Source organism: Coniophora puteana (genome assembly GCF_000271625.1).
Source record: "Coniophora puteana RWD-64-598 SS2 unplaced genomic scaffold CONPUscaffold_13, whole genome shotgun sequence".
In the NCBI taxonomy this organism is placed as follows: domain Eukaryota; kingdom Fungi; phylum Basidiomycota; class Agaricomycetes; order Boletales; family Coniophoraceae; genus Coniophora; species Coniophora puteana.
Window position 1 is genome coordinate 1,116,734 of NW_006913065.1, and position 63,240 is coordinate 1,179,973.

Here is a 63,240-nt window from a genome sequence, read left to right on the forward strand (position 1 = left end):
TACTGCAAAGTGCCGTTTTACGGTCCGGGAGGCTTCCCCCTCCCGGAAATACCGCCCCAGATCCTCTGACGTACATCCCAGCTGCTGCGACAATGAGAGAATACATTTCTGCCCTGAGCCGCACGCGGTTCGCGCTCACACGACCTGCAAAGTCTCATACATAACGGCGCTCGTAGGGACGTGTGTAAGCTCAGTAGGATCTGTGCGCCCAACGGCGATTAGAGTCCCGTGAACGATTTTGAAGTCATGAGTGGCTGCCGATCCGGAAAATCCTATCATCGAACAAGGTCTGAGCAAGGCGATGGTCGGGTTGCATGTGCAGTCAGTGGGAGACAGCAGGTAATCTGTGGTACAAAGCGCTGGCACGCACAAGAAACTGAACGATGTGTTGGTAGGCCCCCGCCTTTATTACCTCTTCCAGACAGGTGCCTTGAGTATAATGACGACAGCCATCATCAGGTGAGTGCCAGTCGATCGCATCGAAATCCTCTATCATATAGTGTGCTTGCACTCTGATTAGCAGTTCAAGGACAGGTAATCTCACAGTGAGAGTAGTTCAATGGCAGTGGAGTTCAGTCCCTATTGAAAGGGCGCCGATCGAGAGACTGGAGGCAGTGAAGATACACAGGAAGAGAAAGCAATGTGCTGCGGGTCCGACGACAGTGCGGACAAGAGAAACCCAAGAAAAGACTTCAGGATCAGCTTAACTCGAGCGGACCGCAGGGGCATCAATGAGCGCATCAGATCTGAACAAATTGGGAGTCAGCTCTTACGGTCAGTCTGAGTCTATGTGTGGTGAGTTAGTTAGTAACTCTGAGGCGATAAAGTCACTTCCGTCTAGCGGTAAATCTTGGTGCACATCTGTATTACAAAAGAGGTAGGTTCAATGTCTAGCCTCCCTTCTTTTTGCAGGTTTGCTGCGTCGTGCGCCTCTTGTGATCCGAGTTTCGCATTCAAATTTTCCAAACTGACAACAACGTAGAGCACGCCCGGGTCTTTGAGTTCCTGAAAGCCAGTGATCCAAGAGACACTGAATGGATGTAAAAAAAGCTGACCGTTCTCTCGGAGGTCGAGGTTGGGAAACGGACCCGGGCCGCCATGAAGACATCGGTACCATCACATCTTCAAGTTGCTAGGTGAAGGTCAGCATGCCCTTTACTTCATGCGAGCCTCTGACTTTAAAAGTGGGCAATAGGAAGAAATTCTGCCGACAGCATCGCCCTGGGTGAAGATGAGTGCGAACATTGATATTATATCATTAAGATGCACCTGGTCTATGCTGGTTGAGGTAAGGGGGTCTCGGAACTGCGAAGAGAAACCGCGGGTCCCTTTTTCCTCTAGCAGAGGATGCAAGCGCCTCGTTGGTGGACAACGCATGCTACATGGTGTGGGAGGGCCCCATGCGCGAGCGTGCATTTCACCAGAGCCGGCCTTGTGCATGCGGTGCAGATGCTGGCGCGAAAGAGGGGCCTCGGCTTGCGCCTGGCGGGATACTGGGATATGGCAAAGAACTGGCGTCCGGAGGATGAGGAGATGTACTAGGTTGACGTACCTAGTATGGACAATGGCTGCCGGCGCATAATGTTCACGAGGATGACTCTAGTTTGCTCAGTGCTATAGTTGACCTTAGTGAAGATGGACATGCAATAGTCATAATGTCATCCATTGCGTCCATAAATGATATGGTACTCTAGTGTAAACGGTCGAGTATAGTGCTATCAGGGAAAATCGTAAGGGGAGCCATTAGAAGAAATCATTAGGACCGACAGGTCAGTGAGCGCAGCTCCGTCCCCACCATGCTCATGCCCATGCCCCATGCCATCCAAAATATACAAACCCGGCCCGTTCTTGCCAAATCTTCTGGAGATGCACGCTGAGCATCAAGCAGGGCGAAAGAGGATCGCATGCCATACTTCCGGATACCTGCAATCTACACGCGGGTAGGTGACTTCAAGTTTAGCTGCGCGCATACGATGTATCGATGGCGATGACCGGCGGATTGATGTTCCGGTGCTTCACGCTGGTTTCCGTTTGCGACCGAGGGTGTCACGTCCGAGTTCCATAAGGCTATGGCGCTCATGCATAATGCATAATGCGTAATGGCTGGCACCGCACGGCCTTCTCCGAGTCCGGCTGTCTCCGACTTTTACCATGGCACTGGCAGAGGCCAGTCTTCCCCATGATGGTCATCATCCATACTCGGTTCCTCTCTCGTGATATCATATTATTCAAGGTGCCTGGAAGCCTAGAAAGCCGGAGTTGCGATGAACCCGTTGCAAAGAATGTATGGCCTCGGAGCCGACTTCTCGTACCACTAGCACATGGACCACTGCAGGACGACGCAGCTACCGGTGAAAATCGCCGATATAGTACTTCGGACAAGAAGTTCTTGCTCGGGTTGCCCTCTTGATCGTACTAAAATCCTCGGATCTTGTGCTGTGTACTACCTATCTAGGCGCCACAATCTCTTTGGACCTTTAGGCTGTATGATTCAGGCCCACGATCGTGTTGCAAGCCGAAGTCCTCTTGCCATCGGTCCAAGTTGGTGAAGTCTCGCGGTGGTACCTTCCGATACATGCGCACCTCAGATATGGAGAATACACCGGACCGACGTCGACGACTCATCCACATGCATATGCCTGCTTCCAGGTGCATCGTAGCCAGCTCTTGGGCTCAGGGAGCGTTTGTCTCGAAGTCTTTGAAATTTACTTGCGTCCGGACCGTCAAAATCGAGGGTGCTTCCGGCTGCGTATTTTATTTTCCTGGAGTATCTGTTATACCAATTGCCGGTAGGTAACCATCCTATAGTTGGATACTCTGGAGGCTCGAGTGCTTGAAGAAACGGAGATTTATCGATGACTAGATGTGTATCACGGCGATCAGTTCTCTCTGCAACTGTGGGGATGATCCTTCCTCTTCAGGCTATTATTTTAGCTCATTACTGCCCTGCCGCAAAATTCGGCCCCGATTCGTATCCATGGCAAACCACATTTTCTTGAGGACCACTCTGCCGATAAAAAATTACTTGTGAGTTTTTTTAAGATGAAAATCAACAGCGAAAACAACGTCGCGGAAGAACATAATCGCGATGACCACGTCACAGACGATATTTCGAGCTTTCTGGAGGACGACGGCGATGTCAGACCTTAATGTGGGGAAGTCCACATGAGACGGCGTTAGATCAACTGATGCCCATGTCTACTGCCTTAGGCACATGAGAGACGGCTCTAATGGTGAAGAATCCACTCCAAAGCCTAGTGCTGTCATATCTACCGCCTCCTTTTTCTTGGGACGACTTATCCAGGACTTGTTACAGACTCTCTCACATACGTCAAGGACATTCATTTCTATATGTATTAACTGCGGTGAGTATCGACCAACCCAAGTTTGGTACTGTGCACGTGTAGTCTCGAATTTCAGCTAACCTGTAAAAAGCTTTGGCTGGTGCGCAACTGCCTTTTTCATCTTATCCGCGCGCCATTTGTTTAGAGATCGCACCATGACACGCGTAGACGCTTATAGGTGCAAGTGTATTCGGGTACGCGCTGATATCCTGAGCGGCGTCCTTGGAGGACGAGTGGCGCGTTGAACATGTCTGATGACGTTTTGGGGGCTTACACGAGGCATAACTCAGGAATCAATCAACCGCGACAGACTGTGTGCAAGAACCTAAGTTTGTCTGGACGTCTTGTGGATCCTTAGGAGAGCTTTTGAATGTTTCATCTAACGGTGCGTTTCACTTTTATATCCTTAGACATTGATCAATTACGTACAGTCCATTTGAAGAGTATTAATCTGATTTCGAGTCTGATGACTTTCTGTAACCACCTCATTCCGTCAGTTGGCCATCGCTTCAGCTGCCAAGACGCTGCCATGCCAAACAGCGTATACCACCTGACACGGGCAACTTCGCTTCCGGTCCTTCACTGGTTCCTAGATCGTATCATCTTGTACCACGCGTTGTGCATGGAAGGGCGCCGGCTCCTCACCTTGCATCGAATCGCACTCGCTCTCAGGCTTCTTGTGTCAAACCAAAGTGTAAACCACGCGGCTCGGGACTCGGAGATTGCCGCCTCTTACAGGCTGTCAAAAACGCGCTCATTTCCGCCAAATAGAATTACCCGGATTATGTCGTAGTCTCAAGAGTCGTTCGACTGTGATGCAACGTGAGCTCGCGAATCGTGGAGTGACCGGTTAGCCCCTGAATATCTAAATGACAAGAGGTACGCGGGGGGAAAGCTTCCAACATCTCCATAAGTACTAATATATGCCGTACATGATAGCCCTGGAAGAAACTGAATTGGTGCTGCGCGATCGAGGAGGACACGATACCGTGGCTGGAGAAAGTTATTCTCGAGGGTCGGACAGCCAACCCTGAGCCGATCACTATCTCTGCTAAGAAATAGGCGTACGGACAGTCACGGTGCTAGCAGCACTAGTTTGAAGTTTGGCGCATGATGCGGAGGCACAGGCGCCGGCAGGTATCGTCGGCGACAACATCCTTCCGTGCTGAACTGACTGAATCAGTCGAAACTGAAGCCGATCTCACCGTGCAGCGCCTGCGCCACCGACAGCATTGGACGCGGGGCGGATGCGCGCCCGTACAGCCTCTGGGACGAATGTCACGGACAGTCACCTGCGATAGCTTGCCCTACCATAAGTTGCATTTTCCATGTCAAACGTGCGCGCCCAGTGTGACGCATGGACATGGTGTATGACTGCACAAGGAAAGCAAACGCTGACATGCACCGCTAAAAATGCGAAAACAGCGGATTTGCAGCAGAAGCTTAGAGAGTGCCGCAAGGAGTGCCGATCGAGGACATACCGAGTGCGATTGAACACTACTTACATAACTCCATTGCGAATCCCTGTGCAATAGTTTACGGGCATGAGCTTATCTCTTTCTTTGCCAGACGAGCGCGGCTCTTTTCGTCGCAGAGATCGACGCACTGGCATGTTTCCACCTCCGGAGCAACTTTATGCCGCCTCGATCATGTCTGATTCAAAAGAATTTTTGTGCGTTTACGCAGGTAATCATGGCTACTTTCATGCAAATATTCAACTTCTGCACCTTATCTATGCGTCTCATCGGAGAATTCATCGGTCCAGCGAAGCAATCTTTCGAGAAACCCGTTCATTACAAGGGTGAGCCGGCTGAAACAGAACGAACTTCCCGTGTTTCCCGAATGACGTCGGTGTTGATTACGAAGTAACAACTGTAATCAGGATTAGACATGCAAATAAGCATTACACAACGACTGAAGATTCACAGCTTGAACTCGACCTTCCGGTTCCACCGTTCTGATTCTGTGGAAGTGATCCTACACCAATCGGCGTCCGTACAAGTTGCCGCAACGTTCTCAAGGCGGAGAGTCCGTCTGCATCAAGGAGAAACCGGGCTTTACATATTTTTGGACCAGGTGACAGAGAAGCGCGAGTGCCTGAGAAGATCGTCCAAAGGATTCGATGATCAGAGCTTCTCCCGGTATATGCGGCTCTTGCTAGCGCAGAAGACGAACACTAATTTCCCCGCACTTGCAAGGAGATGTGGTAAGGCGATTACCTGTGCAGGATGCTTTACGAAGGAGAAGGTCCAATGAACCGCGGAAGCTGATTTCTGACAGCAAGACGACACAGCACCGATCGCACAGCTTGCGTACTGTAACAGCTAAGACCGAAGTGCTAAAAACCATATGACCAGCAGCATCAGATGTGGGTCTTCGGGGTCCTTAGATCAGGATCTGTCGCCAGGAAAACGGCGCTCTGGGGATAATACCAACCCCGACGTCTCGACGACAAGGTTGGCAGATTTCCCCAGCTAGGAAAACAAGGCAACGCGACTTCGTCCCGACTTCACCGACGCTCTCAGGCACTTGCACATCGGTGCTCTTCTTTTGGTCAAGGCTGATATGTGTGAGCGCCCAGCATTGCAATCGCCCGACGTTCTGTCTGTTCATTATGCTCCCGTGACCCTTGCCCCTGAACTTAATGGCGACCGATAGGTAGTGTTCAGGGCCGAACACCGGCGAGTACGGGGCCATATGACATGACGTCGCAGCTAGCAACTCTTAAAGTAAGGTACGTTCTGACAAAAAAGCCGGTGCGCAGGATAGACGAGGATAGACGCTGCCAATCCACCAGTCAGGATACCCGCGGCACCGGGGACATGGTCGGGCACTATCATATTAGGCAGGTGGACTTGGAGTGGCCGGGCGCTTGAACCAGGTCCATTCACTGAAGGATCTGCCCGCGCTGCAAACGGGCCACGGCGATCGGGCTCACGACGCCCACAGCGGCGATGGGGCCAGATAAGACCGTGCTACCGTCCTCGGACAAGAGGGCGGTGTTGAAACAATCGCCCAAGCGTGATTGACATGATAAGCGCACTTTGGGAGAGGCTGATGAATGCAAGCTGCGCCACAAATTAGTGCTAGCCTTGTTAAGTTTTCAGTGAGAGAGTGGACATACTTTCCATGAGTATCGCAAGTCATGTGTGCTGAAAGACGCGTAAAGAAGAAGGCATGTCAATTGTCTCGGAACATGAAGCAGACTAAAATTCCTTACCATTGTGAGATATTTATTCCAAGCGTAATCTGCCACCGCGAGAGATGAATTAAAGGCCAATTTGATAAGATTGCTGAGAACCTGATTTCATTGCAATGTCAGAATGCTCTTTTCTCCAAACCACGATTTTACGGGGGCCCTCAGCCTCCCTCAACCACCCGGGTGAACGAACGAATGAGCAACACCCCAGAGTACGTTGGATCCCCAACTCGTGAGGGCCGCGTGGGGCGTCTGTCTGACAGTCAAAATGAAATCAGTGGAGCAGACACTTTGCCTCGAGGGCTTTACTTACGTGAAAGGCACCGCGGCGGCGTGGAAGCATGTTCCAAGTTGGTGAAGAAGGAGCCTAGTGTATGGGTCTTGTTTCTTCAATGGACGGACAGAAACTCTCTGTTCCGTTTGAGACCATGAGGTTCCCATCAGACAAGTACGGCGCTCAAAAGAACCCGAAGCACATTCTGAAGACGGCCTAATATCGTCACCAAGATTCCGAATGTGCGAAAATAACCCACAGGAATGAAAGCCTCAGAGCTTTGAGAGAATGGTGTCAAAGCGCCGTCAAGGGTACTATGCGAAAAAGAACCAGGATCAGCGTGTTCTACTCGTTCTTCGTGATGAAACATGACGTGTGCTAACGTTATCTCATCTTGGCCAGGGAAGGTGGGTAGTAAACGGTTCATCCCGCGGCATGGTCAACACACTCACCAGGCGCGTGTGCCTTCCGTCAACGCGTAACAGCACTCAGCTTCGCCGAGGTGCCGCCCACATCTGCCCACTGCAGCTGCCAGGTGCGTAAGGTGGTGAAAAGCCTTCTTGCTGCCACGAAGGCTTTGCCGTAGATTGATGAACTGATGTGTGGAGGACAACATTACCGTGCGGCAGCTCGGAAATCGGAGACGCGTTCGTGGGAATATTGTTCCTAGTTGCGGCACAACCGCAGTGCCGCATCGCAAGTCCGGCAAGCGAGCGCGACTTATCCCACATCGTTCAGCTCGTCCTCCAACACCAACATACGATCTTAGAAGCTTGTCACGCTCACTGAGAGATTTGCCAGAACCAACATAGGATAAAAGAATCTTTTTCCTGCGACAAAGAACACGGGACTACTTGTCCGCAGAGCTTGATCCCATGTATCCTATAGCGGATTAGACCAGGCCATCCTGTGCTTACAGCTAGGTTGACATGACCAACAGATGACACAAGTGACCTCTCATGTAGATGATCTATTACTCAGATCTGGCCAAGGTGACGCGCGAGGACGATCAACCTGATGGCAAGAACCAAACAAGCGGTACCAGGGGTGCCGGGAGTCCCTTCGCTTATGCTGCACGTGTAATACTTTTTACTGATCCCTGGTAGCCAGCGGTCGCCACCATGTCGTTGGGCATCCTCGACTCGATATGTTTTTATTTGGACGTGCCCAATACAGTCCTGTCCGGGCACATTTTCCCTGCGCCCACAAAGGTCCTCAAAAGAGAAAGTCCGCCTTGAACAACATAAAACCCCTCCCCTCCTCGACTATTTCCGACATCATCACAACCCACTCCCAACTCTTCTACCTCCCCTCCCAGCCTCACATCCTTTGCCATTACAATGCTCCAGCTGCCTTCACATTTCGTGCTACAAGATCTCTGCGCCATCTCTGGTCGAGCCTGCGAGCTCAAGGTCAGCCCTCTGCAGAGGGAGGCCGGCGCCCTCGCGACCAAATGGTTTGACAGGTCCGTCAAATTTCCTCGTCGTCGGGTCCGCTTCTTGCTCATCCTCCTCCCCAGCATCGGCGTTTACGATGAGATCAAGTTCACCAAGTTCACCAAGTTCGGCAAATTCGACCTCTTCGCTGCGCTCAGCTTCCCCGAAGCCGACCTCAGACATCTCGAGACTTGCCTCATGTTCTTCTTCTGGGCGTTCTCGGTCAGTCACCGCTGCTGTCATTCATCGCGGATAGAGCGCCTCATCTGACAGACAATGTAGACCGACGATCTCTCCGATGAGGGCGCCCTTCAGAACAGACCCGACGAAGTCCAAGCCGGCCACGATGTCTCCAACGCTGTGATTGACCACCCCGAAGCTCCTCGGCCGGCGTACCCTTACGCTGCGATGCTCTATGAGTAAGTCGGCCCGCCAAATCATCAATAAGCGAGATCTAAATCTCTTTTTCTCTGTCAGTCTCCTTGAACGGTTCCGTGAGACAGGAACAGAAGGGGCTTACGCTCGGTACGTTTTCAACGGCACTTTGTACCCGAAATCGCGATCACTAACGGACCACCCCCTTTTGGTTAGCTTTATTCGGGCCTTTGAGGATTGGAGCGAGTCGCAAGTACAGCAGTCTCAGAACCGGTCCGAAGACAGGATGCCATCGATACACGAATTCATCCTTATGCGTCGTGCTACCATTGGTGGTGCCATGGTGGAAGGTGAGCAGTTCCGCTGGCTATGCGCAAGGCACAACGCTAATAACTGCTTCGCTGTCGCGTACCAGCTATGATCGAGTACTCGCTTGACATCGACCTGCCCGACTTCATCTTTGAGCACCCGACAATCATTGCCATGTCAGAAGCTACTAATGATATCATGACCTGGCCTAACGTGCGTTCTAACCTTTCTCGATCAAACCATATCAGTTGTCTAATATCTTATCTCATCTCCAGGATCTCTGCTCCTTTAACGTGAGCCCTTTGCCCAGCTCCACGTTTTGATAGCTTAACTGACACTTCCGCTTCCTTCTTACAGAAAGAGCAAGCCGATGGTGATTACCAGAATCTCGTGTTCATCATTATGGAAGAGCGCGGAGTCGGCCTCCAAGAGGGGATCGACATCCTCACGGACATGCTCTCGCAACGCGTGGATGATTACCTTGCCCTGAAAGCTTCGTTGCCCTCGTTCGGCCCGAAGGTCGACTACGAGCTCGCACGCTACCTCAAGGCGCTTGAGCACTTCACGCAGGGCACCGTCCTCTGGTACTACTTGAGCCCACGTACGTCCGCTCTTCATCACCACTCCTAAGTCGCCGTTGGCAACGTTGCTCACTCCGTTTGCTTCGCAGGCTACTTCCGCACTGTCGACGTCTCGAACCGGCACAATCTGGTGGTCCCTCTTTTTCCGCAGTCCTTTCATTGAGAAAGAGCATGAAGAAGCAAAGGAATCGCCGTCATCTCCATCTGCCGCTACCTCGCCCTCGCCGTCACCACCACGATCACGATCACGCTCTCCATCTCCATCGATACCACTGCGCTCCCCGCTACCTCTGCATCGATCGTCACTCCCCGGAAACATACACGTCCTCCTCAACACGAAGTCCGTCACGCCTCACGACTATCACCGTTCTGAAATCGCTTTCGCACCTGTAGTACCTTTGCTTTCGTCAATGGGTATATTTATCGGAGCTAGTACTGTAACCCTAATCTGTATTCTGTGTATAGTGTCAAGGATGTAATTCTCATTACGCGACGAGCGTTTTCCGGAATGAAGTGGTTCTTAGTTGCATCGTTAGCCGTTGCTTATCTGAGTCGTCCGACGTGAGGTTCGTTGCTTCTCTTCGCATCTCCGAGTCCGGCTTCATCTCGAAGCAACCTCGGAACGAAAGTCCTCGGGATCGTTCATAACGCTGGGCATCGTTATACGTAACTTACATCGTGTCACCGTTGCAAGGTCCGTAGACCGATCTAGCCATAGTCAAGCAAAGCGGTACTAACCTCGATACGGTGGTGTGTTGCAGCGGTGGGGTATCTGTACAGTCTAGTGCCTCATGGCTTCAGCCTTGCGGTGATCTTGTTCTGGTAAAACATCATTCCAGCACCACATGAGTAGTAGTACAACAGTCATGCATTTGGATGTCGCTTTGTATTTCACGACGGATAGAATTCTCGCGGGAGAAGAAAGGTTCGCTCTAAACCAGCTCTTATTCAGTTTTTGGACTCATCACCTGCTGCATTATGTCTTCCGACTGTATGCCCAGCGTCTAGGCCCATGCTAGTCCATACGCACCCACTGATGCTGATGCTAACGACATGTCCATTCGACAGCCCGTTCTCGAGTCCATTCAGCAGTCCATTCAGCCGTTGAATGGACCGGCAATTTGGAGGCAAGGCAACAGCGTCTGTCACATCTCGGCTTATCTCGATCCATGAGATTTATGGCAAGGTTCTGATGCTCTGATGGGGTTAGAAGGCAAAAAGGGCCGTACTGATCCGCTACTCCGAGCCGGTCGGTGGTGTCCAGGGTCCCTCCTTCACTTCACCCCCGACTATCACAGTACTTGTCACTGCGCGCCATCGGCGGCGGGTGTCCCACGGCATCTCCCGAGACTTCCGTCATCTGATGCAACATGCAGGTGTTCGTACATATCCCTGGGCAAACGCTTGCCTTGACGCTGGCAGCACGTTTGGGCTTGGGCAGTCTCGAGATCACTCTCGGGCCGCATTGCGCCTTGTGGTGATCCTTTGTGGATATAGATTCAACATGCTCAAGTGTGGTAGCCTTGCTTCACCCTTCGTTGACGTCTTCTTGGGTCCAGCTTGTATGCACCTTCAACAACGTCGACAAAAGCCCTTTTGAACACTCGAACGAACGTCAGAAGAAAAGAAATCTTTTGCTTCAGGCATGTGCTCTGCGAAGGACCTTCTCAATACTAAAAGATCACGCATACATAGATCACTAGTCCTCGGGCCTTGTACTCTGCAACCACGCTCGCGCCGTGACGTGGGACACAGATATCCGACACGACAATTGCAGCGGCGACTCACCGTCGGTGCGCGACGCGACGGCGAACTCTGAACTACTGCTGCTCCGACTCGACCTCGGGTTGTCGACTCGACATCATCGCAACCATATATCCTATAATATCCGTAAGTGAGCAGTCGCTAGGCGCCTCGACAACGAGCTGATGAACAGATTGATGCCGTGGCCGTACTGTATGTATGTGTCGGCGAGGCGGAGAAGGGCGGAACGATGTCGGGATTTATGTTGCGCGCGGCCCTTGTCAACGGCCCTCGAAACCCCGCCGGCAAGGCGTCGGCTAATATCAGCTAATATCCTACGATTGTCGGGCCTCGCCCACAGTGGCTCGGGGCGGCATTACTGGACTCCGTCGGCGGAGCAGCTCTCTTCTCATCTTCCCATCTGTGCATGATGTGCGCTGATACCATCCCCACGAGAAACCGCCGGCAATTACGAAGCCTCGAGGTCTCGCGATCGTCGGTACCCCCGTGTTCAACTCCCGACCATCGCACATACACAATTCCTTTGCTGGGCATAGTGCAGCATACAATACTGGATCATGGCGCTGGGCAACGCATGTTCTCCGTATTCTCTGTCTTTGTTCGTGTGGAACCCAGTAGGTCGTCTCAATACCACGCTCGAACAGGGTCGTTTCTTAGGCGAAAGCTAACCTTGGTGGGAGTGTATCGAACATCTACAGTGATTCCCACGCGTACCCAACGTCGTGCGGAGCCCTGTCGATGGTGATCTCTGCGGGCGACCTGCGTTCCGGCCGATCAGCATTTATCCCTTACTTTGGCTCGATGCTCGGCCGACTTTATGATATGGCATCTTTGCGACTTGGACATCCCACTAGAGCGATTCCTAGCTCGGGCCTGCGTCTAACTCGGGGAGGCGTGTCATGCCATTGCCATACATTCCTTCGATCAGACCGCGTCTTGCGCTTTGGGTTAGACCAATATCTGGTCTTGTCTTCTTCTAAAGGCACTCTCTATGGTGCAGTTCACCTATGCACCGCTTGTTTTGTACAATGTATAGGGAAGCGTGAGAATTGACTTCTGGGGCATTCTGTCTTGACAAAAGCATCGTTTTTACACGTAGATCAAAACCTCTAGAGGGATTTCCGCCAAAGTCAATTTTGAAGAAAAATTATACTCGTGAATTGCTACTTATGTAATTTGATTATGTAATATGTCACAAATATGGATACTCAAGCCCCTGTCTCATCAAGCGCACTTGCAAGGGTGTCCGGAATACGTCGATGGGAAGTGTAACGCTTTGAACTAAATTCTTTTACCTTTGATTGTGCCGCTTTGACACTTAATCCATCACTGTATGCTTCTATCCACCTCCACATCCGGTGCTCCCAACGCCGGATTGTCTCAATTTTGACCGATGCCAAGGCCTTTGGCATGTTCTTTTTGAGTGAGTTGAAGGTATAGTCCGTGTGATCTCGAAGATATTTCTTCACTGCAGCCCAGAAATATTCAATGAAGTTCAGTTCGCAATGATATTTCGGGAGGAATATCACATTGTGACCTGCATCTTCAAGAACTTCCTGAAGCAGGCACCGCTGCTCAACAAAGTCTGGCTGGACCTCGAGAATTCGACGTGCACAGCAGTTAGGGTTTTCGAGGTCACATTTGCCCGATTTGCACCTGGCAAGAAGGCCATGTCTCCACAGACCACGCTCTTCAAGCACCGCTTGCATTCCTTTTGGCTGGGTGGGAAATTGGGAATGGTCGGGTGGGAAGTTCATGCATTGTGGGATTTTCTCGCCATCTTTGAGGAACCAACCCGGTCGCATGACTGCTTGTTTTCCTCCGGGCCTGAGGTTCATGCGGTTGGCCACTAATGCGTCAATGGCATATGAAAGGTGCCCTTGAGAGTGGTCGAACATAACAAGGGCTTTGTAACCTGGGCCATGGAGTTTCTCAAAAGCAGGGATAAACTTTTCCTTGACCTTCTCGAGCTCATTGAGTTGTTGAAGCTGATTTATTGGGAAATATACGCACTTGCTTCACCAACAACTCTGCATTCCAATAACCCTCGTAGTTTTTGCCATATTCAAGGGACTGGCTTGCTTCAGCCATCCACCCCACAGTTGAACAGATAAAATCGGACTGGTGGGTTCCTCGACCGGGCCCCTTTTTCTTCAGTGGCTGCTCTCCCTCTAAACCCCAATTTTTGGTGTGACTATCATTCGTCTGGGCGGTCATTTCATCATGAGAGACCAAAATAAGCCGGTTCTCATCGGGTGGAAGATCTTTGATAACCTCCTTCTCGACATTGCCAACTTCATACTGAACCAGATGTTGCCGAAATGATAATAACGATGGAATGAATACCTGTTGTCGATAGTGGACAACATCTGGTCGTTCATGGCCATCATAATACACTGCTTTCTTATACTCCACATATTGGAAGCCAAATTTGTGGAGAAAGCGTCGGGCAGTGCTTATGGATAAACCATCTTGGCGGGCTTTGCGATGGAGCCGAGGGAGTACTCTTTCTTCAAGATAATTCTTCACAGCCAACGGAATCTCGTTTGTGACAAGCTTGGAGGCGTATGCATGTGCCTCATTTGGTGGTAATTCCTGGTTCAATAGTTTCTGCAGCTTTCCGGGATTCATGGACCATTTGTTGGTTCTGACATATGCCGATAACTCTGCACAGATGGACGGATCCTCGAGAAGGGAGGCAGATTTCGTGTGCTGGCCCCATGCTGATTTGGGCAGTTCCCGCGACTTAACCCAGGCTGCCACCCATCCACGCACCATCCTCCCTCCCCATTTTGCTGAAAAGTGCTGACTCTCGGCAGCTCGTTCCGATGCGTCTGTGAGTGTACGCCCATTTTTGACAATCATGAAGAGGCAACTCTCAATTGCACCAGCTCGTCTGGCCTGGAGCCCGGTAGAACCGCCCTCAAAGTGGATTTTTCGAGACTTTATTGAAGCTGTTATCAAATCAAGGGCTTCTTGACGCTCTTGAAAGCGTTTTTCCTGTGCTTTAATACGAGCTTCACGCACTGGAACAGCAAGACGGCTCCGCTTTCGAGGTGGCGATTGGGCATCAGGTTCAATGGCAGGGGCTGTTGGTAGGGGAGGAGGGCATGCGGATGGGCCGGGATATCCTGAAGATGGTACACTCTCCAAAGCGATTCCATCCTCATCTTCATCGTCTAAACTGTCCTCAAAGGTATCTGAGTCCATATCAGAATAATATCCATCGAATATCTCGTCTGAGAAATCGATTATTTGCTCCCAATCAGGGGGAGAAGGACTGTTAGCAGGAGTGAGTGCATCCTGCTTGTCCACGCTTGTGTTCTCGGCATCATGAGACGCTTGTTTCGGTGTGTTGAGACTGAAATAGTCCCGCATCAATGCTGCACCAAGGCTTTGACGGATAAGCACAAATATGATTGAGTGTGAGGTTATACTCACATCAGCAAATTGACACGCCGCTTTTTTTCGGGCTGTTTACTTATCGCCCCCTTTTCAATACTTAGTAGATGCTTTTAGGGTGACGCCGAAGGGCTAATAAGTACAATGAGAATTCATGTATTGTCAAATCTCATAAAGCGGATTACGAGGCCAAAAAGTGCACAAAAAGTAAGTCTGATAGCAAATCGAGCAAATCGCATAGAGTAACTAGCAATCGACAAGATTGGACTGAGATACAAGGACCCTGATAACTGCCCGGGATTCACCAAACTGCCCTAAGGCGTTGTAGAGCCCTAAGATTCCACAGAGGCCTGCGTAAACAAGTGAGTGGCCAGGAAAGGGGAAGGCAGGGCTATGGCAGACATACTGTATGAAGCGCATCAGCCGCACCAATTGGGCCGCCGGCGTGTGCCAGCAGGCAGCGCAGGCTTTACAAAACAGAGCACGAGACGCTCGGTCCAGCTGCAACCGACAGGCCCTTTAGTTGGGCCCATGCGACGCGCGTGGCTTGACCGGCAGTGACCTCATGTCCGCGGGCACTGCTGCTGGCTGGGCTTCCTGCGAGGTAGTGTTCGGTGGCCGGTGCAGGATGATGGTGGGCCAGCGAGGGGGTGTGCATTGTGCCAAGGGCGCAACAGGCTTGTCATTGTCGGAGGCGGTGGGCTGTCGACAGCCAAGGATGGCGTTGGCCAGCGAGGAGCGTGCTGGGCCAAGGGAGTTGCAGCAACAACTGGGTGGGATGGTCGACACGTTCATGTTGTCGCTGGACGAGGGATGAGTGCGTTGGTATGGACGACGACGGGTGGTGGTGGTGGTAGGCAGGAAAGAGGATGCCGCGTGAGCGAACGGTGAGAAAATGAAATTCTATAAACAGCATCGGAGAAAATCGGAATGTTTGGCGCAATCACATATATAATAACGCAAATGTACAAAACTAGGCTATCTCAAACGAGTGATGGTCAGCATACCGGTTTACGTAGAATACATGGAAATCATTGTACGAATCGTAGTGCTTCAAGGTCTCAGGGACAGGGTCAGAACCGTAGTATGGGATGAGGTGAGCAGCGCGGACCAGCGAACCGACGGGTATGACTGCAAGTGCGGGGGATCCATCGCCATGCCAGTCTTTGCCTACCACGTACATACCGGTGTCGGGATCTCGCACATCGCTTGCACGAGAAAACCAATGAACGAGCGCACATGAGTACCCGAGTAATCAAAAGAGAAGAATGCCATTACACGGGCAACCTCCATGCCCAGCATTCCTGGAACATCCTCGTCGGTTGAGACAAAGGCACAGTCGTGGCGAGGGGCCTCATTTCTCCAGTTGAGTGTGGACCGGATCCGCTCGCGACGCATTCCATGGATGCCAGATATGTCGCTAGGGGCTCGAAATGTTGCAGCAGCCGAATTGTAGACGTATATGCGGGCCTTGGGATCGAATGGAGGGAGCTGGGCAACAGGGACAGCTGATACATCAACTGAGCCGCGCTGAGAGGTGGGGAGATCCGAATTATAGAGGAAACAGCGGACTTGATAAAGGAGATCGAATTCCTCGAGCGTGAGCTCCTCAGCAAGCGCGGGGATGGATCGAGCACGTTTACGTGCTGAAAAGCCAATGAGAGACGCTCTCGTACATATGAAGATATAGAGGGCTGCGGCGTACCTTTTGTCTTTGCGAGCTTGACCTTGGCCTCTACCTGCTTGTTGATGACGCAGTCCCGCTCGTCCTCTGCCACATCCACACTACCTCCAGTCATGCCTCGAATGCGGATGAGAGTGGTGGGGTCGGGGTCAGCTGCTGCAAAGTAGAATATGCTATCGTCTGTATGAAGAGAAAGGTGTGAGATGATGCGGTAGGAAGAAGCAATGAGCCTTACATCGTTGGATCACATTAAGCACATCTGATTCCGAGGAGGCCTTTCCTTGGAGCATCCCCCTTGCTGTTAGCTCAACACGATAAGCCGCAAGCTTCGCGAGGCGTTGATTTGTCAGTAACATTTGCTTGAGGGCCTCGAACCGACTAGATCGCCGCCAAGGTTCTTTCACCGCCTTGATATGCATTGACTCAGTGATCGACGAACAAAGTCCGTTAGGTGCTCCAAATTGGCGGATCATGAAGGCGTAGTGGATAAGTGAATGTTGGCGAGGGAGTGAAATGGACGTCGTGACCTTGAGCTTTGTGAATACCTTGCGATACTTGTGGAAGCGTTCGAGTGCATCATCGATCTCCCGCAGTGTCTCTTCTGTCTGCACGTCACGCCTCACAAGGTAGCAGAATTCGAGAAATGCTCGAAATGCTCGAACCACCCTCCGTGGAACGTAGCCTTCGATTGCGGCAAGATAGACCTAGATAAATTAGATTGACAAAATAATAAAACCAGAAAGGGAAATACGTACCTTCATTAGTGCCTTGCTATCGTCACCGGTCCATTGCTTGAAGCCTCGGCCGTTCGGAAATCGGCGGAGTCCAGCGAATGGAGCAACTGCAGCAATTCTTTCGAAAAAAATTACTATGAATGAAGCAAATGCGAAAAGGAAACAGGCTGACCTCCTGTCGATATCGTCAAGAATGGAGAGGGCTTTTGCCTTGTTGTACTTCTTGTGGAAGTAGCTGACAACCCACTCGACGAGGTGGTCCTTGAAGCTCCCTTTGATTAGTTGGTGTAGTATATCGGGGGTGATGAGTTCGTGAATGTCCGCTCGCGGAAAGTCATTGGTGAATGGCTAGACATGCGGTTATTAGCTAGTAGTCAAGAAACGGATGAGAGAGCACTCACGACAACATTCCCTATTACCCCATAATAGTCCCATAGTGTGCCAAGGTCCAGCTCCTCTATAACAATGTCGTCATGCTCTCGAGTCCGGGGCAGTGCTGGCTCCCCATCAAGGTCGTCTCGGAAAGCTAAACACCTTTGAAACAGGTTATTTACCGAAAAGCAATAGAAAAGTAGCCGACTCACTTCGGGCACCAGCCCTGGACGATACAGCCCAAGAGCGCCTGTTCTGGGTAGTCCGCAATATATGGCCCCAGCCCATACATCACCCGTCGAAAGTAGCCATCCCCAAAGCGGACCACCTCGTATGTGGTCATCCCCGGCCTGAGCGACTGAAGGATCCTCGACAGTGATGAATGGTATAGTTGCCGGCAAAAATGTCGGAATACTGGGTCGCCTGTAAAGCTTTGATTGGCTAAAGACTGCATTAAGGTTTTGCTGCACGCTAGTGTACGAAGAGACTTACTCTTCGGAATGGAGAGGAACCCGATGAGGTCAACAGCATTGCTGTGCGCTCGACGGATGTTGTTGTGCACGTTGCCGATAGATAGGTATAGGGGGTAATACTCGGTTTGGCCAGTTGCCACCGAGACTGTCGTTTTGTCGCTGCCTAAGATGATGGGGACGAAGGTGCAGCCATCCGTGCCAGGATTTGCAGCTATCTCGTCCTATTGATAACAATCAGCTGGCAGATATGACAGAAAGATGAGAGCGACTTACTGCCTGTTGCCAGGCCCAATCACCTGAGAACATATGTTCAAATTGGCGGTGACCGCTGTCATCAAACTCGCGATAGGGGCTATAGTCGATGCCGTCACGAAAGTCGGCATTGCCAAGAATATTCCGAACGACCTTTTGGGGGTCACGAAACCAGACGTCGTAAGATTGCGTCATCCATGGAGGGACAGCGCCTGCCGGCTTTGCACCCTTGTAGGACATGCTGAACGACTCCCAAGGGACGTCGCCAGCCTTGATGGCGTCGATGGTCTTATAGAGATCTTTGTGGTCGGCGAACGGCGGCGTGTCACCGTGCTTTCGAAGTGTTGCCCCCCAGAGGTCCATGAGAATGTCAATATGACCGGCGGGCGCTTGAGAGCGTCGGTAGAGGAAGTCTGCTGTCTCGAATTCGACCCGACTGCGGAATGGGTGCCAATCGTCAGGGGCACGGGCGGGGAGAGGAAATGGACCGTTGTCCTCAGATATGAAGCTGCCATCTGGGTTACACCTATCGCCTGCAAGGCAGATGTTAGAGCAGGGCATCAAAGGAGACATGGATACATACCAGTCAGGACAGGATGGTACTCGCGAATCCTTTTCCCCCCATCTAACTCTTCCACCCTTCCACGCGGATGTTCAGACTGCGGCTCCAGATGTTCAGGCAGCTCATGGTCTTCAGGCTGAAAAGAGTCCATGGGAGGCTCGTCCTGAAGGTCGTGATCAACAGGCGGAGGGCTGGATGGGGCAGGCGAGCTGTCGACAAGGCCATCGTGATAGCTGCTAATGTGCTTGGTGAGACCGCCTTTGGACTTGAACAGCCGACTGCAGCCTTCGGCTCGGCATGGATAGCGTAAGAGAGAGTGGAGTGGGCGTTGGCTGAGGAGGTCTTCTTCTGGGGTGGATGAGGACTGAGAGCATGAGGGGCATTGGGTGTGGGACATGGTAATGGTTCTTTGGTGAACAGCGGTGTTGCAGGCAGGATAAAGGGGGCTGGGCAGATGCGAAAAGCCTTGAAAATGACGGAGGAAAGGGTGAGCCGGTGAATGTATGGGCGTCAATGAGTGTACGTACATGTTTCCAGTGTAAACTGGCGATGGGGTCCACCCGGGTTTGTCCGCACTTGCTTTAGCGACGCTAATACTTGAAGAGTGCTTTGTTACTCACCGAAAAACTTTTGACCCGCGGTTCCTCTCTCTCCTCCCTCCTCCGTCCTCCTTCCCATCTACGCAATGGCTTCCCGCATGACAACTCGCACCGCAAATGCCAACAAGCACCCTGGAGACCTCCTTAAGGCCCTTGACCGGCGCACCGCTGAAGAAATCAAGCTAGAGAAGGAACGTAAGCAAGCTGAGAAGGACAAGAAGCAAGCCGACAGAAACCGTACCATCAGCCGTCTTGCAGAGCTCGAGAACAAGGTTGCAGCCGAGCACGCGAAGAAGGCCACCAGCGCTCCGAAGGCACCAACAAAGGCAAAGACCACTGTCAAGGCTGCGAAGCAGGTTTCCCTACCTGCAGGAGACAGCTGTGCAGGGAGCACTGCGAAGGCTGAGAAGAAGGCCAAGGGAAAAGGTAAGTAAAGCTACGTACTATTGGTGCCATTAGTATGTTGCTCACTGCAACATCCCAGCCAAATCTGAGACAACGACCAAGAAAGGGCGGCGTGGAAAGACATCCAAGGCAGCACCTATCGGTAAAGTCTAGTCAGTTGTTAATGTTTGACATAGCCGCTTACTTTATTTGCCCTGCGGGTGTTTTAGAGGAAGACGTTGAGGATGATGACTCTGACAAGAGTCTGACTGACGCAGAGGTGATGACGGTTGTGACGAAGAGCGTTGCGGACAGAGCAGTCATCCGTAAATGCGTGGATGACAAGAGGTTCCAGAAACCTGTACCAACTTTGGCAGGTGTATCCGCAAACGGCGGTACCGACGCTGATGAGCCCATGTGAGTTTCCGTTTGATCTTCCCATGACCGTTCCCCTTTCTGTCCATTGCCACCACAACCATGCTCCTTTCACTTACTAAGTCCACACTTTTCTATCGTGACCTTACCTTCGCCCACTTCAGCGAGCCCGTCTCCTTCAAGATCAGCATCAACAAATGGTCAAAGGGAGTACGAGCTCAAGGACCCCCAGACTCCACTTCTGTTACCTCATCTCGCCATCGCTCTCACAAGAGCAGCGCCCTCAACAGCACCAAGTCCTCCACCCTTGTTGGCTCTACACGCGCGAAGGCGAAACCTCAAGCCAGTCCTGTCGACGAACTAGGTGATGCTGGGCTCTCAGACGACGACCAGGTGAACCTGCGACGGGAGCGTGAGAGTTTTGGTGATGTGACTGCTGCTGCTGTTCGCAAGGCGAAGGTACGTTCATGGTCCCTTTCCGATAATCCCACTGAAGCATCCCTCATTCAGAACGTTCATGTCTTTGAAACACCCCCGAGCCCCCCTCCTTTGGTACACGCCCCCCCTGCGAAGAAGGTATCCAAGAAGCGTCTTCGTGTCGAGAGTGACGATGACAGCTCCGACTCCGATTCGGATGCCATGGATGTTGACACCAGCGAGGATGACAACGACCAGGACGCCATTATCGAGGACACCACCATTGAGGACGCCGCCATCGAGGACGCCGCCATCGAGGATGCTGCCATCGAGGACGCTGCCATCGAGGACGACGCCATTGAAGACGATGCCGTTGAAGATGCCACTGACAAGGATGCTGCTGCCCCAAACACCGCCGACGAGGACGCTGCCACCGAGGACAACACTGACAAGGACGCCGCCGCCGAAGGTACCGCTGACAGTGCTCAGGCTGCTGATGAGGGTGGTGTTGGTGAGGGCGCTGGCGACGAGTTCCCCATATGTAAGGATGGGAATGCTAGTCTTCTGCCGCTGACAATCATATTTCACCCTTAGCCGACATCTGGGACAGCCGGTACTTTCCCTCTGACGACAATACCATGCCCCAGGGGCAGCATCTCAGGGTTATCGAAGATTACTCCGTAAATCCTTCGTTTTTCCCAAGGTATAAGTAACTGACTCATCATGCGAACAGGATGACGAGCCTGACGTTGTGATCGTCAGCAGCCGAACAACTGACAAGGGACGTCATTTATCATTCCATCCTCAGGTCATTACTTACGGTCCCCACAGACAGATGTTGAGGTGCGGCCCTCCAAGCCCGTGAAGAGTGAGCCAAAGTCAGAGTCACGACCCCTCAAGCGCGTCAAAACGGAGCAGACTGAGCCGCAACTCACTTCGGCTAAGGAAGACGGTTCCGAGACGAAGGAAAAGGCATCAAAGAAGCGCAAGAACAAGGCCCCGCGCAAGAACGAGCTCCTACCAGCATACTGTCTTGAACGCAATCGGTGGGCGAGGGCTTTCATCCCCACATTCCTCCGCTGGCTCGCCTGCCAGAAGAAGCTGTGGGGCCCAAGCAACTCAAAGATCCTTGACGCCCTTCGTCTTATATGGCAGGCTGTCTACAATGTGGATATGCCGCCCGAGCAGGACGCCATCAATGGGCCCGCATTTACCATTGTAAGTTTGTGTTATTTATTCGGACATGCTTACTAAATTACGACGGCCCGACAGTGCAAGCAAAGGGCAAACGAGTGGCATAGCAACTTCGGATCGACAGCCATTGCCGCCCTCAACAAGTCATTCGTCGAGCTGGGGATGTATGGCTCCGATGACTCAGCGAAGGCTCGCATCCGCTATGCCAAGGGCTTGCTCGCTGGCAACGCCTTCCTGTATGAGGATATTGTTGATGGCAAGCCGCGTCATACCTTCCGAGGTCAGCTGTATCTTATCACCCTCGCCACGCATTATGGCGCTATTCGTGGTGCCATCGAAGTCCCGAAGTTGAAGCTCCCCACTCCCTACACGCCGTGGGGTGCAATGACTTTGTGTTGTACTGCGGTATGTATCAATTTGACAATCTAATCGTATGTCTAATCCTAACGCACACCAGGCTGAACGGGCATGCACTCTCGCTGCCACAGGCAAGCTTGGAGACATGAAGAAGGTCTTTGATGGCCTTATCAAGCACGAGAAAAGCGGTGCTCAAGGCAGCGCCATCAAGAAGGCCAAGGCACTGTTTGCGGCTCACGGAGGCCTCAAGCAGATGAACGAGAGGACGGGCCGGATGTCGACGACTCTGTCAAACTTCTCAGAGGCCAACTGCAAGAACTCGACCGACATGTTCTGGAAGTCCGTTAAAGGCAGCAACGCGCTTCTCCTCTCAGAGGCTTTCATTGCGTCGGCCCCTTACGCCCCGTCTCCAGATGCAGAGGAGTCTGACGATGACTCCGAGGACGAGGACGAGGAGGACGAGGACGAGCGCGAGGAGGTAGACGATCCTCGGGCTAACCTCGACATTACGAAAAAAGTTGCTGCTGCAAAAAAGGCTGCTGCCCAGCGAGCCCGGAATGGCCGCACCAGGAAGCGAGGTTAACAGATATCCTATCCATAGGATACAGATGAGCTTACCAGATTGTTTGAGCAGCCGGAAACTCAAATTCGCAAGATGCAGGCGCAAGCTTGGAGATGACACAAACATTGTCGAGCCCAGATCTTGATGATGCTGTGTCTGCCACAGAAACAGCATCACCTCAGCAGCCCGATGACCTTGACAGAGAGACTGACCTGTGCAATTGGAGTGGAGCTGTTGATGACGGCTTACCTAGTGGTGAAGCAGAGAATAGTGAGAGAGAAGATGACTGGTCTGAAGAGGAAGATTGCTGTGAGCTCGACGGGGAAGAGCTTACCATTAGTTTGGAGCAACAAGCTGCTCATGTGGCAGACATATCTCGTCGCCTGCATGAGCCATTTCGGAGAATTATGGAGAATATGTCAATAAAGGACTGGAAACGTGCAGAGAGCAGTATCAGAGGTGCACACACTGGGAATGCACCCCGTACACTTCGCTTGCAAAAACAGAAGGCTGCCGAGAAGGCAGATGCAGATGCAGAAACACGGAAGAGGTGCATCAGGAAAACAGCACGCTACTTTTGCTGTACTTATACGTACTTATCCACGGACAAGCAATGAGTAAGGTTCGACAAAGTAAGGATCAAAAAGTCCTCAAATAAGCAGATCGCGCTTCTTTTTAGTGCACTTAAACGCACTTTTACGGAACTTTCGAGGATCAGGCTTTCGGGGAAACGGGCTACGCGTGTCTATTCAGTGTCCATAAGCACTAGTAAAGGAGGAAAAAGTGTAAAAAAAGTCCATCTAGACCAGCGACAAAATCGTCGTCAATTATGGTAAAAAGAGATGAAAAGGAAACAGAAAAGGGGGCGATTGTTCACATAGAGCGGGGAGCGAGAAAACTGAGTGGGGAGGATATAATTAGCAGATGGTAATAGAGAACGAGATACGAGACGACGACGGCAAGCAAGAGCACAAAGCGGGCGCAAAAACAACGAGGAGGCGAATATTGACAGGAACAGGAACGGGCAAGCGCAGACAGCTGCGGGCATCCAACGATTCTGTTTAATAGAAAAGGTCAGCGCTGAGACGAGCTGGAATGGGTGAAATTACAGTGGGGCATGATGGAGATATAAACTAACGCGATTGTGTATATGTGGAAATTTCAAACACTCGATTAATGTTTGGGTGGGCTAGAGTGTAGCGATCTCGACATCTATCATATCTCAGTTATCTAGACGTCGGTTCCTCCCCCCAATTGCCGCTTACGTAATCTGTACAAAACAAGCGGTGCATAGGTGAACTGCACCATAGGTGTCTACATGCAGCCGACCAAAAGGGACAGGGTTGTCGCTAGGAATAACTGATCTGCAACCTTCTCGCCGGATACGGTATGCTTAGGTTTTGCACCGCCCTGTCCAAAGCTTACATTTCACGAGGCTTTCACGAGGCCAGCACGATCGGAAACTTCGCATCTTCCATTAGTCTTGTGGGCACAAGGTTCAGTCAGTCATATATGAGTTCATAAAATAAGCAAGAAATTATTACTTACGAGACGCCCCGATCGTAATATTTGAAGGCTTAATCTAGAGTAGTTGCAGACTTGGAAGTTCCATATTTGTCGTATCGTTTGCCGGTCGAGCTTGTACCCACAATCACCGGTGGGCAGTGCAGGTCTTCGCTGTTTTCTTATCCCCGGACCGGGACCGGGGCACGACATTCTCCTGCCTGCGGTCTATTCTATAACTGTCCAGCTTTGGAGAAGCCCCAGGATTCGGAGTCACAGGCTCGCGGGAAAGCAGGCATACATTTCGTGTGCATGAGTCGCCTACGCTTTCCACGCTCTTCACGGGATTCTCATGGTCTTGGAAGGCTACTCGGCTCATTCGGCGAATGGGAGCATGCGCTTTCCTCCATCCTCTGCTCGGGCATCCACGAGAGCATTGCCGGTCGATGCGACGCTCTCGCGCGGGACAGGGGCATGAGAGGTCTGCGTCTCCATCTGACGCTCCCGTGCTTGGTCCGTGCTCGCTGTGTCTCATGCACTGGCTTTCGTGGGACACATCGCTGGGCGTGATCCTCCGGCCTCAGGGATCAGGCTGGGAGGTTGAAATCTAGCGGGGCATCTCCCAGCACCCTCGTGAGCTACTCTGAAGCTTTCAAACATAGGACTGTAACTCGACCACCACGCCCTCATCGATCTTGCGTCTCCTCTGCTTATGACCACCACCACTACCGCCACCGCTCCAGCCATCGCCACTGAGCCCCGACGCAACGACCACGTCCAGGAGTCCAGCGAGCTCACCATCACCGAATCCACGTCCGTCTCGGCCACGCCCACGCTGAACAACGTCGACGCCTCCCAGATGCAGCCTCACCTCAGGCTCTCGCATACCTTCTCCGTCATGGCCGAGCAGATCGCAGCAGCGTCGCAGGCTCTCGCCGCCGCATCGCCGGGCCTCTCAGAGTCGGCGGGGGGAGGAGGAGAGGTGGCCGCGCTGAGGTCGCGGCTGGATGCGATTGAGAGCACGCAGGAGCGCCTGGGGGCGAATATGGAGGCGCTCATTGACCAGATATCGAAGCTAGCTGCGAGCGGGGGCCGTGATGGTGGTGCCGGCAACGGTGTGAGCAACGGGGTCGCGGATGCGGCTGCGAATGGTGCGCACGAGGAAGGGGAAGGGGGCGGAGAGCCGCCGAAGGACCCTGCGATCGAGGCTCTCGAGAAGAAGATTGCGGATTTGGCTGAGGTGGTTAGGCTTGAGTGAGTGTGCTCTCTTTCTTGTTTATTTTTCTTTGGTCGCCTCTGGCACTGTCTCTCTCTGTGTTCCTCGCTGTTCCTTATCTCGCTTCACATCGTCCGTCACGCAGCGGCGCGCGGCGCTCGGATCCATGATGCGAAGTCGTGGATGCTTCGCGCTCGGCAGTGCTGCGTGATGAACACTTTGCTGAACTATGATGCTGATGCTATGTTTATCTCTGCGCGTCGGCGTTCTAGGCAAGAGCGGCTCCCGGCGCGTCTGCACAACTCCCGGGCGACCTATCTCAAGTACAAGATCAAGCAGCCAGTCACAGCCAACGGCAAGCCGGCACCCAACTTTCCTATGTCGCGAGGCGAATTTGAGCATATCACCAGTTGAGTGCACGTTTTCGTTTTTTTTTTCACACCCAACCCCGCCGTTGCCGTTATCGCGCCCGCAGTCAGTGCGCCGTCAGCAGTGCTCTGGCTCGTCGGAAACCACTTCTGTTTTCCGATCGTCGGTTGCATACCAGATTCGACAGGCTAATTGACCATTCGCGCTTGTTGCCACTTTTCACAGAGGAACGTTATGAGGCTATATTGAAGGCCTACGGTCTTCCTCTCAAGGGCGACACCGACGCAAAGAGAGAGGCTGTCCGTACGTTCATTGGACTGCCCGAGGATGAGCTGTAGACCAGGATTGGTTGTTCTATGTTTGGCTTTTGATCGCGGTTCTAAGTTTATAGCTCCAGCTCCAAAGCACGTATTTATAGGCAATTTTGGCTCAACTTCCATGCGTTTACGTTGGTGCATCACGCATCACCGGCACCGGCCTTTTGCGGTCACTCGTATGTCATAGATACTTAGACATCACAGTGCTATGCGTATTATTTTTGCCATGCACAGTATGTGCCCCACAACCACTAGAATCTGGACTCTAGCGAACGCGTGGAGTTCAGGAACGTCTGTGTCTGGATGTAAGAAAGGGGCAAATGCCTAAAAGCGGAAGTCGCGGGGTGGGTGGTTTTCATTTGGGAGCGGATCGAGTTTTCGAGATGTCAAGCTCTCATGATTCTCCCCCAGACGAGCAGCCCCAGCCAATTAGGCGTGAATCAACATGACAGGCCTGGAATTTTGCGAACGGGGCGTCTCGGACGTTGAACGTTGAACGTTGAACTACGACCAAGTGCGACCTCCAGCGGACGCGGAAAGCTGAGGCCGACTTGCAGAACACAGATTCACGTCATCAAGCTGTTCCCCCAAGGCTTCAAAATTAGCTCGCGTACGGCTGCATGCCAACGCCGCTATATCTTCCGCCACGTCTCGTCGGTATTAAGGCCACCACTTCAACTCGCAACTCGCAGTCCATCCACCATCCCCCCACCTTTATTTTCCTCTTCACGCTCAACCAACACCAAGGCAACCCCAACGATGCCCTCTCAGGCCATTATCGACAATCTCTTTAAGCGGAACGCGCTTTGGATGGACAAAGTCAACGAGGAGGAGCCCACCTTCCTCCCGACGCTCGATAAGGGCCAGTCACCCAAGGTAAGTTTCTGTGTGCAGAAACGGAGAGGGTAGCAACGTGCGATGACGCGCGGCCCGCGTTTACCGTTTAGTCTGGGGTTTTCGAAGGCCTTCTAAATGTGCTCTAACGCCGCTTCGGTGTTGTGCCTTGCTATTCACAGGTCCTCTGGATTGGATGCGCGGACTCGAGGGCACCTGAGAGCGTGGTCACCGCTTCTCGCCCTGGCGATATCTTCGTCCACCGCAACATTGCGAAGTATGCCTATTCTCTGTTACTCCGTGCTACCCCGCAGCGTCTGACGGTGCTTCATCATCTGTTCGTCACTGCGCATTGCAGCCAGTTCCATCCTGAGGATGATAGCGCGAACGCCATCTTGACGTACGCAATTGAAACCGTTGGCTGCGAACATGGTGGGTGCTGTCTTATCTGTGGATATATGCGCGTCGATTCTCATCCATTCTTCTTTATCTGTTGCCCTTATCTGTCCATCTGCTCTCAATTGCCTGCACACCCCTCTCATCCACCTCCACCATCTCCACCTCCACCCACGACTGATCACCGCTCTTTCTCCTCGCTCACCCTCCAATACTTATCCGACAAACACACCATTCGTCCTCTTCAGTCGCCATCGTCGGCCACACCCAATGCGGTGGTGCCCTCGCGTGCCTACACGCCGCCGGCTCTGCGCCGGCTACCGCTCCTTCCGGCCCTACCGGCGCCCTCTCGCGGTGGCTCGCACCGCTGACGAAGCTCGCCACCTCGCTGCAGCTGTCGGGCAAGCCGCACCACGACGCGCTGACGACGCTCATCGAGGAGAACGTGCGCGTGCAGGTCGAGAACGTGTGCGCGTCTGCGCCGATCGGCGAGGCGTGGGCGTCGGGTAAGGGCGTCGCGGTGCATGGGTGGATATATGAGGTCGGGACGGGCAAGTTGAGGGATTTGGGTATCACGCGGACTGCGGCTTAGATGTTATGTGTCGAGGGTCTGAGTGACGAACGAAATGGCAAATGTGTATGCTTATGTGGGCTAATGTTAACGATCGTAGATGAATGCAAAGCATAGAAGTTATCGAAGCTGGCATGAATGGATACTCAGGAACTCTTGGAAGACAACAATTTCTACATCGCCAGGCTGTTCCTTGTGTTCAGTTGACGCTGTTGCGTCGATTTCATCAGTCGTCTGCAATTGCGCACACTGTTTCAACTAAGGACGCAAGCCAAGTGAAGGATTGCTGAAATGCGCGAAAATAGTCGACGAAGAACTCTGCGCTCATAGAAGAAAGGATTCGTCATGAGAAGAACAATTAACACCTTGGGAACGTATACTGTATGCTTGCCAGATCATCCTAAGGTGTTAATTGGCAGGCCAAATGATGTATACGACGAGAGAACAGGTGAAGTGCTTCTTATGTATCGTACTGTGGAATATATCCAAGTTGGTCATAAGTGCTGACGAGCCAAGTCAGCGTAGCGACATCGATGTCGAATGTGTTCACTTGAAGCAAGGAAAACAGAGACAATAACTAATTTTCCCCAGAAAGCCAACTTCGTTCCCCTGATTTTCAGTCTCCGGATTTTCGGTTTCCGGATTTTCGCTTGCTGCTACATCTTCTTCCGACTCCGAGTCACTGTTACCAGGATGCTGATCTGGGTCCCTGTTGGTGCTCTTTGCTTTGGCTGATGTATACCTTCACGCAGCCACAGACTGAGACATAATGTCAGCTATTTTCTCGAGAGTGAAACGTAACGAACCTGGCTATCGCCAGAGACACGCTTGCTTGTTTGCGACGTAGTCGGCGCATGGGATGGTGTTCAGCCTCGCGGCCCGTGCCCGTGTCATACTGTTCTCTTTTTTCGCCTTCGCGCTTGCTTTCGTTGTAGATTTTCTTGTTGTACAGCGCTGGCGTCTTGATCCTTTGCCTAGCCACTTAAGATACTTTCAGCGAGGTTCATTTCATCTCAGAAGTCTTCGGATTTCACTCCACGCCGGTGTCTCTTGCCGATATATAGTAGCAGGCATCTCGACGGTAAAATTGCGCTTGGTGCCTCTGTCGTTGGCGTCTCGCGCTCTTGCTCCGAAAACCATCTGCTCGGTTCATAAATCCGTATGGCATAGTCGTCTTCTGCGCTTGAGAAAGCTCTGACATCGGGGAACTATTCACCAGCTCTGATAGCGGCAATAACCGTGCTTGAAGCCCACATCTTTTCCAGTGCCCAAAAGTACTATGCGCTGTCGATGAAATTCGTTTCTGCGAATTCTTTGGATTTTTTATGTTAAACCTCCAATTTCTTTGCAAAAGGAACGGTTAGGAATACCTCATCTCGTAGTGCGCATTGGAACCGATGTTTCTCCCGTCTCTGCGTTCCAAATCTGAACTCGAGATCTCAATTAATGGCCATCTGTGGAAACAAAGCGCTTGCCGCCCGGTGAGTGAGAAATTGCGCTACTGACCGCCCGCGTATGCCCATACAATGGATCACTGAACTTTGTCCTTTGACGAGGTCCCAAACATAGATAGCACCGCCGATAATGAGCGCTTGAGCCTTGAACTACCTGGTGACCTTGTAATGCCTATACAAATGCTCGCGATTTCGCGAACAGCATATCCTCTAAACGGGCTCCTCGCTGGCTTCCCAGTTTCCGCGCCCGTACACGCATGGCGCAATTCTAGAATAGTCCAGCAATAAATTGTCCATCGGGAGAGTATACCGCACTAGGTGCACCGGAAGAACTATGCGCTTCGGTCACGGATGGACCGGTAGCTTGAGCTTGTTGACATCGCGGACACAAATCTTGCCTTCGCACGAGCTGGTCGCGAGACTCTTCCCGTTTGGCGCCCAGGAGATCGACTTGTCTAGGAAACAATTCTGAACTTTATCTACAAGCTCGTGGTTGCGGGAATTCCGTAATTTGAGCCTGTGATCTCCAGCAGTGGCAATGAACTTTCCATCAGGGGAGTACCGAACGCTCCAAACAGCGCGTTTGCACATTATGACAGACTTCCCACCAACTCGGGTCTCGTGCCCGTTCTCGATGTCCCAGATGCGCATCATACCGTTGCGTCCGCCGGATGTGAGACGCTTCCCGTCAGCTGAATAGCAGATAGCAGATAGATGTGACCATATACGTGTACCCCTTCATGCTTTTGCCCACTTGTCTACCTGAGCGATCCCTCGATCCAGTTTTGAGATAGAATTACCGTGAGGCAAATAGGCTATAGCACGGATACCCTTGCGGTGACCGTCGAACGGCATGAACCCTTCATCTGGGACGGTTACCACACCGTCAAATTCTTCACTAGAGCCCGATATGGACTGAAGGGAGGGGAATGAAGGGATGGAGCCTTGATAGTGTACTTCTGAGTCTGAGAGGACGGACATGAAGGAGCTTGGTAAGCGCGAAGAAAGATATAACAAGTTTGAGAACGCGTTTTAAGCGCACGTACAATAGGTTTCTTGCTGTAGAGCCCCCCCCCCAGGCTAGAAGTAGGTACATCAGCGCCAAGGCTTCAGGACGGTCTCGGTTCTTCAAGCGTGTGGCTGGATGATGGGCATCATCGATATCGCGGAGCTGTTCAGCGTACAGTGACGGGAAGTAATCAGAGCCTGATGAACGTGCATGCTAAAACTGTGCCGAAATCTCCCGGAATCGAAAAGGCGATAAACTTCTCCAGGTGAACACACCGTGAACAGAACATTCACGAATGCGTTGACGGTGCGAGACCAAGTGCAAGACAATTCGGGAAGGCCTGGGAAGGCCCCAAAAAGGGGCTCATTGAGGCCCGGAGCACCGGACCGGACAGTCCTCGTTTTGGTTCCGTGGCTCGCGGTTGGCTCCGCTCGTCCGAGTCCATGCACCGATTTGACGTGCTTCGTGTTTCAAAATTTCGCCCCGTTGACACACCCCATGTCTTGTTATCCGTCTTGGGAGTAAAGTCGAGCCCATTCCACGTCAGTTGATACACATCTTAGGTATTGCTTCCTCTGCTTCCCGGTTTCTGAAACTCCAAGAAACACGAGAGCTATGACTGACTTATCCAGGAAACCACAGGTCCTTTGCATTTCGGCCGCTGGTCAGATACTGGCTGACCGACTGAGACCTTGTATGTAGAAGCGCACGCAAAGCTGACAGGGAAGTCGGTGGTCCCTGCATCGAATGAGTAGGTCACGTCATGGTTGAAAAGCGACTCACAAACGATGCATGGCTAAACAGCGACCGATGACGATCACCGGGAAACGCGAGGCTTGCCATGCGGCATCCTCCTGGAGTCTAACGGCTCCCAAACTCTCGCTCACCTACCATACACGTCCAGGCTCATTCATATACCTCTTTGTCCCCGCGCGTCTCGGGGCATGTAGGCGGTGTGCTGATCAGACCGCCTTCTCAAAGGTGTCAGGTCCGCGCCTCGCGCTCTGAGGCGGCCCCTGCGATATGACGGTATAATACCACGCCTGCCAGGGGCGATATGAATCCCTGTTTGCTTTAGACACCGGGCGTCTTGGTCTCGGGCCTGCCTCTTCCATCTTTCCTGTCCCTTTTCCCCTTTCCACTCTCCATCTCGGATTGATATCCCGCCTTAACCCGCAGCTGAAGCTGTTTTCCTGGTTTCATCCGAATACCTAGGACTGCCATTGGGATCTACTGCGTATGCCACCTTACGCGAGCGGCAGTACGACCGCTGGAGTAGGGGGAGGAAGTCCAGCAGCAGAGATCATGCGCGGACCACTGATAGGAAGCTTGATTGGTATGGCGTGAGTCATCTCTCCGTAAGCCAGTCTCGACTAGCAAGCTAACCGAGACTCCAGCTTGTACGGCGTAACATGTCTCCAAACCGTCTTTTACTACAGAGCATACCCAGGGGACCGGTTGAGTCTCAGGATGCTGGTGAGCCCGTCCTGCTGTGTAACACTACGTCCCTTGCTGTGTGAGCGCTAATCACTACGCATATAACCAGGTGTGCCTCGTATGGTTCGTGCCGTCAGCCTCGGGGTAATCGGCCATCTTCTGACATAGCGGCGTACAGGGTATTCGAAACGGCACACGCCTGTATGTCAATATTCGTCCTCGACAGGTATCTCATCCTGAGTTTTGGGAATGATCTGGCTGTGGAGTCAACGGACTGGTGCGTCGTTTGGCCTTCATAGTTTCTCTTGCACCGTCTAATGCATCTCTGATGACAACAGGGTGTTTACTGTCAGTACTGGCGTCTTCTCAGCCCGCATCACGGACGTCACTAATTAGCGACTTGCCCATCAGATCATGCTGATCATCGGTGTGAGTGCGATAACATTCTATTCGAGCAGAGACTTACGACTAACTCTACGCCGAAGTTCATGACTGATCTCGTCGTGTATCTATACTTCACGTGGAAAGTATGGGCATGTGAGTCATGACCTTCCCAAGGCTGTAGCTTAACGCTGTACTCACCCGTCCTCTCCAAAACGAAGTTACGCGCAGAAAGTGGGCAGCTTTATTCATGGTATGTGGTCTTCGGACAATTGCGCAGAGAAGAGTTGACCTTAATGACCATTCGTCAGCTTCTGGTTGTCCTTGCACGTACCGGTAAGCTGTCTGATCCTTACAAGCAATCCAAGTTTGATTATAGATCAGCAATCAGCTTGTGGGGATGCGCTGAGACGTGAGTACCCGCAGTTTACCTCTCACGCGTGTATGGAATTGACACCCGAACGAACAGTAGTCGCTATGAACTATGGTTAGATTACCGGAAGAACACGCTGGTGCGGTCCAAATGAATGAAGCGTTAAACAAGTTTCTCTAACATCAGTTCAGTCGATTAACATAATAGGAAACTCACTGTTTATTGCCGGAGACACGTTTTCGGCCGCGATACTTGCGTACTACTTGCGAAAGAATCTATTGTTGTGGAAAGGGTAAAGTCGAATCGCTCACTCCCCACCGCCATGCTGCCTCTAACTACACTCCATTCCCATGCAGCTCTCCGACCTCCCAACTCTTGCATCGCCTTGTAGTCTACACCGTTGCCACTGGGACGTTGACGAGCTTAATTGATGTAGCAACGCTCGTTCTGGTGAGGACTACGCTTCTTAAACCTCATATGCAGCGATTGAGGATCCTTTGATTTTGCAGACCGTGCAGCAGACGAGTACCCTCAGCTTCACTGCTCTGATCATTATACAAACACGAAGTGGGTATTTGGATGTATCACTTCTGTTTGTATCCTTACTTTTACTCCCAGTTTACGCAAATTCTCTCCTTGCCTCGTATGTCTTCTCTATCACTCCCTCGGCGTGCCCCATTCTTGATCCTGATAATACAATTGCCATGCAGCCTCAACATGCGCAGACTCAACGCCCAAAGGCTCGGCTCACCAATAACGATGTCACCCGACCCCGACATCGCGTTGATGAGCACCTCGCTCCAGTTCGCAGGCGAGACCAACGCCAACACTAACACTGCCACAGAGTCAGAATTGGTCCGCTCGCCGCGGACGTCAGCATCTACCGCTGCGTCCGGTTCAGCGTGCCGGCCACCAGAGCTTGATATTGATTGGAGGGGGCATGGAAGCTCGAGCATGGACGTGCCGAGTGAAAACACTGTCGTGAGTGCATCCATATTTCATCCTATGAGGGTCGGTCGTGAATGCTCACCGGGAGATTGTTTGGGGATATGCTATCTAAATCTTGTTGCGACTCCAAACTTGCGAGCACAGTCACAGGCAATGTTGGCGAAAACTGTAGCTGTGCGGGAACTAGAAGCTATAAAAGCGGAGGCAGAGGGAGAGGATGGGGTGAGGGAGTCGTGGCATACTGCGCTTGCGATGCCTGACAGTAACTCGGATGTCGTGAGGGTTCCTCCACCATCTCCTGGAAATGGCTCGTGATTAGTGATGAACCTGGTTGGGGGCTTGGCCTTCGAGGGTGCATCCAGGGACGTATGTTCCGATATCTGGTCGCTTTTTGCGAATACCATCCTACTTGCTGCATTAGTGTCAGGTAGAATTTCCATGATACCTCTCTACTAAATTATATACCTGGTTGCTCATGAGTGAAGTGCACTCAACTTGGACCAGCAGAGACGAGTTTATGAGAGGGAGAGACAGTGTCACATCAGCCGGGTGCAATATCCTTGAGTTGAACGTCCAATCAAGGCTCTTCCCGCTCATGATAGGGCGTCTATTACGTTCCGTGGAAACACAGCATTGCATACGCGTCGTGCGTATGTTTTCTTTCTTGTTCCTCTATCAAGGCCACTGGACCCGGCGGCTCTTCTCCTTTCTCGTCTTCGAATTACCCCTCGGATTGCTCTCATGTCCACCGTGTCAGACGTGCAGCAGCTTGAAAGCGTTCTGGACGAGACACGAAGCGTTGATACCGTAACTACAGGAAACGCAGATGATGAGGACGATTTAAAGCCTTTCACAGGCCACACAGGGGGTATCATGTCCATCTCTTACTCACCTGACAACAATTACATTGCATCGGGCTCCGAGGACAGGACAGTATACATCTGGGATGCAAACACAGGTAGACAAGTAGGCGTGACAATGCATGGTCACGAAAGCCCAATCCACGACATTTCCTACTCTCCTGACGGAAAACTCCTCATATCCGGCGGAGAAGATAGCATTGTGCGCGTCTGGGATACCATGAACATTGCTGACGCACCTGTGACGACCATAGAACATGCTGTAGATCAAGTATGGACCATCAATCACTCTCCAGACGGGCGGCTCATTGCTACTGGCGGCAGAGGCAAAACGCTCAAAGTCTGGGATGTTCGCCAGAAAACGCTCGAGTTTGAAAGCGGGGACCATTCAGACTTGATCCGCTCTGTGTCTTGGGAACCGAGCGGGAGTCGACTTGCGACCGGCTGCGCGGATCATAAACTTCGCGTCTTCGACTTGAAGAAACCTGGCGCGGAGGTATTGCTCGCCGAGGGGCATCGGGGCGAGATCAACACTGTGGTGTACTCGCCAAATGGGCATTTGCTAGCGAGCGGTGCAGACGATTATAGTGTGCGGTTGTGGGATGCGCGAACAGGAAAGCCCACGAAGAGCCCATTTCGAGGTCATAGGGGCTTTGTTATGTGCCTGACGTGGTCCCCAGACAGCACGCGCATCATCAGCGGCTCTTACGACTATACAGTTCGCGTCTGGGATGCGAGCAATGGTCAGATCCTTTTCAAGGGCGCATTATACGCACACAAAAGTCGTCTATGGAGCGTCGCATACTCTCCTGATGGGAAGCATTTTGCGTCAGCTGATGCTGGCACCCCTCCCCGAGTCCAGATCTGGGATGCACGGACAGGTAAAGCGTCACTTCCACTGGTGAGTAACCACCAGCGAGCCGAGGACAAGCATTAATAAATAGGTTCTTCTAGATATCTGCAAATAAGCATTCTTCCTTCAAACAATATGCAGAAGAACACTCTGGAAAGCCCGACAGATCCAGCGATCCGGGGAAAATGAAGGCTGGGGCTGCTATCTTAGCTGCAATGTGGTTTCCTGATTGTCAGCGCTTCGCAAGTGCCGGTGAAGAACCTCTCGTACGTATCTGGGATGCTCAGACTGGCTTTCAGGTCGGCGACATGGCGGGCCATCGTGAAAGCGTCAACGCGCTGTCCATCTCTGCGGACGGTACCAAGCTCGCGACTGCATCGGATGATCGCACTGTCCTTATTTTTGACACAAAATCAATGCAGCCGGTAATGAAACCCCTCACTGGTCATGACGAAGCGGTTTACACTGTCAGGATGACGCCTGATGGCTCTCGACTTGTCAGCGGAGGCAAGGATAAATCCTTGCGTTTCTGGAACGCAGTCACTGGTGAACTTCAGCATGTCACCGAGGCACATACCGACGCTGTGCGTGCGCTCTCCATGACGAAGGACGGGAGTAAGCTGGCGAGCGGCGGGGACGATAGCTGTATCTACATCTGGGACATGCGCACATATGAGCGACTCGCAGGGCCATTCAAGCACGATGCCTCTGTTCGTACAATGGCCTTTTCGCCAGACAGTTCGCGTCTTGTGAGCGGCTCAGACGACCTTGCCGTCCACGTCTGGAACACTACAACCGGCAGTCTCGCGTTTGATCCTATCCGTGTACATACAGGCTCAATCGGTGCAGTCGACTGGTCGCCGGATGGCACGAAACTGCTGACCGCCGGCTCTCACGACTGGACGATATGGATCTGGGACGCAGCCACGGGCGAACGAGTGCTAGGGCCTTTGGAAGACACTCAGGATGGCGTCAGAGCTGCTGCCTTTTCTCCAGATGGGACTCGCTTCGTCAGCGGTTTCATGGATCACACGCTTCGTATGTGGGATACAGCGACTGGTGTGGTTCTGCTTCCAATAGTCGAAGAGGTAAATCCATCGCTGCTAGGCATGTATCTTATTCCCTAATCACCGTACATCGTCACGTAGTTGAACTCCGACCCAGAGGGAAGCCAAAGCGCTCCAGATCCACCACGAGGAAGAACGGAACGTGGGGGAGTGCCGAGAGAGGTAAGTCTGCGTATCACGTACTCTCAGAGTTATAAGGTGACACTATTTCCAGAGCGACGATGACAGTATCATGAATGTTTGTTCTCTGAATTTTGACTGATCACTCAAAACACCGAATCTTACACCCTTCTCTTAGATGCCAGCAACTGTGCGTAGGAAACCAGCACCAGGCTCTAAAGGGTTTTGGGACGATGCAGACGTGAGCCATAACCTTTCACATGGTTTATCTCCCAAGATGAGCCATTGACCTGCTGGTAGCTTGGTGGCACGTCAAAAAGGCAAGGCAAAGTCGATACTAACAGAAAGAGCAAGAGAGACGTTCTTAAGTCCCGGCACAAGACCAACATTCTCAGGCGATTCTGGTGGAGAAGAACTGTCCATCCTGGTTCAAATCTTAAAGGAAAGAGCAAAGAACAAGGATCTGAAGACTCGGATATCGGCGGCGAAGAACTCGCGATGACTCATAAGCCTAAACGCCCTACTACGAGAGTTGCTGCAGCTCGCGACAAACTGGTACGTCCTGGTGTCGTGCCTTGAGTATCTGCTTCTTCGCGTATAATGAAAGTTTATACCGTTATTCAGCGTGTACTGGTGGCAGGGGATGATCCACATGCAAGGCTCCCCTCGCAAACTGAACCAGAATCCGATGAAGAGAGAGATTCACCAACAGGCTCAGAAGACCCCAATCGGCCCGATCACAGCTCTGGCAGTGACGACCAGAGTGAACACGGATTGGTCGACACGATATGTTTTTGTCTGTGTCTGCCATGTTGTAAATAATCCTAATGTAAGTGAGACTTGCGGTCCTTGCTCTCACTCTGGCCTATCGGGCGGAAGCACCAAGAAGGAAATGAACAATATATTGTAGTTGTATTATATGCAGATACTGTATATGATTAAGTTGTCTGAGATGGTACAACCCTCTCCCATACCCGATCAAGCGTTCGCGAACATACCCACGGAATCCCAGTACTCGACCCAGCGCAGCGCATCCCGGGCAGTAAGTGGTTCCAGCGTACGCATCGTCTCGCTCGCCGCTTGTGCCTTAGCCGTCGCAAACGGCTGGAATCCCGTCGCCTGGAGCTCATCCGCGTCTTGTGCTTCGCGCACTATAGTGTCTGAGATGGCAAGGCCGCGCATGAAGTCGAGCAGTTTTAGCGCAGGCTAGACGTGAATATGAGCAGAAGCACCCTCGTCAGAAAAACATGACCTGAACCAGTATTGTTGAGGAAGAAGCTCACCACTTTTTTGATCTCCGCCTCATCTCCTGCGTTCGAGGCCTGAGAGAGTCTCTCGAGCTCTGCAAACCACTCGGCGAACGGCACGAGAGGAAGACTCTTTCCTCCGTTCATGGGTGCCAGCGCTTCGCTGATAGGTTCTATCAGCTTGCTCCAAGGTGTACAGCGGGGGTGCACGAAGTTGAGCAAAGCCGGCAGCTCGTTGGCAGAGAACGCGACATCAAGCATACCACGCGCGACAGCGTCCATAGGAAGCCATGAATTGACCTGTAGAGTGCTTAGAACATAGTGTTAGGCCACGAGATCTTTAATGCTTACTCCCTTGGCATCGGGCAACATGCCCATGCCGACGCTCGACTTGACGATGATCGGGAACCACTCCGTGGTCGACCACGCACCACGCGGTAGCCCGCCCGACATCTGACCGATACGGAAGCTCGTCGATGGGAGACCGCTTTGTTTCAAGACCTACTCGTGGATGCACCCGTTATTTTTAAGATCACGATCACAACAAACGTAGCACAGCTTTAAACGCACCTGTTCAGTGACGTACTTCCCCTCCCCATACCCACCACCAACAGCAAACTTCGCGTCGGGCATGATTTCCTCGGGCACATCCCCCGCGGCGCTGTGCGGGTCCCGTGGCCATCCCTGCGCAGACGTGACGGACGACGCAAATATGAACCGCACAGTGCCTTGCCCCGACCCGGACTCGCGAGCGAGGTCAATCAGATTGCGTGCACCCTGGACTTGGGGCTCGAACGAGGGAAGGGTGAGGTTGAAATTGACGCGCCAAGCGTTGTGGATGATGTGGGTCACCGAAGTACGGATCTGGATACACGGAGTTTACGTCCTTTAATATGAAGAAGAAGGAGGTTAGATATTTGTTGTCATTCTCACCTCCTCGTAGATGTCGTTGGGGAGGCCAAGCTTCTCCTGCTCCGTGTCCCCCTCGATGAACACCAGCTTATCAGACTTCAAAATCTCCGTGTCCAGCCCACGCGGTTCGAACGCCGCCGCCTGGCGTTCGAGAAGAGACTGCCCTTTTCCGGGTCGGTTGAACGCGTACACTGTCCGCACATCGTCTCGGGCAAGAAGCCCGGCCAGGAGCTCGCTTCCGAGCGCACCCGTCGAGCCCGTCAGAAGAACAACGCTTGCGCCCTTTGGCATCGCGACGTGACCGTTCAGCGCCGCTTTCGCACCAGCACCAGGGAGTCCGACAGAGTACTTCTTGATCATTGCTTCCATCGCCTCCACATGCTGAGCGACGTCAATCGCAGCTTCGCCGGATTCTCCTTTGACGATCGCGCAGACGGCTCGCGCGAGCTGCGACACCGTCGGATGGGCGAAGATGAAGTTCTGGCTGATCTTGCCCGCGCGTTCTCTGGTTTCTGGATCGTCCGCGTGCTTGAGCGAGCCGATGATACGGTTTCGGAGGAATGTCGCAGACAGACTGGGGTTTTGGCGTGATAAGCGCCCCCGATCAGATTACGTGGAAGGAATAAATGACTTACCTGTCGAATCCTTGAGCGAAGAAGTCGACGTCTGGATTAGCCTCCTTCTCGTTATTAACATGTGTGATGTGGGTCTGGATCCATGGCTCGACCACCTCGGGCGTCCAGCTCTCGGGCAGTGGCACGTCCGTACCTGCGCTTGTGCTCGCTAAGATGGTCTCGTACCTATATTCGGCACGAAAGGAGCAAGTTGTCAACTCGAGAAGGAGCGAGTAAAACACAGGTGTACGAACAAATCGTCAATTTCAGATTCGTAAAGCTTGATCGTCGCCTTCTTATTTACTGTGCCCTTGCCAGCGCGAAGCATCGGCTTGTCTGGGTTCGTGACGAGGATCATCTCTTTGAAAATACGACTGAATGCGGGCGCGTCTTTGTTCGCCTCTTCGACGGCGGGCCTAAGAAACAATGACGTCATTGATATCTCCTCCGATACTAGGTTCAGCTTTGTAGCGAGGACGCACCATATCAGATTTCTGAACTTGGCAACCTGAGCCGGGTCGTTGGTATCGACCTCGTAACCTACTCGCGGTTCGACAAGGGCACCAACTTGAGTGCGCTCGCGTCCGAAGAGGACGACTCCGCCGACGGCTGGGTTCGCGAGGATCGTGCCCTCCATGGGAACCGGGACGGTCTTCTCGCCCGTCGAGAGTATGATGACATCGTCTACGCGCCCGACGCTATAAACATGGAATTAGCCTAGGGGGGAAGAGGTGCAAGAAAAGCTGAAACGCACACCCGCCAAAGCCCTTCTTTCGTGGGGTGTTTCTGAAAGACGTCCGAAGTCGCATAGCCGCGGACGTCGGGAAGATTCTCGACGGAGGGTTGGTACGTGTCTGACGTCTACGTGTGCACGTTGATCAGAGTCATGGTAAACTTCCACCCATGCCATTCAAGTAGACGGATAAACCCACCAGGAACTGCAGCTCATAGGTATCATCACTTTGAGGGACCCACCGCACCTTGATCATGTCAGGGATGCGTATGTACATCCAGTCCTCGCGGGAGTAGGTTCGTGGGTCGGGAACGGCGTACGACGCCCCTCCGAACTCGGTCCCACCATACAGTGGCATGATGCGTACACCCTGCCCAGTTAAGTAATCACCGCACTTGATTGAAAGTGGGCCGCCTGCAAACATCTGAAGAGAAGGGTATTAGGAATTTTTGCAGGTGTACTTGTCACAACATGAAAGCATACGTACCACGAACTCCAATCCTTTGAGAATCTCAACGTGCTTGGGCTCGTTTGCCCACTGCTCAAGGAAGGAGGGAACGACAGCGATAGCATTGGCACTTGACTTTTTGATGTAGTCGATGGTGCTGTCAGTGTTAGGCACGACGGGTAAAGCGGTAGGGGAATCAAGCGAAGACGGGCGGAAAAGGATAACAGGGCGAAGGCTGAACATCGGGAAATACAGCTGTATCCCGAGTCCGAAAGTGTGGAAGGAAGGCAAAGACATGCCGCCGATACGCAAGAACGTAGGGTAGCTGGGAACATCATCTACAAATGCTGCAGGAGAGGTCGATCAACTCATAGCATCCAAACTGAATGACTGAACACTCACGAAGACGAGCCCAGCCCAGTGAGGTCTGGTATGTCTGCGGAATAGACTTGGGGTGCCCAGTACTCCCCGACGAGTGCAAATATAGCATGATGTCCGAAAGGGCAGGACGCTTAGCAACCGTAGGATAGTCCTCAACTGGTGAACCGGAGGCGTCCTCGGCAAATAGTTGAGGGTATACGAGGCCTAGCTCGGGCGCGTTGACCACATGTAATGGATAGTCCGATATCGTCGACACCTCCAGCTCTCGCTTGACGTCGCGAATGAGCGTCCTAGCAACATCCGGCGTAGCAAGGACGTGATGAGACGAAACCTTGGTCATCATGCTCACGACGGCCGGTGCAGAATTCCTCGGAGACATCGGATACGGCTAGAACGTTGTTGACATCGCTATCAGTGACACCTAGCTGAGAAGCAGAGAGGTACGCACCACCAAGCCTGCGAGAATCATGCCCATGACGTATGTCTGGTACAAGATCGAGTCTGAATTCGCGATAATGCTGAATACTTGGCCTTCGGGACCCTCTCGTCCCGGGCGAAGAGCATGGGCGACGCGATGACAGCCATCTCGGAACTCTCGATGAGTTATAGTGACGAAGTTGTCGCCTTGCACGTCGCGAGGGAAGATAAAGAAAGGGGCGTCCGGGTTGTATTTCGCGTTAAATTCGAGGACCTCTGGGTGGTTCAGGGAGCCATCTTTCGGCGGGTAGTGGAGATTGAGGTAGGATGACTGAGATGTACCATTCATGGTGAGTTGGGTGAGCGGGCAAGAGCTTGTGAAAAGAACAGAGGCGAAAGATGTTTCTATTGAGCTGCTCCGTCGCTTTCTGTGAGGTTCTTTATATGTTGAACAATAAACTGCCGATTGCGATGAGGACTAAGTTGTGCTGAGACAGAGAAGTGGTCGGCGAGCGTCGGCGTAGCTAAGCCATGCCAAAAGAGATCGAATAGAAGAGTCCAATGAGACGTCCAACGCAAAGTTCATGTTACTAGTTGAGTAATCGAGTCGCGTCGAGGCGCTCCTATCGGCGTCGTGGCGATTATATTGAGCCGCAGAGCTCCAGTGACGATCTCGCCTTCCAATTCGAGGAAAAGATAACATCGGTCCGACGAATGTCACAAATGGCCCGGGCCGGTTATCAATGAGCCGTAGTCCGTGTCTTGATCGAATAAGAACATCATCGTCAGCCCGAGCCCGAGCCCGATCGCCGAGAGATTCAGTGTATACAACATACAGAAAGCAAGTCACCAAAGTGAAGCGATGAATCACCTTGAGCTCAGGATTGAATGAGAAATGGTGCAAAGCAAAACCTGAGATGCAGGCAAATCGGGGCCGCAAAATCCATCGGAGTTACAATCCAATTTTGTCTCCGAAATTGAAGCGACCCCAGCTGCAGAAGCGCCACTCCTCAGGGAACAACATCTTCTTTGGAGCACCCCATTATCTAGTTAATGATACCGCCTATTCATGTTGGCGGCCTGATCGAAGTACTGCTGCTTTAGAAATTGACTGATGCGTTTGCCAATTATCGGCTGTGCGAGTGTTCAAAAATTCTTAGCTACTATCGCTTTACGCACGGAGCCTTGCAGGGAGCTCGCTTCTGCGGCAGTCATTGTTTGGACTGCTTTAGAAACGTAGCACACTCGTAGTCGCGTCCTAAACGCGCAATGTATGACCCAACGACCCACTGAGAAACCTCTGACCCTCTGACTTGAACGATTTCAAGCGCCTCACGGGCAGCCTGGGCACCTCGGCAATGGTCAGCTCATTCCCGCGTCATTGTGTAATGGTCGGTCAGCAAGTCGGTCAGTCTCGGTCAATTGGGTGTTTTCTAAGATAAGAATTGCCTCGATGCGAAGGAGCTGATTACCCCTATTCCAGCTCCTTTACTTGATGCTTATCCGGGCTCTCCCACTTCTTGGGAACATACCAGAAAGTCATTGGAAACATAGCACAATCCGCAAAGCATACTACCTCTGCCATCTTCTCTTGTCTTGTAGACCTGACAGCGACTCGGAAATTGTACAGATATTGGTTCTGGAGAAGACAAAACCATTGCATGCTCCATTCAGGATTGATTCAGGATATCGTATTTTAAGGGGTTAATCGGGTACCACTTGACCGGCGAGCCGACTCCGCGGGTCGCCGAGTCGGGTCGTTCATCATTGAACCGACATTAACCCTGTTGCGTTTGGTGGGTCACCCACTGCGGCCAGGCTCCTGAGCCCGGACACCTTTGGAAAAACAATATGTTATGGGCTCTTCCCATGTATATAGGGTTTCACTCGTCTTGCCTCGAACACATTACAGTCTCCGCAAAGTTTCTTCTCTTCCCTCGGCGTTATATTCTCTTTACTTTCTAGATCCAAACATGCCCGGGATTGACTTCACTGTTTACAAGGGCTCAGAGGGCGGCAAGGTCGTCCAAGCGACAGCTGCCGGCCAAGCTCTTGGCCCCAACGAGGTCCTTATCCGGATCACCCATGCCGGCTTGTGCGGCACAGACCTGCACTTCAGAGGGCAGGACATGGTCCTCGGCCACGAAGGTGTCGGTGTCGTCCAGCAGATCGGAGCACAAGTAAAACACTTCAAAGTGTGAGTAGTCACGCCGGATGATCTACCAGATCCAGCTTCACTCACTGAGATTTCCGTGTCTATCAGCGGCGAGCGCGCGGGCTGGGGCTACCTGCACGAGTCCTGTATGAGCTGCGAAAGCTGCTTCACCGGGAACGAGATCCTCTGCTCCGAGCGGCACCTGTACGGCACGCACGAGCACGACCGCGGCGCATTCGCGTCGCATGCCGTGTGGAACGAGAACTTCCTGTTCCACATCCCCGACGCGATCTCCTCGTCCGACGCGGCGCCCATGATGTGCGGCGGTGCGACCGTCTTCAACGCTCTGGAGAAATACGGTGTGCGCGATACGGACCGTGTCGGCGTCATTGGCGTCGGTGGGCTTGGGCACTTTGCGATCCAAATCGCAGCGAAGATGGGCTGCGAGGTCGTCGTGTTCTCCAGCACGGAGAGTAAGAAGGAGGAGGCAATGCGCCTCGGCGCGACCGAGTTCTACCCAACCAAGGGCGTACAGGAGCTCAAAATCGGGAGACCGCTGGACCAGCTTCTTGTCACGACGAGCCAGCAGCCAGATTGGAACATGTGCGTATCTTTCCTAATCATTACCTCGGTAGCGGGACTGATACCGGTATAGGTACCTGCCGGTTATGGCGCCCAATAGCACCATCTTCCCCTTGACCGTATCCGAGGGCGACCTCAAAGTGCCATACTTTCCGCTCTTGGCCAACGCCATTCGCATCCAAGGATGTCTCCCCCCGTCGCGCGCCATCCACATGAAGCTCTTGCGTTTCGCTGCATTCCACAAGATTAAGCCCGTCATACAAGAGTTCCCGCTCACGAGGGAGGGCATCGAGGAGGCGATGGATAGGTTGGACAAGGGCGAAATCAAGTATAGAGCCGTCCTAGTGGCCGACAAGGCATGATCCTGGTGACGCGGTGATTTCTTTGCATGTTATGGGTTATTGGTTACATTGATAGACTTATAGACTGGCTGTCCGTTATTATTATTATGGCATCATTAATAGCGTCCATTTGAACATTGTTACGCATTGAAGTGATGTTGATGGAGCAAAGTTGCTCCGTGCATGTATTCTTTCTTAGGCTAGGTGCATAGCGAAACGGCTCATTTGGCCCGGAGTTATGAGGAGTTCAACCATGTTAGCTTGCTCGATTAACTCCTCATGGCAACAATAAAGGAGCCAGAGCTTGAAAGTAGGCGGTGCCTATCTCTGAGCCCATCCAACGGCAACATAATGTATGCCATTGTGTAGCGCAACCAATAGCTCAGACTTCAATGTCTAAAACGGTAAAGTAAGAAGAAGATCGAGTCCAACGCAAAATCTCCTTATAAACGGGTTCATACCAGCCTACACCACATTCGAGACATCCACGCGAGTCTTCGTTGAAACACCGCCTTGTCCACCAAAGCCCGATTTGCCATAGTTATTGAGCTCAGCAGCTTCAGACCCATCGCCGCTTCCGTTCATGAGCGCTTGCCTGCCCCAAAGCGATTCATATATAGTACAGCTGCGAAACACATAGAGCACGTACCTTGCTTTCCGCCGCGCGTACACGACGTTCTCCTTCTCCGTGGTGATCTGCTTGCGGATATAACGCATCGTCGGGATCGAGACAACGATCACGACGGCGAGCACGATGTACGTCGCGATCTTGTTCGTTTTGGAGTCGCTGGTCCCACTGGTGTTGAGATCTGTGCCGATGAAAACGGAGGCAAATTGGCGAGGGAGGGCAAGGACCGCGGCGAGGAGGAACTGCCAGAAGACGAGCTGTGATGCAGCGAAGACGGCGGTGGTGACTGTCAAAGGCTCGTTAGGCTGAAGCAATTATCGGTTGGTTGGTCAGAAAGTGACTGACAATGGGGTGGGATCGCGCTGTATCGTGCAGCAAGAACAATCCGGAAGCCACCATTGCGTATGACGTTGCAGAATGCAGCAAACGTGATGTTGTTGCGTTGCGCCCTCTCGTTATACGAGCGAAGCAGATGTTTGAATATGCTGAGGAGACAGCGTTGATTAATATACATCTTCAAAAGAAGAGAGGGCTTGAATCAGACGTACAGGAACATGAGAGTCTCGCCGATGAGCGTGCCTGCAACGACGATGGCGAAGCCGATGCCTGGACCCCAGACAAAGCCGCACAGCATAGCGACAATCTCGTGACCGAAGAGCTGTTGGCAGAATGTAAACACCACGGTACAAAACGGAGACGGGCCATATTTCGCATATACGCACCGGAGGGAAAGAAAGGATGATCATGATCGCGATGGGGATTAGCCACCCTCCAGGTGTCCTGTAATTCACGCTAAGTGAAATGAACGAGCTCCTGGTGTCGAAGAGAGGCTTACCTGTACATCCAATGTGCGAAAGGCTCGAGTGCGCTGATGATTTGATCGTGGAAGACGGCAATCATGACGACAATGAGCACCAAAATTCCGATAACGGCAAGTGAAACTACGTATATGAACACAACGTGAGGATAAAGTCGAACCTAACGAGCGGACAATAGAAAGGAACGCACCGTAATCTCGCCATGATTCCGCATGCCGGACCCGCTGTATCACTCCCTGGATGCTGAAACCAAAAGAGGCGTCAAGGGCTTTGCGCTCGCTTGGCGTAGGACTCGGTGTGCGCGTCAAGTATGTTCGCGAGTCAGGGGCGCCGCGGCCAGAGTAAGTTTGCGACGAAGGAACAGGAGAGACGTCTGCCTGGCCTCCCGTAGATGGTTGGGTGGCATATTCCGGGCCTAAGCTCGAGTATGAAGGCAAGGCGTGAGGTGAAGGGTTTGAACCGGGAGGTGGGTATGATGATTGCGTTGGATAGGAGGGCTGAGGCATGTGGACGCTCATGGCTTTCAGAGACCGATGGTTTGTTCACGGGGCGATGTGGTAGAGAAAGCAGGGTCCGAAACGCGAAGACCTCGAGAGCGAGGTGACAAAGTGTATGTCCAGAGGTTTCCACAAGTCACCCTTTTATCGAGGACCGCTTCTCCTCGTCGTATTTCATCCACGACGTCGATCAGCCAGCACCTTTCCCGCCGAACGCAGGCTGTCCATCTACTGCGGAGAGCTGCGCCTATTTCTAGCGCTCAGGAGCCAATGAGCATGCCCAAATGTCATGTTCTCCTGTAAGACGAGGGGCTCGCTCTCGAAGTGACTGGGCAGGTTGCAGCGACAACATAAACCGCTGTGAGAGTCCGAGACGAAGTCCCGAATAAGACACCCTTCGAGCAAAGGCTGTGCGATAGGGGCACAAACACGCGACTTTTTACACAGCCTCATCCCAGGACGCGGTCATAGTGACGCGACGTTGCTCTTTGACGTTGAACCAAACGGCATTGACCAACGCCCTCGGTATCTTGCCGCTGCTTTCGTCATACGCGCTTTCTGCTGCTCATATGTCCAATGGCGATGTTATTTTCTTCCTGGAACCACTGGGTATATCGCCTCCTCTGGAGCTTAGGTTTGGAGCACCCAGGATCGGCTCCGGTAAATCTCCAACATATTGCAGTAACTCCAGCAAGATCCGCGAGACTTGCGCGAAACTCAGTATGACGGGAGGGCATCCTGTCAAATGAAAGAAGAGATCGGCTGATCGAAAAGCCACAAGGGTGCACTGGAGCATCAAGTCCTTTCCGACACCAACTTGTGGGTAGGATAAGTACAGAAGGCCAGTGAGTAGTACATCTGCATGCATGTCAGCAGCATGTCACCCTTTGTTTCTGGCTCTCTGAGCGCAGCATCACCTTTCAGAGCCATGTCCAGTGAAATGCTTGCGCATCTGATTGCCCATCGCTGTCCCCCCGTCCTCCTCGCAGACTCGCGCACCTCTGTCCAATCCCGGGCTAAACGCCTGGCCCGCATTTAAACGCGTTCTTATACATTTATGCGAACCGGACACTTTTTTCAATGGTTCAACTATTTGCTGCTCATGTCAGGTTCAATTATGAGCTTGCGCTCGACCCTCAATCACGACTCATGCATCACCAGCTTCGTTCCACTCTAGCTCCCATGCGTTTATCCAGCACGGATGCGGCGCTGACTCAGAAACCGCCCTCGTCGAAGCTCGCTTGAAAGATTATCTACGATGTCGCGCTCGGCGGTCCGGGGTGTTCTCCAGCCATGTGCGCACCACCGGAAATAGCGCTCTAAAGTAAGCAATTTCCCCGAGAAAACTCACCAACCTCGGTCTCATGATCTCATTCCAGGACTGCGTTCCAGTGGTTTATGCGGTTCGTTGTCCCTCGCAAAAATCTATAAAGCTTTCCTCTCCGAGGTTCTTCTGAGGGACTCCCTTGCTGTCGAGTATTCTCACCGGTGCCCTTATGATGCTCACGATTCTCCTCGCTGCACTGGTCGCGTCCGTCGCGTCCACGTGCGCGCTGGCGCAGGTAACGATTCCCAACGACGATCCGCTCATCTACTACAACGGGCGGTGGGACGAGACGCCCGAGACGTGGTGGTGCGCACACTCTCTTCGTCGCCCCTCCCATCCCCCTACGTTCTCATCCCTGCGCATGCACATTCATGATATACAGGACCGGCTCCGGCTTCAAGCTGCACGCCGCGAACCTCTCCTCGCTCACGCTCAACCTCGGGCCGTACACGTCCGACCCGGTCCTCCTCGGCGTGAGCGTCGACTACGGCGATTTCGCGTTTTTGAACGCGACGCAGGGCGCGAACGTCATTCCTCTCGCGGGGCTGGAGGAGGGGAAGGCGGCGGCTGTTGTGAGGATCAACTCGCCTGGTTGGGAGGAGAACAATATGAATTTAGACAGCATTGAGCTCAACGAGGTGCGCTGGGGTTTCTCTGTGCTTTTTCGCAAGGAGGAAGCATTCTGACGAGGAATGTGCGTTGATAGGGCGCGTCGTTGTTACCGTACGAGCCTTCGAAGTTGGTGTTCCAGTTCATCGGTGATTCTCTGTCAGCGGTATGTGGCTTCTTCGAGTTTTCGAAAAGTAACCCGCCTAACGGGGGCTTGATTGTGTAGGGTCAGTTCCTTGACGGTGGGGTCGATCAAGCCTGGCCGTTCCTCACCGCGGAGTACTTTAAGGCGGAGCACAATATCATGGCTCAGCCCGGTATCGCGTTGACGGTACGCCCCATTCTTTCTTCTTTGGCTGTGGTGCTGAAGGGTGCATTCTTACAGGACATCGACTCATACGGCAATGTCCACGGTATGGACTACCAGTTCTTCATGGTTAGTGTTATCTCTGTCCTCTCCGTGCGACGCGATTCATTGGTTTTGGTCCAGACTGAGGATACGCAATCATATTACGGTACATCCTCCTCGTTGCACTGCGCAATTCGATCACGCTACTGAGAATCTTTCACAGATGCTCTACACAATTACACGACACCATGGGACTTTTCCAGGGATCAGCCTCCGGCGACCCACGTTGTGATCCTCATTGGGTACGTCGATACCCTCCTGTCGTCCTCCCAGAGCTGAACTTCGTCCTCTGGCAGAGCGAACGACAGCGGAAACAATCTGACCGCGAGCACATTCTACGACGTGTGTACCTCTCCACCCCAGCCGACGCGGTGCTGACACAGTACTGCGCACTCTTTCACAGTCGTACACGACCTTCCTGGACAAGATCCGCCTCATTTACCCCACGCAGCCGTTCCTCATCTTCCTGCCCGTGAGTTGTCACCATGTGTTCCCCACATTGCGGGGTCGGCCCTGACCGGGCCTCGTTTTGAACTTTGTCTTTCCGAAAACGGCGCAACTGATGCATAGTGGGGCTGGCCGAGCGCTGATGCTCCCCCTGCGCCTTATTACGTGGGGATCTACCAGGAGGTGGTGCAGTACCGGTGCGTGGCCGTTGTCCGGCTTTGAGGCTGATAAGAGAGATAAGCTGTTCGGCTGACTGATTGAACCCTACTGTACTACTGAATGGGCAGGAAAAGTCTCGGAGACGAGAACATCTATCTGGTGAACGCGACTGGCTGGGTCGAGTACACAGACGTGTTCCCGAGGTAAGCACTTTGCGTCACGCCACTCGTCACTCTCCCCACCGTTCGTGCGCGTGATCCGGGAGTATGTCCTGCGCTGCGAGTAAGCACTGGGGTATGGCACCGTGGCCGGGCGCAGCGTGCCCCAGAGGCAACCCCAAGACATTGCAAGCAGCGAATCGGATCGCGCTTCTTGGTGGTCGGTTCCTCGAAAAGGCGGCTATTGACGTCTCTCTTTAGCAATCTGCACCCCACCGTGGCCGGGCACGAGAAGATCGCGGGCCTTTTTGAGAGCTGGCTCGAGGACTGGGGGTTGCGCCCGGAGGGGGAGTGGGCTACGCCCGTTTAGGGAGGTTGGCGGGCCGATGCGCGGGCTCCGAGTCACGTCGTTCGAGGAGATGTGTTATGTTCTCGTAGGGTGTATCTATCAATGTTCTGCTGTGTTCTATTAGTTTCGGAGTATTCTCGATGCTACAGTATGGCCGAGTGTGGCCGAGAGATATGAGTGAGGACGGCAAGAGGGAAGCGAGGCAGAGGGCACGCGAGAGGCCGAGGGCCGGGGCACAGCCGGAGTGTGGGCTTATAACCGTCGTCATCAGGCCGCGGCTCTGGATCAAACAGCGCCAGGCTGCTCAGTCCCCTTCCCCCCACCACAGCACAACACAGCACAGCACACGACTTCCCCTCCTCTCCCCCTCCCTCTTTCTCATACTTTGATTTGCTCTTGTAACGAACACGCACGCTCATGTCAGCCACGAGCATCAAAAACTACTACGGCAAGGGCACAGTGCAGGTGCCCGCCGAGGACGGGCAGACCGTCTACCGCCTCGCGATCGCCGCCGACAAGCTCGTGACCCAGCCGCTCGCGGGGATCGACGTCATCCCGGACATCGTCGCGTACGCCGCGCGCACGCACGGCACGAAGGACGCCGTCGGGTGGCGCGACGTGCTCGACATCCACGAGGAGGCCAAGGAGGTGAAGAAGGTCGTCGGCGGGAAGGAGGTCACGGAGACGAAGAAGTGGAAGTACTTTGAGCTGAGCGAGTACAGGTATCATACGTTTGTCGACTTTCAGAGCCGCGTGAGCGAGCTGGCGCGGGGGCTGGTGAAGCATGGGATGACGCGGGAGGACGTGTTCAATGTGTATTCGCAGACGAGGTGAGGCTTATCAACACAGCCCGGGCTGTGGTATACGTTGTCGCGGGCGCTGACGAGCGGCGGCATGCAGCGCGAACTGGCAGCTCGTGTCCCACGCCTGCACGTCCATCTCGACGGCCGTCGCGACAGCGTACGACACCCTCGGCGAAGCCGGCCTCACGCACTCGCTCAACGAGCCGCACTGCGCCGGCGTGTTCACCAATGCCGAGCTGCTCCCCACGCTCGCCAAGGTCCTGCCCAACACACCCGCGGTCCGCCTCGTCGTGTACGACGGCGACGCCAAGCCTGCGCTGCTCGAGCAGCTGCGCGCCGCGCGCGAGGGCGTCGTCGTCCTCAGCATCGAAGAGCTGCGCGAGGCCGGGGCCGGCGAGCCCGCGGAGGCGCTCGCGGAGCGCCGGCCGAAGCCGGAGGACGTCGCGCTGATCATGTACACGTCCGGGTCGACGGGCGCGCCCAAGGGCGTCGTGCTGACGCACGCAAACATCGTCGCTGCCGTCGGCGCGGTGTACGTGCTGCTCGGGCACCATCTGCGGCCGGAGGACACGTTCCTCGCGTACCTGCCGCTCGCGCACATCCTCGAGTACATCGTCGAGCTGTCGCTGTTCTTCGTGGGGATGAAGACGGGGTACGGGCGCGTGAAGACGCTGACGGACGCGAGCGTGCGGCGGTGCAAGGGGGATATTGTGACGTTCAAGCCGTCGATCATGGTCGGCGTGCCCGCGGTGTGGGAGCTCATCCGCAAGGGCATTCTGGGCAAGGTGAACAGCGGCGGGTCGATCCGCAAGAGCGTGTTCAACGGCGCGCTCGCGGCGAAGAAGAGCAACTTTCCGGTGCTCAGTCAGGTCGCGGACGCGGCGGTGCTGAGCAATGTGCGCGCGGCGACGGGCGGGAATCTGCGGATCGCGCTGAGCGGAGGGGCGGCGCTGAGCAGGGAGACGCAGGAGTTTTTGAGCGTCGCGCTTGTTATGATGCTGCAGGGTGCGCGTTTCCTTTCTCGTTCTCACTCCCCAATCTGCATGCTAACTCATACGCACAGGCTACGGCATGACCGAGTCGTGCGGCATGTGCGCCGTCCTCCCCCCCGAACTGATGCAATACGGCTCCGTCGGGCTGCCGATGCCGTCCACGGAGATCAAGCTCGCGGACGTGCCCGAGGCGGGATATCTGTCGAGCAACAGCCCGCCGCAGGGCGAGGTGTGCATCCGCGGGCCGTCGGTCACGAAGGGGTACTATAAGCGGGACGATCTGAACGATGACGAGAGCATTTTTACCAAGGACGGGTGGCTCCGCACGGGCGATGTGGGGCAGTTTAATGCGGATGGGACGTTGACGCTTATTGACCGGTGGGTGCTTGTTTTGTGCCTGTTGATGCTCGCATGGATGGGCGCTTTTCCCGGAATCATTTCTCTTGTTGGAATCACCGTTTCGTTCGCGGTGGTTGTGCCCCTTTTTTTATTTTTGGCGCGCGGCGCGTCGGGATTTGCAATGGTTTCCTCACAGCTGGTGGAGCTGTTTTGCTGATTGCGCGTTTGTGTGCAGGATCAAGAACCTGGTCAAGTTACAGGGTGGCGAGGTATGCCCGTTCCGCGCGCTACTCCGCAAATAGCTTGTTTCTCATCTGACTGACTGACCCTGGCGCCCTGATCTGCGATCGCGATCTCCGCGTATTGCGATTTTCATTTTGATAGTACATCGCGCTGGAGTCGCTGGAGTCGACGTACAAGTCGTCGAACCTCGTCTCGAACATCTGCCTGTACGCGACCGCGGACGCGAAGCAGCCGATCGCGATTGTGTTCCCGCACGAGTCGAACCTGCGGCAGACGCTCAAGGACGGCAAGGCGATCGCGGGTGCGGACGCGGGCGCGGACGAGCTGCAGACGCTGTGTGCGCATGCGGGCGTGAAGGAGCTTGTGCTGAAGGATCTGAACGCGGTGGGGAAGAAGAACGGGTTCAGGCCGATGGAGATGCTGCAGGCGGTGGTGCTGACGGAGGTGGAGTGGACGGCGGAGAACGGGCTTGTTACTGCTGCGCAGAAGATTCAGCGGTCGAAGATTAGCAAGAAGTATGAGGGGGAGATTAAGGTGGGTTTCATTTTTGTTGTTGTTGTTGGGTGACGGAGATGTGCTGATTTGATTGGTGCAGGAGGCGTACAAGGGTCAGTAGATGGGTATCGATGGGCGGGGCGAATGAAGAGTCCGCGGATATGCGTGTAATGACAAGGTTATGATTTCTTGTAGAGGATTGTAGTGTATATACCAGCGTATTCGACGAGTGAGAAAGTGGTGTGATCAGTGAAGAGGCAGCGTCGTCACAGCATCTCGGAGACAGCTGCCTCCGGGGGCGGTGCGATACCCCGGACACCCGCATGCTGGCTGGGTGAGCGCAGCAGGGGGTGTCTGGGGTCGTGTAGGCCGGGTATTTGGGTGGTGGTGTGTCATTTGTGTCGTCGGCGGCTCAGCTCTTGCTTTTAATCCACGCATCCCGCACGCTCGACACAAGCCTGCTCCTCTGCTCCCCTGCGCCGGCTGGATCCCCCGCCTACAAGACTCCCTTCGACACATTTTATTTGCATTTGCCATTTTTCTCGTACGTTTGGGGAATATATATTGGCTTCCTTTTTTGCGACGTTGCTTAATTTTGACCCGGTTTCTCCTCTTCCCCTCCGCATACGGACGGCTGCATTCCCCTCCTCGCACCCCCGCCCCGGTCTCCCGACTTTCCCTTGCCCTGCGCTTCAAGTCGCCCAGCGCCTCCATCCATCAGACGGACCCGACAAGCGCGCGGCGTGTCATCAGCCAGCTGGTCTAGTACTAGTCTAGTACAGGTAGAGTATAGCCCGCCCGATCCGAATAGCTTTTGCAAGCAAGGCGCTCCACTTTGCCCGTCACCACACGCACGCATTCACCCACACGCAAACGCCGACTGCCTCTCTCTCTCACCCTCGAACGTCTTCACTACCTACCACACTACTCCAGTCGGCCAGTCGCAGATGTCGTCCCAGGCCCCCGTACGTCGCCCCTCTGCTTCACCTTTGCTTGCTGGTGGTGGTGATGATTGTGGTCGAGAGTGCTGACGTGGGTTTGTGGATATGTAGATTCGCAGAAAGCTCGTTATCGTCGGAGACGGTGTGTATTGATTTTCTTCTTGTCTTTCTATTGCTTTCTCTTGTCTGTGCCATCGTGTGCTCCGCGCCCTTCATCCTTGCTGCATGTCCGATACCTCCCTGTTCTCGCCCATTAGTCCTATTGCATACACCGCATCCTCCTTTCACTGCCTTTCCCGAGAGTGAACGCACGCTGACGAGCACGACCCCTCTCCCTCTGAACTCTGGACTCTGAACAGGTGCCTGCGGGAAGACGTCGCTGCTCTGCTCGTTCGCGCTCGGCGAGTTCCCCAAGGAATACGTGCGTTTGCGTCTTTCTTCTCGAGGTTTCTCGTGCCTTGTTTATTTGTGCTCACACCGTCCTCTTTCGCATTCACATTTCGACTCTTTGTCGCGATGCATTACTCTTTTGCGAACGCTTGCTCGTCTCGCCTCGATGTCGATGATGATGATGATGCTGCACGACATGACACGCTGGCACCCGCACCCGCACACCCGCATCCGATCTTCGGTCCCCGTTTGATCGACATGACACGGGAATCCCACGCGGACACGGACGGCACGATTGAACTGGGGCTGGGACTGGGACTGACTTGGATTCGATTCGATTCGATTGGACACGGACGCACTGGCACACGCGGATTGGCGCACTCCAGCAACCGAGTAAGTCCTACGCACCAAGCCTGCTCTAGCCTAGCCCGACCGGGGTATGGTCCCCGCGTCGAGTGTGCGCTGTGCGCTTGTGCTGTGCTGTGCTATATCTGTCCTTCCGTGCGGGGTGGTCGCTGATTGTTATTCTTGCTTATTTTTATCCTTGGTGGCGCTGTGTTCTGTTCCGTGGTGTTTGCGTGCCGTGCCCGTGCAGCGATCTTCGAGAACTATGTGGCCGAGGTTAGGCTTGATGGGAAAGCGGTTCAGCTGGCGCTGTGGGATACCGCGTGAGTTCGTTTTTTTTTTTCGTTTTGGTTTTTTGGTTCTTCTTGATATGTTGCGGTTGTCACACGATTGCTGATGTGCCGTGTGGGTTTTTGCCTCCTTGTTTTTGGTTTTGGTGGTTCTTTGTCGTTTGTCGTGCCATCTGACTTGTGGATGGGAATTGTTAGTGGCCAGGAAGAATATGAGGTGCGTTCCTGAGCCCCTTTTTTAATACATATCATGGCTAATATTGACACGCTCGATAGCGTTTACGGCCACTGTCGTACTCCAAGTCCCATGTTATACTTATAGCGTTCGCCATCGACACGCCTGACTCGCTCGAGAACGTCTCCACAAAAGTGCGTTGTCCCACCCCTTTTCGAACTCCTTTTTTGTGATTAGCTCCCCCCGTCCTTCTTATCCCTCGAGTCTATTCTTATACCCATCCTCCGCTACAAATATTCACCACTGACGCCGCCCTTCACTCACACAGTGGATCGACGAAGTCCGCACGATCTGCGGGCCCACGATCCCGATCCTCCTCGTGGGATGCAAAGCGGACCTGCGCCCCGCGCCCGGCTCGCCGACATCGTCGGGCTTCGTGAGCCGCGCGCAGGCGGAGCGCGTTGCGCAGGAGATTGGCGCGCGCGCGTACAAGGAGTGCTCGGCGCTGAAGATTGAGGGCGTGGACGATGTGTTTGAGGCTGCGACGCGGGCGAGCATGTTGATGCGCGAGGGGGCGCCGGCGCAGCAGGTGCATCATCAGCATCATAGGCGGAAGAGCAGTGCGCGCACGAATGGGACGGGGGATGTGGGTGGGGAGGAGGAGGGCGCGGGGAGGTGTTGTGTTGTTTGTTGATTGTGGGGTTCGTTTGGCTGAGGCGGTGGTGGTGGTTGTGGGTTTTCTGCGGAATGTGCTTGTGAGGCTCTCGCTAGTGGGCAGCGAACGGCGGACGGTGGCGGCGGCTTGACAGCATGGCATAATGGCGGCGGACATTGGTTTCTCTAATACGGACTTGTAGTAGCGACTGCGGTTAGCATTCATCCCTCCACCCCATCCACTGAATCTTCTCTGATTTGCGTGTGCGCGCGCGTTCATCCTCTTTCTTCGTATACGTATTCTCATATCTCACACACATCTCTTTCTCCCTTTTTGTTACGCTTGATGTCGAGTGTTCGTTACATTTTTACATTAACCTGTTTATCTCTCACTCTCCCTGTTTTTAGTGACGTGTGCGTGCGTTGTGGCAATTTAACATGCTTGCGCGGTTTTTGCGATGGCAGCGACCTTCAAGGAGACCTTTGTGGTGAGATCTTGATACTGTATGGGGTGGGTGGGTGTTCTGTTAAGTAGTAAAGTTGTTATGCTTGGATTATGTGTAGTAATGTTTAATCATCAACTAATAACTACCTGGAAACCGAGAGTCCTGAAAAGCTGCCGCAAGTTTACATACATCGTGACTGACCGGCGCCCGACGTGCTCGCCGGGTGCGTTCCTCCCTCTCCTCTTCTATGATCTATCAGCCCGGCCCTATAGGAAGACACCGATCAACTCTTAAGCGTGTCCGCATCGCGTCGCGTCGATGAGCCCCAGCCGGATCGGAGTGGGCTCCGTGCTCCTCCTTGTACATGTCGTCTTTTCTGCATAACATACGTATAACATACACACGCCCCGTGCTTGTCACGTCTGGCGGAACTCTTGCGCTTGCGTGACGAAGGTGTGTACGACCTCGGCGATGGACGTGTCCAGCTTCACCGGTTCCGCAAAAGCCTAAGCAGACGCAAGGGGTGAGTTCGAGCGCGCGTACATACAGAGAGAGAGGACGACATGCATCAAGCCAACGCACCTCGAGCGAATCTCCGCCCTCCAGCACCGCGTACTGCACCCGCTGCACGGACCTCTCGAGCACGCCGAGCGCCGCGGGCTGTGTGACCTCCTTGAACGTCTCGTACGTCTTCCCCCAGACGAATGCGCTGGCTCCGGCTCCCTCCTCGCCACCGGCAGCCTCGGCGAACAGCGCCTCGACCCTGCGTTCGCTCGCCGCCGCGCCGTCTTTCATCCTCGCGATTGTCACGCGCGTGTACGGCCGGCCGAGCGCCGCGACGGAGGGGCGCAGCGGGTGCGCCGCGGTGCCGTCGGATCCGGAGGGAGCCTGGGGATGCGGGGAATGGGTGGAGGTGCCGGAGCCGGAGCCGGAGCCGTTGTCGAGGCGGGCGTGGTACACGACGGGCGTGTCCGCGAAGCATTTGCGCAGGATGGGCATCGTGATCTCGTGCGTGAAGCGCGTGCTCGCGGTCGTCTCGTCGTGGTCTTCTTTGTTGTCCCAGTCTGTGCGAGCGTATATTATCCGTAGGCGTGAGTTCGTGCGTGCGTGCGTGCGTGCGTGGTGATGGCGGTGAGATTCGATGGGATGGGACTGTTAGAAGGCTAGAGAAGCAGGTCGAGGACGAGGCACGTACCGACGAAGAGCGTGTTCTTGTACTTGGACTCTGGAATTGGCGGCTCGATGCGGCCTGCATAGAGGGAGCTGGGTAGCGATCGGGCCCGGACAGCGACAACGACGCGTTGTCGTGACGAACACAGAGGGTGACCAGAGAGCAGCGTTCAAGATGTCAAATGATATGTGCACAGGGTCGAAGCTGAAATTATGCTCACTCTTGCGCTTTGCCAGAGCCCAGCACGACGTCGACGATCTTCTTCATAGCTCCTTCTTGCCAGGCTGGGTCTTCGTAGCTCTCGTTCGTCGCCAGCATGTTGATCTGAGTGACCGCGACCGCCGGTGCAGCTGCGTCGGACGCCATATCGGCTAGATGTGATGAGAACCTGTGTCAAAAACTTTTCAAAAACCTCAAGCTGCCTTGTATCGATGAGTGATCTGCCTGTGAGAGCGTTAGCAGGAGGATAGCAGGAAGACCCGCAGAGCAAGAACACTGGGAGAGAGTGAGAGAGGGCGAAAGAAAAGAGCAAGACGCTGTCGCTGCGCGCAACCAAAGAACAGCCCTAGACATATAAAAGGAGACTCGGCTCGATGGGTTGCGCTCCCCATTCTATCGGGAATTGAACGCCCGCAACCAGGGCGTGTGGGAGAGCAGTCACCAGGCCGGGCTTCTCTTCTCCGCCGCGAGGGCGCGTCATTATCGCGAGCTCGGTATCAAAATTCATTAATTTTACGCTGTGGCTCGCGCAGTACTTGTCGACTGCCAGCTCGCTCGGTGTCGCTGTTCGTTGATGCGAGAAGGAATGCCGGTCTGAAAGAAAGTTAAGTGGGTCCCCGTTGATATCAACAAAGTTTGAATGTAGGTTTGAGGCAACACACCCTAAAGGGCAACCGATAAAGTTTCCTGTTCGTAGGATTGGCAACACTCCGGAGGCGGACAGGGATTCAGATATTGTAAACTCCGATTTCCCACGTGTAGATCAGGCCCAATAATATCGTCACGAGGTTTTCAGCTCTCTCGTCTATTCATCCATCGTTCATGTTCATTTGGGTCCGCCTGCTGGGCTCGTTCGCATCATCCGAGAAAAAGCAATTTAGATTATGAAGAACACAAGTCGAGCCTCGGCATTGCTCGGGCTCCGAGTTTCGGCACATATGTGGCTCGTAAAAATGTTTCTCGTCGCTGTCAAGGGCAACTCACTGGAACTCATAGCCCCGTGGCATCACACACTTGCCCCGGTTTCATGGAACTATGAGGTAAACTGCCGATCGCGTTTATGCGTCTACGCCGCCGGAACGCTCAATCCTAGCAAACGATTCGTCAAACCGATCGCTTACGTCTGTCGCTGATTCTGGGGACCCATGCTAACGGCGTCTTCGCACCCAAGCTCAGGGGCGGATAAGGGCGCTCGTTGATATTTATCGTAAGACGACGCGGCGCCCTTGCGCGCCTGTTTTTCGCCTTCTTCCTTCCCCCAAACTCTGTCGTCCTGCCACATCGGCAGTCGTCGGCCGCGCTGCGTTCTTGGACGCACGATGCTAGACTCCCAGGATGCAATGTTCGACAGTGCTGCTACTGTGGTGACATACTCGTATGATGCTGTGGTGGAGGATAAGCGGGACTCGTGAGTCTTGTTCTTTGACTGCTCGCCTCACTCTGACAGCGTGTGCGTCCCGCGGTCGAAAGCCTCATATTCCTAGTGCGAACATCATACCCCAGGCTTGGTATCGAGAACAATGCTAATGCCATTGTCAGTACGCCGCGGTGATGGGATATACAATTCTCTTGTGGGACCACGCTATTACCCTCGGGGATGAGGTACGTATGCGTGCGTTTTGTTTGCGGAGGGTGTTGGGAGTCGTTGATGGTTTATCGAGCTGTAGGTGGAGATTGTGTGGAGGCAGCGACAGACGATGAGTGAGCGCTCTTTGTCAAGCTTCGAAAACGCGAAACTGATGGTTTCTAGTGTCATACCTATTCCTCTTCGTATGTAGCCACAGTTATACAATGTGGCGTCTCGGCCTTGCCCACATCCACCCTTCAGAACCGCTACGTCATTCCACTGAGATTCATGATCACATTATACGGCATGTCTCCTTTCTGTGTCGAGTGTGTGTCGTGCTGAAGATATCTCAGCGTACTTCTCTCCAGGATTCACGGACGCCGTAAGTCGGTTCTTCCTTCGAAGACATGTAATGACGTACCACGGCTGACAGCCTATTACCTTAGCAGTCGGTCGTGTCTCCAACCTGCGAGCTGCGCCCGAGCTAACCAATACTAAGCAGATGCGAACATTTTGCAACGTATGAAGGTTGCATAGTCTCTCTGGGTGTCTTCATTTCGGGTTTGATGCTCCTCAAACGGTACGTTCCCCCGTCCACTCCTCCTATAATGACTCAAGACATATCGCCCTGTTTTTTCTTCGTAGCTTAACAGCGCTGTACCGAGAGTGGGTGTACGTGGTTTACTTTGCCAGCTTACTCCTCTTGGTGTGGGTAGCTCTCACAGTGTTGAGAGTCACACAAACCATTCGTAAGCGACTCGCCCCTACCCTCCTTGCCGTTGCTCTCAATATCGTATGCGCCAAATGCAGCTGTTACACACACCCCAGTGGTACACTGTGAGTGAACGCACGTTACGTTTGTTTATTCGAAACGACTTATAGCATGCAATTTAGTATGCAACGAGATAAGTCATGACTGGCCGCAGTGAGCTATATTCTCAGTCACGGGGGATATAACATCTCCTCACCTTTTCGTCTCTCCTACAGAGGATCTGGGTCAGCAAGTCTGTGGATCATCGTGTCATTCGACACCTTCGTCGTGTCTTGTATTCTAGCCAGAACTCTCCCGTTTCGCCAGCTCAAAGGTGCCAACACGATTGCACGGACGCTGGCAACGGATGGGTTGATGTACTATATGTGCGTTTGCACACCGACGAGTACTCAGGCTGACAAACTACAACTCATGGTTTTTCTACAGAGTTGTATGCATAATCAACATCGCGAACGCGATCTGCATCATGAAAGCTCCCGCTGGTATCAAGAATATCTTCGGACAGTGAGTCCCCACGCGTTATGTTTATGTACCGGGCACTACCATGGCTTACCCCGTCTCGCCGCCCAGACTGCAGCTCCACTTCACAGTGACAATGATATCGCGCATCACGCTCAGCCTCCCCAAGGAGCACCGAAAGCTGACGGGCATGGGCTCGCGCGCTCCTTCGCGATGGCAGGATGCGACGACGATCCTTCCGCCGATCCAGTTCACACAGCGTACCGTGCGCACAGTGGCGCGTACTCAGTCTAGCGCGGAGCCACGCGACTGCGTCTCTGGGGATGGAGATGTGGAGCTGGTGCCAGTGCGGACGCGTGCGTCACAGGTGTGCTCTATAGTTGAAGAGGGTGGTGGTGGATGATGTTGATTTGGTCAGACAGGAGTGGACGAATAACCCTTGGTGAATGTAGAGTTGTTTGATACCAGAAATGATAATGTACCCTACGAGCTAGATTTGACGTGCCAATCAGATTTTAGATATAACTGGTAGTGGTGGCTGGTGTCAAGAACGTTGTACTCTATTGTCCGCTTCAATGCCCGGCCTTCCCAACATCTTAACTCAACCCAAACTCAACCTCAACTGCTCCATAACTGTGGTGTTCGGACGGGATTCTTGTGCTGCACCGTCCACCGTCTATCTATTCATCTACAAGGTGAGAGCACTATAACGATCCCAGGCTAAGCATGCGCGCGCAAGGCGACAAATATTGCCGCAGCAACTAAGTGCCCATGTCTGTTTTCAGGACTAGTCAGGTACAATGCCTATCACGTGGGGGGTTTCATTCTGCATCACTAAAGGAGGGGATGAGTGATAAGCAAATGACCTTGACCGACATCACAGACCGTCTTGCTTTGTATATTAATATATTAACACCTATTTAGCGCGTAGTGGCTGCAGGAGATGATCCTCGCCCAAGGTCAAACTCACAAGAGGAACTAGAGTCCGATGGCGAGAGCGACTCACCGACAGACCCAACGGATCCCAATCAGAATAGCACCGACTCAAACAGTGAAGACGAGAGCGTACATGGCTTGGTTGATACTGTCTGCTTTTGTCTTTGTCTTCCCTGCTGTAAGTAATTCGGGACACAAGCTTGCACTGCTCAGTGAGGGGCTTGAAACCGTGGGCCGTTGGATATAATTTTGGCAGTCTCTGTATCACGCATGATGATATCGATGTTAGCTACTCTATGGTCCGAGTCTTTGGACAAATTCCAGCATAAGTCTCTTTGAGGCCCTTATATTAGTTGGTCTCAGAACCGCCGTATCCACGTTACATTTCAACTCCAAAACCCACCCATCCCCTGCGTATACCTATTACTAGTAGTACGAAACTTTTCGATGCGTTCGGGTAAAATCGAAGCTAGCTCAAAGGTTGCCTCTTTCGCAGCACCATCGTAAACTACTCTGCTTCTGCTCCTTGGTGGTAAAACGACGGCTCAAAATCTGCGGGCTTGATGAAGCCGAATTCTACTGTGTAAAACACCACACCCGTATTCGCACCCATGTTGCGTCGACATCACGATCCCGGACGATGGCTCAGTATGATGATGTCGTGTCCCAGCGGTTCGCCGTTCAAGTGAATAAAACGATATGTGATTTCTCGTGTCACAGATACACGTGTATCAGTACATGCAGCAGACAGTAGGCCTTCTTCTTCGAGCTTGAGCTTGCATGGAGTCATTGTCAAGAACAAACCTGAAGTTGTGGGTGCTATGTACATTCGGAGATTGAAGTAGATGTAACTCCGACACGCATGAATGTTTCTCCTTGGATTTGTCTGCGTCTATGCATCGTGTCATCTCTTATTCAGTCCTTTCCGAGGCGAGGAGTGAATGCGAACACATCGGTGTGTGATCCTCTTGTTCGTGACTCATTCGCTGATGAGGAACTAGCTCGGCCGATATCAGCACCAGCCCTACTCAAGTACTCACCCGTTTTCCGGTCGTCGCTCCAATGAATCCCAAGCTTCTTGACTGAACTCGTCATCAGTACGAGCATACTACCAGCACCCGAGCAACCTTACGAGATTCTTCGTATCTACATTGTCCGTTCTTTTCTCTTCCAGGAGCGTCAAGGAGATATCCGCTTCATCGTAATGCCCGAGTTTCTATAACAAGCCCAAGTCTCGGTGACCGGGGCCGGTCCGTCAATGTTCTCATCCAATCAAACATAAGCTACGGCGGCAATCTACGCTTGATCTACGCACGGTGTTCGATCGGAACTACAATCAAGTCTTGAAATGTTAATCATTGACCCGACGAGGAAGGCGAAGCTGGCTAGTTTGAACTTTCGATCTTCACCGATTCTCTCCCGGCTCAAAGTCATCGTCATAACCCGATAGGAGCGCCTCGATCCGCATAGATTACTCAACCGGAAACAAATTATCTGCGTCACTCCAACATCTCATTGGATGCCTTTCGTGCGTCAACTCGGAGCCATAACCCAGCTACACCGATGCTCGCCGACCCCTACTGAGCCGCCCCTCTCGCAGGCCAGCCTTTGGTGGAGCAAGCATTGGGATAAATTGACGTCGAGGATTGCGACAATGCGGTTCAACATAGACATCTTTCACTCCTGTTCTTTCCAGAAACCCTATCCTCGCTCATACAGTCATGACTGGTCCATCTTACTCTTCCAACCACGCTAGTCTTCATTACCCGCCGAATGACGGCTCTTTGAACCACCCTGAGGTCCTCGAGTTCAATGCGAAACATAACCCGGACGCCCCCTTTTTCATCTTCGCACGTGACGTTGAGGGCAATGAATTTGCGACTATAACTCATCGAGAGTTCCGAGATGGGTGTCATCGCGTAGCCCATGCTCTCCGCCCGGGACGAGAGGGACCCGAAGGCCAGGTCTTCAGTATCATCGCAAATTCAGACTCGATCTTGTACCAGACGTATGTCATGGGCATGATTCTTGCAGGCTTTGTGGTGCGTACCTCCTCTGACTCTCAGCTAGGTGTCACTGATGGCCATGTTGATAATGTTATAGCCGTATCCGATGTCTCCGAGGAATTCTGCGCGGGCCGTTGTGAGCATGATGACCAAGGTCTCATCTCATCACATCCTTGCTACACCGGATGTCGCTAGTACGCTCATTCGCGACGTCAAGCGAGAGTTAGAGGCGTCCTCGACGTCGAATTATCCAATTCATGTGGTCAACACGCCCAGGTTAGACCTCGTCTACCCTCAGCTAGTCGCCAAGGATGCTTCCGCATCGGTCGAAGACTATCCTTCCGCCCCCCATCGTCCTGCCCCTTCGGACGTCATGTTGTACTTGCATTCGTCGGGCAGTACTGGCCAC

The 63,240-nt window shown here is 53.2% G+C and overlaps 19 protein-coding genes across 19 annotated transcripts in view; 13 read left to right on the forward strand and 6 right to left on the reverse strand.

The window, feature by feature from the left end:
• The first annotated feature begins 8,134 nt into the window (after positions 1-8,134).
• Positions 8,135-9,960, forward strand: CONPUDRAFT_168606 (terpenoid synthase). The gene is made up of 9 exons (XM_007774999.1): positions 8,135-8,282; positions 8,337-8,475; positions 8,536-8,672; positions 8,731-8,778; positions 8,845-8,978; positions 9,044-9,150; positions 9,213-9,230; positions 9,295-9,538; positions 9,608-9,960. The coding sequence occupies exons 1-9, from the start codon at positions 8,158-8,160 to the stop codon at positions 9,679-9,681; spliced, it is 1,026 nt and encodes a 341-aa protein (XP_007773189.1). The 5' UTR covers positions 8,135-8,157; the 3' UTR covers positions 9,682-9,960.
• A 2,530-nt stretch (positions 9,961-12,490) lies between these two features.
• CONPUDRAFT_63241 (uncharacterized protein) lies at positions 12,491-14,492 on the reverse strand (the record flags this gene model as incomplete). Its single annotated transcript, XM_007774680.1, has 4 exons — positions 12,491-12,745; positions 12,983-13,243; positions 13,296-13,487; positions 13,698-14,492. The coding sequence occupies 4 exons, from the start codon at positions 14,490-14,492 to the stop codon at positions 12,491-12,493; spliced, it is 1,503 nt and encodes a 500-aa protein (XP_007772870.1).
• A 711-nt stretch (positions 14,493-15,203) lies between these two features.
• CONPUDRAFT_158023 (uncharacterized protein) lies at positions 15,204-19,158 on the reverse strand (the record flags this gene model as incomplete). The annotated part of the gene is made up of 12 exons (XM_007775000.1): positions 15,204-15,486; positions 15,692-15,815; positions 15,866-16,330; positions 16,390-16,548; positions 16,604-17,072; positions 17,124-17,220; positions 17,275-17,450; positions 17,504-17,636; positions 17,687-17,915; positions 17,967-18,168; positions 18,221-18,732; positions 18,783-19,158. The coding sequence occupies 12 exons, from the start codon at positions 19,156-19,158 to the stop codon at positions 15,204-15,206; spliced, it is 3,225 nt and encodes a 1,074-aa protein (XP_007773190.1).
• Positions 19,159-19,446: 288 nt separating this feature from the next.
• CONPUDRAFT_158024 (uncharacterized protein) lies at positions 19,447-22,670 on the forward strand (the record flags this gene model as incomplete). Its single annotated transcript, XM_007775001.1, has 10 exons — positions 19,447-19,786; positions 19,845-19,907; positions 19,975-20,161; positions 20,284-20,578; positions 20,630-21,077; positions 21,131-21,216; positions 21,270-21,293; positions 21,368-21,754; positions 21,809-22,135; positions 22,188-22,670. 10 exons carry the CDS (start codon positions 19,447-19,449, stop codon positions 22,668-22,670), a joined length of 2,640 nt encoding a protein of 879 aa, XP_007773191.1.
• A 1,878-nt stretch (positions 22,671-24,548) lies between these two features.
• CONPUDRAFT_168607 (uncharacterized protein) lies at positions 24,549-26,297 on the forward strand. Its single transcript, XM_007775002.1, has 3 exons — positions 24,549-25,406; positions 25,641-25,777; positions 25,963-26,297. The coding sequence occupies exons 1-3, from the start codon at positions 24,865-24,867 to the stop codon at positions 26,073-26,075; spliced, it is 792 nt and encodes a 263-aa protein (XP_007773192.1). The 5' UTR covers positions 24,549-24,864; the 3' UTR covers positions 26,076-26,297.
• A 511-nt stretch (positions 26,298-26,808) lies between these two features.
• On the forward strand, positions 26,809-28,020 carry CONPUDRAFT_110545 (carbonic anhydrase). Its single transcript, XM_007775003.1, has 4 exons — positions 26,809-26,930; positions 27,071-27,165; positions 27,247-27,320; positions 27,533-28,020. The coding sequence occupies exons 1-4, from the start codon at positions 26,814-26,816 to the stop codon at positions 27,874-27,876; spliced, it is 630 nt and encodes a 209-aa protein (XP_007773193.1). The 5' UTR covers positions 26,809-26,813; the 3' UTR covers positions 27,877-28,020.
• A 1,052-nt stretch (positions 28,021-29,072) lies between these two features.
• On the reverse strand, positions 29,073-30,001 carry CONPUDRAFT_168609 (uncharacterized protein). Its single transcript, XM_007775004.1, has 2 exons — positions 29,226-30,001; positions 29,073-29,167 (listed from the first exon to the last, which is right to left on the reverse strand). The coding sequence occupies exon 1, from the start codon at positions 29,961-29,963 to the stop codon at positions 29,655-29,657; it is 309 nt and encodes a 102-aa protein (XP_007773194.1). The 5' UTR covers positions 29,964-30,001; the 3' UTR covers positions 29,073-29,167; positions 29,226-29,654.
• Positions 30,002-31,480: 1,479 nt separating this feature from the next.
• On the forward strand, positions 31,481-33,907 carry CONPUDRAFT_146583 (uncharacterized protein). The gene is made up of 17 exons (XM_007775005.1): positions 31,481-31,661; positions 31,716-31,798; positions 31,869-31,878; positions 31,934-32,032; positions 32,094-32,103; positions 32,167-32,184; positions 32,241-32,292; positions 32,358-32,389; positions 32,448-32,472; positions 32,521-32,548; positions 32,606-32,648; positions 32,701-32,801; positions 32,866-32,959; positions 33,019-33,076; positions 33,128-33,152; positions 33,220-33,490; positions 33,602-33,907. Exons 1-17 carry the CDS (start codon positions 31,558-31,560, stop codon positions 33,770-33,772), a joined length of 1,224 nt encoding a protein of 407 aa, XP_007773195.1. The 5' UTR covers positions 31,481-31,557; the 3' UTR covers positions 33,773-33,907.
• Positions 33,908-34,418: 511 nt separating this feature from the next.
• CONPUDRAFT_146584 (WD40 repeat-like protein) lies at positions 34,419-37,253 on the forward strand (the record flags this gene model as incomplete). Its single annotated transcript, XM_007775006.1, has 8 exons — positions 34,419-35,218; positions 35,272-36,258; positions 36,319-36,399; positions 36,452-36,475; positions 36,536-36,598; positions 36,658-36,912; positions 36,982-37,153; positions 37,192-37,253. Exons 1-8 carry the CDS (start codon positions 34,436-34,438, stop codon positions 37,251-37,253), a joined length of 2,427 nt encoding a protein of 808 aa, XP_007773196.1. The 5' UTR covers positions 34,419-34,435.
• A 26-nt stretch (positions 37,254-37,279) lies between these two features.
• CONPUDRAFT_168612 (acetyl-CoA synthetase-like protein) lies at positions 37,280-41,458 on the reverse strand (the record flags this gene model as incomplete). The annotated part of the gene is made up of 13 exons (XM_007775007.1): positions 37,280-37,563; positions 37,641-37,904; positions 37,956-38,105; positions 38,175-38,468; positions 38,538-39,090; positions 39,152-39,316; positions 39,385-39,546; positions 39,613-39,828; positions 39,885-39,991; positions 40,063-40,287; positions 40,351-40,658; positions 40,714-41,080; positions 41,141-41,458. The coding sequence occupies 13 exons, from the start codon at positions 41,456-41,458 to the stop codon at positions 37,336-37,338; spliced, it is 3,357 nt and encodes a 1,118-aa protein (XP_007773197.1). The 3' UTR covers positions 37,280-37,335.
• A 1,624-nt stretch (positions 41,459-43,082) lies between these two features.
• On the forward strand, positions 43,083-44,659 carry CONPUDRAFT_130246 (NADP-dependent alcohol dehydrogenase; the record flags this gene model as incomplete). Its single annotated transcript, XM_007775008.1, has 3 exons — positions 43,083-43,306; positions 43,373-43,867; positions 43,920-44,659. 3 exons carry the CDS (start codon positions 43,083-43,085, stop codon positions 44,206-44,208), a joined length of 1,008 nt encoding a protein of 335 aa, XP_007773198.1. The 3' UTR covers positions 44,209-44,659.
• Positions 44,653-46,151, reverse strand: CONPUDRAFT_158032 (uncharacterized protein; the record flags this gene model as incomplete). The annotated part of the gene is made up of 7 exons (XM_007775009.1): positions 44,653-44,782; positions 44,837-45,101; positions 45,161-45,300; positions 45,364-45,473; positions 45,538-45,595; positions 45,651-45,756; positions 45,824-46,151. 7 exons carry the CDS (start codon positions 46,149-46,151, stop codon positions 44,653-44,655), a joined length of 1,137 nt encoding a protein of 378 aa, XP_007773199.1.
• Positions 46,152-47,509: 1,358 nt separating this feature from the next.
• Positions 47,510-49,609, forward strand: CONPUDRAFT_168615 (uncharacterized protein; the record flags this gene model as incomplete). Its single annotated transcript, XM_007775010.1, has 12 exons — positions 47,510-47,763; positions 47,840-48,095; positions 48,164-48,232; positions 48,293-48,397; positions 48,452-48,502; positions 48,557-48,581; positions 48,639-48,717; positions 48,772-48,817; positions 48,879-48,947; positions 49,046-49,119; positions 49,210-49,284; positions 49,501-49,609. Exons 1-12 carry the CDS (start codon positions 47,627-47,629, stop codon positions 49,607-49,609), a joined length of 1,095 nt encoding a protein of 364 aa, XP_007773200.1. The 5' UTR covers positions 47,510-47,626.
• Positions 49,610-49,887: 278 nt separating this feature from the next.
• On the forward strand, positions 49,888-52,692 carry CONPUDRAFT_84730 (long-chain-fatty-acid-CoA-ligase). The gene is made up of 6 exons (XM_007775011.1): positions 49,888-50,418; positions 50,489-51,396; positions 51,455-51,761; positions 51,958-51,991; positions 52,107-52,499; positions 52,561-52,692. Exons 1-6 carry the CDS (start codon positions 50,006-50,008, stop codon positions 52,579-52,581), a joined length of 2,076 nt encoding a protein of 691 aa, XP_007773201.1. The 5' UTR covers positions 49,888-50,005; the 3' UTR covers positions 52,582-52,692.
• A 257-nt stretch (positions 52,693-52,949) lies between these two features.
• On the forward strand, positions 52,950-55,652 carry CONPUDRAFT_168616 (rho small monomeric GTPase). Its single transcript, XM_007775012.1, has 9 exons — positions 52,950-53,004; positions 53,166-53,425; positions 53,513-53,543; positions 53,761-53,822; positions 54,178-54,184; positions 54,387-54,459; positions 54,625-54,643; positions 54,703-54,795; positions 54,930-55,652. The coding sequence occupies exons 2-9, from the start codon at positions 53,408-53,410 to the stop codon at positions 55,293-55,295; spliced, it is 669 nt and encodes a 222-aa protein (XP_007773202.1). The 5' UTR covers positions 52,950-53,004; positions 53,166-53,407; the 3' UTR covers positions 55,296-55,652.
• Positions 55,653-55,682: 30 nt separating this feature from the next.
• CONPUDRAFT_168617 (uncharacterized protein) lies at positions 55,683-57,376 on the reverse strand. Its single transcript, XM_007775013.1, has 4 exons — positions 57,093-57,376; positions 56,897-56,964; positions 56,284-56,765; positions 55,683-56,207 (listed from the first exon to the last, which is right to left on the reverse strand). The coding sequence occupies exons 1-4, from the start codon at positions 57,236-57,238 to the stop codon at positions 56,118-56,120; spliced, it is 786 nt and encodes a 261-aa protein (XP_007773203.1). The 5' UTR covers positions 57,239-57,376; the 3' UTR covers positions 55,683-56,117.
• Positions 57,377-58,410: 1,034 nt separating this feature from the next.
• CONPUDRAFT_158037 (uncharacterized protein) lies at positions 58,411-59,146 on the forward strand (the record flags this gene model as incomplete). The annotated part of the gene is made up of 8 exons (XM_007775014.1): positions 58,411-58,499; positions 58,562-58,574; positions 58,631-58,693; positions 58,759-58,792; positions 58,842-58,861; positions 58,920-58,986; positions 59,012-59,040; positions 59,105-59,146. The coding sequence occupies 8 exons, from the start codon at positions 58,411-58,413 to the stop codon at positions 59,144-59,146; spliced, it is 357 nt and encodes a 118-aa protein (XP_007773204.1).
• Positions 59,147-59,224: 78 nt separating this feature from the next.
• On the forward strand, positions 59,225-60,292 carry CONPUDRAFT_92761 (uncharacterized protein; the record flags this gene model as incomplete). Its single annotated transcript, XM_007775015.1, has 7 exons — positions 59,225-59,238; positions 59,304-59,407; positions 59,469-59,495; positions 59,553-59,583; positions 59,646-59,795; positions 59,857-59,934; positions 60,001-60,292. The coding sequence occupies 7 exons, from the start codon at positions 59,225-59,227 to the stop codon at positions 60,290-60,292; spliced, it is 696 nt and encodes a 231-aa protein (XP_007773205.1).
• Positions 60,293-62,337: 2,045 nt separating this feature from the next.
• The window catches only part of CONPUDRAFT_130254 (acetyl-CoA synthetase-like protein), a gene marked incomplete at its 3' end in the record, with an annotated part of 4,320 nt that continues 3,417 nt past the window's right edge, over positions 62,338-63,240 (forward strand). Inside the window, exons 1-2 of the mRNA XM_007775016.1 lie at positions 62,338-62,867; positions 62,929-63,240. The exon at positions 62,929-63,240 is cut by the window's right edge and continues 52 nt beyond it. Of these exons, the coding sequence (XP_007773206.1) occupies positions 62,547-62,867; positions 62,929-63,240 (633 nt within the window). The 5' untranslated portion in view covers positions 62,338-62,546. The remainder of the gene's footprint in view (positions 62,868-62,928) is intronic.

Excerpts from the sequence above, each read along its gene's own strand:
- CONPUDRAFT_168606 (XM_007774999.1), top strand. The coding sequence starts at position 8,158 with ATGCTCCAGCTGCCTTCACATTTCGTGCTACAAGATCTCTGCGCCATC. Across the intron at positions 8,673-8,730 it reads TACGCTGCGATGCTCTATGA|TCTCCTTGAACGGTTCCGTG; the intron begins GTAAGTCGGCCC and ends TTTCTCTGTCAG. Across the intron at positions 9,539-9,607 it reads CTGGTACTACTTGAGCCCAC|GCTACTTCCGCACTGTCGAC; the intron begins GTACGTCCGCTC and ends TTTGCTTCGCAG.
- CONPUDRAFT_168607 (XM_007775002.1), top strand. The coding sequence starts at position 24,865 with ATGACCACCACCACTACCGCCACCGCTCCAGCCATCGCCACTGAGCCC. Across the intron at positions 25,407-25,640 it reads GCTGAGGTGGTTAGGCTTGA|GCAAGAGCGGCTCCCGGCGC; the intron begins GTGAGTGTGCTC and ends TCGGCGTTCTAG. Across the intron at positions 25,778-25,962 it reads CGAATTTGAGCATATCACCA|AGGAACGTTATGAGGCTATA; the intron begins GTTGAGTGCACG and ends CACTTTTCACAG.
- CONPUDRAFT_110545 (XM_007775003.1), top strand. The coding sequence starts at position 26,814 with ATGCCCTCTCAGGCCATTATCGACAATCTCTTTAAGCGGAACGCGCTT. Across the intron at positions 27,166-27,246 it reads GTCCACCGCAACATTGCGAA|CCAGTTCCATCCTGAGGATG; the intron begins GTATGCCTATTC and ends TGCGCATTGCAG. Across the intron at positions 27,321-27,532 it reads AACCGTTGGCTGCGAACATG|TCGCCATCGTCGGCCACACC; the intron begins GTGGGTGCTGTC and ends CGTCCTCTTCAG.
- CONPUDRAFT_168609 (XM_007775004.1), bottom strand. The coding sequence starts at position 29,963 with ATGATGCGCATCTGGGACATCGAGAACGGGCACGAGACCCGAGTTGGT.
- CONPUDRAFT_146583 (XM_007775005.1), top strand. The coding sequence starts at position 31,558 with ATGCCACCTTACGCGAGCGGCAGTACGACCGCTGGAGTAGGGGGAGGA. Across the intron at positions 32,802-32,865 it reads AATCTATTGTTGTGGAAAGG|CTCTCCGACCTCCCAACTCT; the intron begins GTAAAGTCGAAT and ends ATTCCCATGCAG. Across the intron at positions 32,960-33,018 it reads ATGTAGCAACGCTCGTTCTG|ACCGTGCAGCAGACGAGTAC; the intron begins GTGAGGACTACG and ends TTGATTTTGCAG.
- CONPUDRAFT_84730 (XM_007775011.1), top strand. The coding sequence starts at position 50,006 with ATGTCAGCCACGAGCATCAAAAACTACTACGGCAAGGGCACAGTGCAG. Across the intron at positions 51,397-51,454 it reads GCTTGTTATGATGCTGCAGG|GCTACGGCATGACCGAGTCG; the intron begins GTGCGCGTTTCC and ends TCATACGCACAG. Across the intron at positions 51,992-52,106 it reads TCAAGTTACAGGGTGGCGAG|TACATCGCGCTGGAGTCGCT; the intron begins GTATGCCCGTTC and ends TCATTTTGATAG.
- CONPUDRAFT_168616 (XM_007775012.1), top strand. Across the intron at positions 53,544-53,760 it reads GCTCGTTATCGTCGGAGACG|GTGCCTGCGGGAAGACGTCG; the intron begins GTGTGTATTGAT and ends GACTCTGAACAG. Across the intron at positions 54,796-54,929 it reads TCGAGAACGTCTCCACAAAA|TGGATCGACGAAGTCCGCAC; the intron begins GTGCGTTGTCCC and ends TCACTCACACAG.
- CONPUDRAFT_168617 (XM_007775013.1), bottom strand. The coding sequence starts at position 57,238 with ATGGCGTCCGACGCAGCTGCACCGGCGGTCGCGGTCACTCAGATCAAC. Across the intron at positions 56,965-57,092 it reads GGCTCTGGCAAAGCGCAAGA|CTCCCTCTATGCAGGCCGCA; the intron begins GTGAGCATAATT and ends ATCGCTACCCAG. Across the intron at positions 56,766-56,896 it reads CAAGAACACGCTCTTCGTCG|ACTGGGACAACAAAGAAGAC; the intron begins GTACGTGCCTCG and ends ACGCTCGCACAG.